The 72,089-nt window shown below is 37.7% G+C and overlaps 2 protein-coding genes, 1 long non-coding RNA gene and 1 pseudogene across 4 annotated transcripts; all 4 read right to left on the bottom strand.

Moving 5' to 3' along the window:
- Positions 1 to 9,620: 9,620 nt before the first annotated feature.
- Positions 9,621 to 11,084, bottom strand: LOC110790843 (acyl-CoA--sterol O-acyltransferase 1-like). The gene has a single exon (XM_021995606.2). It carries the CDS (start codon positions 10,787 to 10,789, stop codon positions 9,746 to 9,748), a length of 1,044 nt encoding a protein of 347 aa, XP_021851298.1. The 5' UTR covers positions 10,790 to 11,084; the 3' UTR covers positions 9,621 to 9,745.
- A 5,511-nt stretch (positions 11,085 to 16,595) lies between these two features.
- Positions 16,596 to 19,827, bottom strand: LOC110790844 (uncharacterized). The gene is made up of 4 exons (XR_002533941.2): positions 19,532 to 19,827; positions 17,116 to 17,225; positions 16,963 to 17,038; positions 16,596 to 16,882 (listed from the first exon to the last, which is right to left on the bottom strand). It is a non-coding gene; the product is annotated as an uncharacterized lncRNA (long non-coding RNA).
- An 18,228-nt stretch (positions 19,828 to 38,055) lies between these two features.
- On the bottom strand, positions 38,056 to 56,877 carry LOC130461917 (uncharacterized). Of its 2 annotated transcripts, none has more exons than XR_008921945.1 (2): positions 51,649 to 56,877; positions 38,056 to 41,258 (listed from the first exon to the last, which is right to left on the bottom strand). XR_008921945.1 is itself a non-coding variant. In XM_056830218.1 (2 exons), exons 1-2 carry the CDS (start codon positions 51,785 to 51,787, stop codon positions 39,931 to 39,933), a joined length of 1,467 nt encoding a protein of 488 aa, XP_056686196.1. In that variant the 5' UTR covers positions 51,788 to 55,635; the 3' UTR covers positions 38,056 to 39,930. The 2 variants fall into 2 exon arrangements, 1 of the variants encoding a protein (XP_056686196.1); XM_056830218.1 differs by having other exon boundaries at positions 51,649 to 55,635.
- A 593-nt stretch (positions 56,878 to 57,470) lies between these two features.
- On the bottom strand, positions 57,471 to 63,708 carry LOC110790849 (uncharacterized; annotated as a pseudogene).
- Between the last annotated feature and the right edge of the window lie 8,381 nt (positions 63,709 to 72,089).

Here is a 72,089-nt window from a genome sequence, read left to right as displayed (position 1 = left end):
TACACCCATACAAGACAAATCAAGGACGGCATCTTTCCGTCCTTTTTGGCGGCATTCAGCCCACGTCAGCAGCGCCCAGCGCTGGCCTGGCGCCAGGCGCTGGCGTGTGCTGGCGTTTTGCACCATTTTCCTCCTATAAATACCCCTCATTTCCTTCGAAAAAAGAGGGAGAACAACACACATAACGTCGTAATTTCGACATTACTCCTCACAATACAAACTTCAAAACTCTTCAAAACACATACAAAAAGTCCTAAATTCAAGAGCAATTGGGAGCTCGAGCCTAAGCTTAACTAGGTAAATCCGAATCCCATTTCAATTAATCATGCTATTTTGATTTCAAATGATTAGCAAGTTGGTGGTTTTTTTTCAATATACAAAATACAAACTTTCAAGATTCAAGGATGTTCAAATTGCTTGCATTCATCTCTTTGAACTAGAATCACCTTCAAGCATGGAGTAATCAAAGATGACACCTTTTACCATTTAAAGGTTTAATCTTTTGAGATTCAAAACTCCATTTTTCAATATACAAGTTCAAGTCTTCAACTTTCAACATACAAGTTCAAGTTTTCAAATTTCAATCATTTCAAGTTCAAAGTTTCAATCTTTTCAAGTTCAAACCTTTCAATATTCAAGCTTTCAATTTCAAGTTCAATATGCAAAATCTAGGACATTTGGGTTGAGCAACCTCTCCCAAGTTGAGATTTTTGGCTTTGAACTCGTGTCGGGCGCACTTATTTTTAAGGAGCCGCTTGGCGTTCGAATCTCATGTGCCCAAGTACAAATTTCAATATCGCAATTTCAATATTGCACTTTCAATATCGCACTTTCAATATCGCACTATCAATACCGCAATTTCAATACCGCAATTTCAATTTCGGACTTTCAATTCCGCACCTTTACTTGCCTAGTCCATTTCTAGGCAATGTGGACCTACTCCCTAGTCCTTTTCTAGGGGGTCTTGTATTTACTAGTTTCGCACTTTATTTAGTATTGTGATGTTGCTTTATGTGCTTTATCTCTTTCATCACCAACATGCTAAATACAACAAAATACAAAGGTTACATCACGCTTAACGAAGATATTTGTGGACAAACCGGCCTTAGGTTCCTTAAATCAATCTTTAAAGCAAAGTGACCACCGTACAATTAGAAATTCTATTTTGTTCTAATTTGCAAACCCACATAGTCTAATCTTAGGGTTTATTTTTGAAACAATGTTGTGCCAACGTACTTGAATATTTCTAAAGCCCGCCGAATAAGCATTTTCGTTCCCGAGCCCGGATCTCACCCATCCGTTTCAAAGATTCAAGGCCTTATCCAAAAATAGAGTCATTGTGCGGTCTTCCCAAACGAGACCTAAAATGAGTTTGGTGGCGACTCCTTCGAGGTGCAAAAACAATTCAATGCTCTAAACAAACCGCCGCGTGCCAAACCCCCCACTCGTAGGGAACGGAGAAAAAAAACCCCCCTACAAATACAAATATGGAATTGTATACGTATACAAGGCTAGATTGGTAGCAAAAGGTTACAGGCAAGTTCACGGCGTTGACTACGATGAAACCTTTTCTCCAGTCGCGATGCTTAAGTCTATTCGAATAATCCTTGCGATTGTCGCGTTTCATGATTATGAAATATGGCAAATGGATGTCAAAACTTCCTTCTAGAATGGTGTTCTTGAAGAGACTGTGTTTATGAAACAACCGAAGGGTTTTGTCGATCAAAAGAATCAATGAAAGGTATGCAAGCTTAAGAAATCCATTTACTGATTAAAGCAGGCATTGGGTTGGTTGTATTTGGTTTGGGCCCCCACATCAGCCTTTTTTAATTGGGCTTAAAGTTTAGAAGTTACTCTTTGAACTGGGATCGGTTGTTTTCCTGGTGGAGCTTGCTTTTTCTTAACCTGAAATCCTTGTTTTTGTTTTGTAGTTTTTTTTCCTTCTTCTTTTTTGTTTCTTCCTCCATCTTTTTCTGAAAATCTTTTGGTGGTAACAGTTTTGGCTGTACTTTCCTTGTCTTGTGTCTTCTTCCTGGAGACATTGATTCAAGGGTTATGGTTGACTTTCCCTTCTTCCATCAAGGATGTAGTTCTATCTGATCTTTCCCATGCACTAGGGTTTCTTGTCGGGCTTCCATTCCGCCGACATACTCTTCTTCTTCCTTTAAACCAATTGGACACCGACCAATGCCATGGCCAATGGAGTTGCACTCTTTATAGAAATATGGGGTTTCATCGTAGGTAATAATTTGCTTAAATGCACCTATCCAAATTGCCTCTTTCCTCTGCACTGCCAAGTCAAGGAGGACTTGCACTCTGGCAAACCTTACTTTGTTTTGCTCAATAGCTCTGCAATCTGTTTTTATAAATGATCCAATTTCTCCGGCAATTTTTTGCAGTACTGATGGAGAGTGGAACTCAATTGGCAATTTAGGTAGTGTCACCCACACTAGTACTTTCGAGATGGTAGCTTGTGAGGGCTTAAATCCCAGAACCCACGATTGCACCAAAAGCATAAAGTTCGCAATGAACCAAGGACCATTAGCTTGTGGTTGATGGTGAAGGAAATAATGCCCTTGGTCCAAGTATGCATTCTATGTTAAGTCTAATAAATGCGGTTCAGTATTAATTAACAAGTTAATAATTCAGTGAGATCAAGTGAGCTGAATGCCTAGCTAGAGGCCGCTTCAGTTCAAGTGGAATTAATGATATTAATCCACAGCTTACTCTTGACTGAACCCGTAGGGTCACACAAATAGTACGTAAACGGATCAAGTATTTAATGGCATTAAATACTCCATCTATGGATATTCGGAATCGACGGATCTTGGTTTCAGTGGGAGCTGAGATCGTCACAGGCAAGAAATGAATACTCCGGAAACGATGATATTGCCGGAAACGGAAATATGGATCGTATCGGAAATATAAATATTATCCAAGTCGTAGATGTTGCCGGAAACGGAAACATGGTACGTATCGGAAAATATTATCGGAAATGGAAATATTGCCAGAATCGGAAATATTGCCGGAAACGGAAATATTGTCAGAATCGGAAATATTATCGGAATCGGAAAATAATTCCGGAAACGGAAATATTAAATATTTGTTCGAAACGGAAATTGATTCCGGAATCGGAAATATTAAATATTGTTCGTATCGGAAATGAATTCCGGAATCGGGAATTTAATCGGAAGCGTATCGTACGAATTAGCATCGGACGAGGCCCGCTAGACGAAGGCCCAGCACGAAGCCAGGCCATCGCCCAGCGAGCCGCACGCAGCAACGCGCGCCTCGACCAGGCCCAGCGCAAGGCCAGGCCGTCGCACAGCGAGCCAACGCGCACCATCGCACGCCAAGCCTCAACCAGGCCCAGCGCAAGGCCAGGCCCAGCCAAGGCCTTGGGCGCGCGCGCAAGAGCACAGCAATGGGCCGAGCGCTGTGCGCCTAGCGTGAGCCGCAAGGCTTGCGCGGGTGTACGGTGCTCGTGCAATGCTTGTGCGGGAATCCTGAAGCAATCGGGATTCGAAGTGTGATTAAATCCTAAAACTATTAGATAATGATTATTTAATTAGAGTCCTAGTAGGGTTATAATTAAATAAATTAGTATCCTAATAGGATTCCAAAACCCTTTCCATAACTCTACAAATAGGTGCCTAGGGTCACATATTTTATAGATTATTCAAGTATTCAAAGTGAGTTTTTGAGAGAAAATTCAGACACATTCCTTGACTATAAAGTGCCGAAAATCTTTAGTACCTTAAGGGCGATTCTAGTTGGTCAATCTTAAGGGGGATCCGGACGTGCTGTGGACTATCTACGGAGGGACGACACTTGGAGTCCTAAAGACTTGTTCTTGTTCGGTTCGGGCGCAGCTAGGGAAGGCACGCAACAAAGAGTATGCATCTAAACTATGCTATATGATTATGTGTAAATAATATGTATTCCTGGCTAAATGGTTTTTCCGCATGATTTATGAATTGTCATATGTATCATAACCTAACAGATGGGAGATGATTGGGAGGAGGGAGGCATGGGAGGAGGGAGGCATGGGAGAAGGAAGCAGAGTAAATTTCTGATTGGGTTTGGTTTTCGAGGGTGGCTGCGTAAGAGTGTTTGGTATTTGGGGGTGTTTCCTTCAGGTGGGCGGGGGTGGGGGATGGTTTTTGCGAGAAGGATGGTGGCTGGACCCACGGGCGAGCGGGCGAATCTGACGGTTGCGGAGGTGGTGGGGGCTCTCTCTCACTTTCTCTCTCTACCTCACTCTCTCTCTCTCATTTTAGTTTTAGCTATGAGATTAGGATGGATATAGGAATTGATTATGGCGTTATTTGTGAGTATAGCATAGTTCTTTGTGCTTTCGAGGTTGTATGTTTTATAATAGGGGTGCCAAAATCAATTCTCTTATGATATCTATACTTTAAAGAAAAGAATATCTAGACTATCCGAGGAAGTCCAAATACATGCCTGGCATGTATTTGCAAAAACATGCCAACCCCAAATAAAAAGGTAAATGTAAATGTTAAATATTTTTGGGGGGAAATGTATAACGGAATTGTAAATTTGTAAAACGGGGTGGTGACTTGGCATTGCTGAGTTGGTATTGGTATTACAAAAATGGTATTGGTATTACAAAAATGGTACTAAACTTTTTTTAAATGAAATTCATTTTCCTTAAATGGTACTCGTTTTGTACTAAATTTTATAAAGTGGTATTAATATCACAAAAATGGTGCTAAATATTTTAAAATGGTATTCATATTACAAACGGGATTCAAGTTGGCAAACGGGGTTGACTATTCAACAATTTCAAAATGGATGGGAAATTACAAACAAGCCCATGGCATGTATTTCATAATACATGCCTGGCTGCGATTTTGACTCCCTCAGACTATCCTATGTACTACATAGTTGTGAAAAACATATGGGATTTGTTTGTATGTTAAGTTTAATAATTCATCTGTTCCATAAATATGGCACCATTTTGTTTTTTACGCTATTTACACTAGACCTTTAGTCATGTTTTGTGATTCATATCTAAAAATATATAGTCATGTGAAATCTTGTTAGGTTCGTATCGATATATATTTTCTAGATAACAACTTTTTATAACTTTACTTATACATAATTAGAGATACTAGGAATCAAATAATGTGTTGGAAATCGTAAATTCAACCATGATGTAATATTTAATGAACAGAGGAAGTACTCCCTCCATCCCGGAATACATGACCTGTTTTCCTTATCGGGCCGTCCCTTAATACTTGACCTGTTTCTAAAAATGGAAATATTCTAACAATATTATATTATTTTTCACTCCACCCCTATTAACCCACCTACCCCCTACTCCATACAAAAAATAATTAAAAATTCAACCTCTACTCTCCCCTAACCCCACCTCTTAACCCAACTCCCACTAACTACATTAAAATAATATCCCACTATCAACTACTACCTATTAAATTAAATAAGTCAATTCAAGTCCCTTAAACTCTGTGCCGGTTAAATCGGGTCGAGTATTCCGGGACGAAGGGAGTAATGTGTTTTGTTATACCCACATTTTGTATTTTTGTTTAAGAATACAATATGATCTACTGGAGTAATATTTACAAACATATTTTCTTGGTCTTACGTCTTTTATCCAATAATATTTATACATTTTTACTCACTCTCTTACTTTTTAATCCATATTTTTTTACACTTTATAAGAACTTTTTAAACATGGTTGAACAATAAGAGCTTTACTCAAAATGTACGTTCTCTACACATAAAATATCTTAAACTTTTTTTTTTGGGTGTTAGCACCCGTGTCACCCCTAGGGCTTAATTCGGATTTGGGGCGAGTTCTGGTTGGTTAGACTCATGTCCCCTCTCAATTGTTGTTGCGGGGGATCGAACACGGGTTCTTCCTACCAAGTTCAGCCTCAATCACCACTAAACCAACAAGTAATTGGTATCTTAAACTTATATAAATTGAGCTTCTTAGACCAGTAAGACCTTACCGGAATTTAATTTGTTTGAAAGTGATCAATTAAACTTACTGGAACATGCTTAACATGCCTGGCTTTAGGGCGGTCCAACTGGACCTACAACATCGGGCCACAAAATTTTGAGGCCCAAAAGAAATTGTGCTAGTTGAACCTTAATAATGTTATATGGCATATATTTTCAGTTGCTTAGCTAAAACAATAAATGCATTTGTCCTAGTTGGTAGGGAGGTATGTATACGGGACATGAGACTCGAGTTTGATTCATGCACATGTACTGTTTCCTTCTCTTTTTTTGGGTATGGTGAAAAAAATCACCCGATATTCATGTATATCAAGCCTCTCGATTCTTTTTTTAAAACCAACCCACAAAAAATATTACATCATAATATTAATTTTGCTCTATATTTTTTTATACACAAACAAATATTAATGCTATAATAATTATGTATTTTACCTTAAAAAATTGTCCTAAAAATTTTATAAGGCCTAATATTTGAACTTAGCATAGTGCTCTAAATTTCCGGAGAAGACCCTGATACTTAACATAAACTAATTATAGGTATAAAAAAAATGGAAGTATATCACTTCACATGTGACAATGTGTCAAAAAGGGCTGAAATATTCCATAGAAATAGATATTTGAACGGACCTCGTGCTGCACAAGGGGAAGTGGGCAAAGTAACGGGCCTCGTGCTGCACAAGGGGAAGTGGGCAAAGTACCAAATTAAGTTGACCTATTTGGGTCCATTCAACATAGCCAATTACGTAGTACACTTCAAACCAATGTTCTTTAATACTCCATCCGTCTCTTAATACTCGCACTGATTGTCAATGTATAACTTTTACAAACAATATATTTACCTACATATTATAAAAACTTATTAAAATATTATTATTTTGAAAATATATATTAAGATAAAGCCAACAATATATTATATACTAACATTTGTTTTCATATATTGAAAATAAAATAAGGTCAAAGTCAATTATGTGAATAATGTAAAAAGTCAAAACGGTGCGAGTATTAAGGGACAGAGAAAGTAATAATGAAAGGTCGGAGGTCCCGTGTGCCATGTCACATAGTAACATTGAGAAAACTATCCACCTATAAGAGACAAGATCTATAAGAACATGTTTAATCAAGAGGATTCACCCTCCTCTTAGCATTCTTTCTCCTCAAAAAATGAGTCCTCATTGTTGTGGAAATAGGAGATACGATCAATTTTTTGATGAGGAATGGTTTTCATCCTCTATGCGAAGATGATAGCTCATGTGCCCAAGAGGAACATTTGACAAGTTAAATTTCACCACTTGTCACATTAATAGTGGTTGTCAAAGTTATCCATATTTTTAACTGTTATAATTATTTAAACGATAATAAAATTAAAACAGAAATCGATTTTAAAATATAAAAAAAAAACACCAACGACTATAAAAAAAATTCTATAAAATGAACCTAATTTTTACCTATTTTCATAGACTTTATTGTTATCGTAAGGTATATCTATTATCATATTTAATTATTTATAATATGTGTGAGGATCGTTTTATTTACTAATGAATAGATTTAAATTATCATTAATATTTAAATTTCTGCATAAATATTGAATTATATCGTAATTTGATTTTAATGATTTCCAAATTGATTTAAATTACATGTTGCTAATATTAATAAGTTATCATATTGAAAGTTAAATTATCACATTTTCCGGTTTTGTTCGTTAGCACAGTACGCTTGGACAAACAGTAAGTTACAGATCAACCCTAAATTGGATGAATCTACTCCTTTGAGACACTGGATTCATAGCAATATCCGGCTCTTTCATAGCACGGATGGAAGTGATAATAGTAGACTACACCTTTTCGTTGCAACACTATGGGCTATCTGGAAGACAAGGAATGCTAGGGTTTTCACAGAAACTCAAGGTCATGCCAGCTTCATGTTACAACAACTTCAACTAGCACTACACAGCTTATCAGTATTCACTGCAACCTTTAATGAACAGAACAATCCCATCAAGGATACGAGAACTCCCCCTAATTCCCCACCAGGCTTTTACCAAGTTGCAATAGGAAGACACCAATTATGCACAGATTTCTCCATCAATTCGTTTCCTGGAACAATAATACGTATAGATGGATCCTGGCACAAAAAGAAAAAACGGTATGGGGTGGGATGGACGGCAATGGAAATAGGTGGACAGGAAAGGGAAGTTGGAGGTCACTCCGGAGTCACCTCATCAGCCATTCAAACAGAAGCGATTGCATGCTTGTCAGCACTTAAGTGGGCAAACAACCATGCCCTAAGACTCATTTGGATCCATACTGACTCTGAAAATCTGGTCACAATGCTTCTTCGCCAAGCTATGGTCGATGTTTCAATTCATTGGATCATTAAAGACATTGTCAAGTGGGGCACACGCTTTGAATATTGCACAGTACTAAAGGTTGATAGGGTCATGGTCGACAAAGCTCACCACCTAGCAAATTTCTGTAGAACAAACTCTTGTACTTTTTAAATTGTTTTCGCATTACTATGATGTCAAAAAAAAAAAAAAAAAAAAAAGTTAAATTATCTAATGTAATAGACTATTTGGTGGGGGTATATGTATGAAGGAATAGAGGAAGTAAGAGAAGATACTCTTAGTTGTGTGACAAATTAAAGAAAGAGGAAGAAGATAGTGGAAAATAATGTGGAGGAAAGAGACTGTGATGTGTCAAAAAGAGAAGAGGAGAGATAAGAAATTAGAGGAGGGTAACCTTCTCTTTATTAAACATGCTCTAAGAGATAGGAAGTGGGTAGCCGTTTCATCTCCCACAAACTCGATGTATTATTAATAGGGAGAAATTGGTCAACCTAACAACAAAAGCTAGCATCATTATAAATGATGTTAAGATGATAATTCAAACCACAAACAATAATAACCTTAACAAAGTAATTAAATTGCTTTATTTAAAAGTAGGGTAGAAAAAAAAGCTTCTACAAGCAGTTTCAACTTTGAAAAAGACTACTCCCTCCGTATTTTTTTAAGGGATACACTTACCTTTTCCGGCCGTATTTATTTAAGAAATACACTTGCCATTTTTAGTAACTTATCAACCCCACCATCTAATTAAATAATACATCTAATATACCCTATCACCCACCATCCTATTAAACACATATTACAAACTTTTCTATAAGCCGGTCTTACACAAAAGACCACCTTGATATCATATAAGTTAAGTAATGAAACCAATTAGTTAAGCACTTGAACTAATTAGTTAAGCACCGAAATCAATTAGTTGAGCAAAGGAATTAATTAGTTAAGCAAAGGAATTAATTAGTTAAGCAATTGAATCAATTAATTAAGTAATGTAACCAATTAGTTAAGAAATTGAACCAATTAGTTAAGCAACCAAAGTGGTCTTTCCCATAAGGCGGTCTTACACAAAAGTTGCCGAACAAATATTTTCATAAACTCACCCCACCCTCCACCCACCAAAATGACATGGTCCCCACATATTTAATTATTAAAATATCTATCCAACCCCACTTGCTTTATTATTTTATTTCATTCAATTATTCTTCTTAATACCCGTGCCCGGCCAAGTGTATCTCTTAATAAAACACGGAGGAAGTACGAAGCAGCATAAAGTAAATCCTCGTGTTAGTCGTGTAAGCACATTTGCGTTACATACCAATTAATTACAATTCACAAGCTAAATGTGCAACTACAGAACTACTCAAATGTTTGCAACAAAAGAAACAGAATTACTCAAAATGTGAGAGCTGCCTTCAAACTCCTTACAAACTTGGCAACGGCCGCAAACTCTTGAAACGGTCTAGTATCCAACCCAGCCTTCAACAACGGCGGCAAGAACAGCCAAAACCCAGTACCCACCACAAACAACACCGTGGCAGGGCCGGAAATCCACCGTGGGATCCTCCATTTCCCACCAACTAACTTCTTAGCGACAATCTCAACACAGAGACATAATCCATGCAGGAGAAAGAACCACGTCACCTCGAATGTGGGCCAGTTGCGCCCCAAGTAGTAGAAGATGAGCTCGTGCATAATGGCTGACACAAAGAACGTGGACATCACCGCCGGAAGTGTGGCCCACGTGCGTCCAACGACCTTAGTGGAGTACTCTAGTGTGGGAAGGTACACCGTAGGCCTAAGTATCCTTGTCACCATGATATTCCATCTCTTACCCCAAAAGTCTTGCAATGAGGTTGATATTAAGGGTTCATTGAACTGTGGCTCCAGTTCGAGCCCTAACAAAATATTAGTCGATGTTGCTAGGAATGCAAAGACTAACTCTATGGTAAAATAGGAGTGGAAGAAAAAGATTAGCCATATGATTTTTGGATGAATGTAATCACCATAATCATAGATTTTAATTATTAGACATAAAAGTATCCCTTTAATGATGTAATTATAAATAGATGGGTGTGATTTTAATGACTTTTTATGAGGTGGGTGTTGGATTTTGATGGGTAAGCAAGAAAGTGCAAGAAATTTGGCGAATGAGATTGAAGAATTAGCGCAAAGTGGGCCCTTATCAAAAGCAAAAAGCAAGAGTTTGAAATTAGCAAGCCAAGCAATAAAGAAACAAGTCATACCACCAAGATGAAAAGATGTGAGATTTAAAGGAAGTGCTAAAAAGAGAGTAATAATTGGGATTATTGCTACTAATCTTGTATAACCTTTTGGATTAATTAGCTTGCCTATGTAATAACAATAGCTTAAAGATGCAAAAACTATTGCCCATACCTTGAAGAAGTTCTTCACCTCGTCTTCTGCTAGCTCTAACATTTTGGTTGATCGAGTTGAATCGAACAAGTTGAGGTTTGATTTGAGACTAATCGTGCGAAATAGGTTAGTTAAGTTTATCGATCAATAATAAAATTGAGAATTGAAGGAGCTCTTCTTATTGTAGGGACAGATTATGTGGCTCATATGAGATTGATTCTTTCCATTTTGGAAAAGGATTGAATAGGGGTTGGTTTCTTAATTTATTTGAGGAGAGATATTTAATATGGTTGAATGGTTGATAATGCAAATTTATTATTACTATAAAGTATTAGTGTGGACCAAATTTTTAATTTTTAATACTTTGATCTGTTCATCTCTTCTAATTCATATATATGTAGACATGGTATTTTTTGTCTTTAATGTACATTATTGTCTTGTTTATAGGGTAATTGTCTACTTGTTATTCAATTGTTATTCGAAGTTTGTTGGAAAATTGAGGGTACAAAACAGGGTCTTTGAGAGCACAGAAGAGAGGGCAGAACTGCAGAAGGCAAAGAAAGTTATTCTATTTTGCTTTTGTTTGACTTGATCGATGCCGAGTTGATCTTATTTATTGAAGACTGATGCTCTTTCACTTAATTTGCACGTAACAAATCCTTTGCACTCTTTGCTATTGATCTCTATACAATCTGCAATCATACCATGTTATTTGAAGGCAGGAGAATTGGTAGTTTTTAACTCTTTTTTTTTCATCGGTCAATTCAATGGTAATGGTAATATTTTAGTCGAATCTTTATATTAATAATAGAAAATATATCACTCAATATTTTGGTCAAATTACCATATTAACATTTTAAATATGCATATTAGATGAATAAATTTAAACGAGTATGTTAAAAATGCAATAACTATGCAGTAGTTGGTAAATATTCAGTTAAATATTTTGTGAAAAAAATTATCAAAATCCGTGCGTGCACGGGATCTAATCTAGTTAGCTCAATATGATAGAGCATTGTGTGATCACACACGAAGATGTAGGTTCAATTCCTACATAGGCTACATGTTAATATTTTGTGCATGTACTCCAATGTCTCTAAACAAAAGAGTAAATAAAAGGAGTGTTAATGATTAAATAAGGTGAAACGACAATAAGGGAAATTTGTTTTTGGTACTTTCTCTATCTATTTATACCATCTATAATCTATACCTATTATTTAAAAAAGAAAACCAAATTTTATAAGAGGACATGTGTCTCAACAAAATATATACTTAGAAAGACACGCGTCTCATCTATTACCACCTTTAATAATAAAAAATTAAAAAAAAAACATCAACTCCTTCATCTTCTGATTCTCCGCCTTTCAATATTCCAAACCAATTAATTCTCCTTTAAATTGGCTCACTCATTCAACCTTTACATTAGTGTTTATTTATTAGTTAAAATTGACAATTACTTTGTTTCTCCAAATTGATATCTAATACTCCATCCGTTTCTTTTTGTTTGTTACGTTTGGATTTTTGCACGTTTGTTAACGTATAATAAAGATTCTTTTTCTTTTTATTAAAAAATAAACTCAAATAAAACCTCAATCCACTAATCATTACAACAACCAATAAACTTGTTTTATTTATCAAAACGAACCAATAATGGAAAAGCACAAAGATTGCTTACTTAACATACTTGGGAAATTGCAAAGGTATTTACTGAGTTGAAAAAATTGGACCAATTAAAATTAAAAGATGGCACAAAAAATGATAGTATAATAAGTTTATAAAAGGAAAAAATTTCCCACGTAACAAACATTGTGAAATACTCTAAAAGGAATATGTAACAAACAAAAATAAAAGGAGGGAGTACTTCACTCTTCTCCTCCCAATTATTTATTGCACCATTTTAGCATATCAATTAATTGATTCATCAAGGAGATAAATTCGAGACGTTTGGAGTTTTGAGGTTTTGAGTAGTTAATTATTATTAGTATTGATTGGTGAGAATATTGAATTGTTATTTTTTCAAGTACATGATCGAAAATATAACTCATCGGATATAACCACTATGCAAAAAATTATACTTTTTTGTGGCTTTGTCTTTAGTATTACCAAAATTTAATATTTTTTTACTGGGTCCTATTTTGTGTTTTATTTAGTTTGATTGGGTTTTTTTTGTTGAATAATTGAGTTTTAGAAAAGTATCGTCATTGTTCACTTAAAATTTTGGTACAAATTTTAATTCTCTCTATCTAGTGTACTTTGTTGCTATTTTTTTCTTTTACCATTGGAACTTTAGCATGCATGGTTCATTGAAAGAGAAAGGCTGACCTTCTCCAATGTCAAGGGCGCCTTTAAATGCATATACAAAAGTACAAGACTACTATTGGCTAAAAAATCCGAGTCGATCATCATCTTGCCTTGGCTTTGTCAAGACAGATATCAACGGAAACGTGGGTATTAAAAATTTAAGATCTAATAACTAAAGGTCCTCGCAACGTACATCATACCTCATGCTCCATATCATAATTTATGCTACCGCTTAAATATAGAGTTTAATAATTAATTTATTACTATTTCATTTACAATATCATGTACTCATTTGTGAGTATTCTTTTGGGTTTAATATCCTATTTGACAAATTAAAGCTTCTTAAATTATAGAATAGATATTTGCTACTTTTGTGTAAGACCGCCTTATCGAAAATACCACTTTGATTGCTTGACTATTTGGTTTCATTGCTTAACTAATTGGTTTTATAGCTTAACTATTTTCAGTGCTTAACTAATTAGTTCAAGTGTTTAACTAATTGGTTTCATCGCTAACTTGTATGGCACTAATGTAGTAACGTGACATTTCCTATTAGTCCAGCTAACTTTATCTAAGAAAGACAAATTAAATTTTTCGCATTAACATAATAAAAATTTATGAGGTTATTAAAAAAAAATTGGACTTGTACGATTTTAATTGATAATAACGGGTGTAAAACTACGATAAAGATAGATAATATGAATATTTTTGTAAAATGTCTGAAAAGAACAAGTTTTTTTCAGATAAAATAAGTTCAGATAAGTTCAGATAAGTTCAGTTAAGTTCGGATAAGTTCAGATCAGTTCAGTTAAGTTCAGATAATATAAGTTCAGTCAAAATAAGTCCAATAGATTGAATCCTTAACTGAACTTATTGTTCTTAAAATAAGTGGAAATAAAGCCAACATAATACAGCCTTTGTCATAAATAAAACTTATTTATGTCTAGAAAAACTTATTTTTTAAAACTTAACTAACTTATTGTGTTTGAAATAAGTCAAAATAAATCGAACAAAACAATGCCTAAGATAAATTCAAATAATAAAAGTTGAGATAGATTCAAATAATATAAGTTCGGACGAAATAAGTCGAATAAAATGAATTTTTTTCAGACATTTTCCCATACAAATAAGTTTATTTCAGACAAAATAAGTTTTTTTCAGATAAAATAAGTTCAGATAAGTTCAGATAAGTTCGGATAAGTTCAGATCAGTTCAATTAAGTTTAGATAATATAAGTTCAGTCAAAATAAGTACAATAGAACGAAGCCTTAACTAAACTTATTGTTCTTGAAATAAGTGGAAATAAAGCCAACATAATATAACCTTATTTTGTCAGAATAAAACTTATTTCTGTCTAAAAAAAACTTATTTTTTTGCACTTAACTAATGTGTTTGAAATAAGTCAAAATAAATCGAACAAAATAATGCCCAAGATAAATTCAAATAATAAAAGTTGAGATAAATTCAAATAATATAAGTTCGGACGAAATAAGTCGAATAAAATGAAGCCTAAACAAAAAGTGAGTGAATCACTTCCAACTGAATAAGATGGGATTGGAATCCCTTTTTGGAAAATGAAAGACCCAAAGTAATGAAAAAATGACTGACAGAATCTGAAGATTGGAGGTGAGCCTGGGGATAAACTCACCCTTAGACATATTAACATTTACCCTACTTTGTTAAGACTAAAATATACGATGGAGGGCTGTACTACCCCACTGTTTTTCTCATTTATCAATTCCCACTAAGCACTAAGGGTATGTTTGGCCAAACTTTTGGAAGTAACTTTTGTTTCTCAAAAGTAATTCTGCAGAAACTAGTTTTAGAGTTATTTAACAATGTGTCTGAAAACCCGGGATCGTAAATGGATTCGGGAAATAAATTGTAATAATGTAAGACTTTATTATTATTATATTTATTTGATAAAATGTAAGATATGATTAACTAAATTAAAATAGCATTGACAATACAACATGGAATACACATGTTATCTTAAAAATAATAGTTTAATGTACTAGCATCAAAATCATACAAAAATAAAAAGATATCAACATTCCAACTACTAGCAAACAAAGATCCTGTTTGATGGCCATTCTCGCTACTATAAAAAAGGACCGATTAAAAAAATTAATTTTAGGATTTTTTGTCATTTAACACCTTAAAAAAAATCAACCTTTGTAATTAAACACCTTATTTAATTTAAATTATATTTAAACACCTTAAAAAATACAAAATTTAGAATTCAACATCAACTAACGGAAACTGTTAAGAAAAACATTAGTGGGGCCACACTTGCATATATTCGGATGGTTCTGAGCAGCTCACAAGTCACAACAACTACAAACAGAAGCAGCAGCTTGTTTGAGCTTACTATGGTGCAGCAAGTTCGGATGGTTCAGCAAGTCCACGTACTGAGCTTACGGCAGCAACAACATTCCACTCAACTTACATACATTCTTACATACATCAGCAACATTAGCCAACATATGAATGACATTTTCCTTACGGTTGTCAAATAAGATGGTAGGAATTACGTTTTAGTCAAGGTAATTACCAACCAATAAGCTTAATTTATCAAACCAACTAACAATCACAAAATTCCCAATTCGATTTTCACATGAACCCTAAGTTTTTACTAATTCAAATTGGGGGTTATTTTACCAATTGCAGTATACTTTCATCAACTCAAGGATTATAAACTATAAATTCGAAAAAATTGTAATGAAAAATACCGTTTAATTTTCACTAGAAATTAACCTCAATTTCGATTACTAATTATTAATATTCTTGAGCAATTTATGATTAAATCCTCAAAATTTATACATGATTGTAGGTTTGTTTATTCGCTTTAACCTCCTTGATTGTTCGCTAGTTGAAGAAATGTGATTCCAGTTGCATCAATTTCAGAATTTGGAAGAATTTTTTTTGAGAGATGAAAACCGAGAATAAACTCTGTAATCGATTCGTGGATATAGAGAAGGGGAAAAATCAGTCGTTGGCTAGAGGGACCACTAACGTTTTTATTAACGGTTTTGGTTAGTTGGTGTTGAAATCTAAATGTTGTGGTTTTTTAAGGTGTTTAAATATAATTTAAATTAAATAAGGTGTTTAATTAGAAAAGTTAGATTTTTTAAGGTGTTAAATGACAAAAAATCCTTAATTTTATACTAAAAAAATTCCATCACTTATCTTTTGGAAGTTACTTGCTGTGACGATCTATATGCTTTGGCAGTTAGCTTTTCTCTGTCATTTTACTCGGTACAAAGAATCCAAGATTCACATTTTCTTCCCCTGTATTTTTAAATATCCATCTTTGTGATGATCTGAATCACCTGATTCATCATAATATTGTATAGCAAACCTCCATAGAATATTTCCTCCAAAGTTCCTTTAACGAGCCTGCGAAGCAACTTAATGTGCCACATAGCAATAGACTCAAAAACTGAATACTTATGGCTGCCATTTTACAGTTCTGAAGGTCCAATTCACAAACATCTGTGGGAATGCCCTAATAATCATGAAAATCTTTTGTAAAGACAACCTGTTTGAACGGTTACGAAAATGTTAATATTAGAAACTGTTTAAACCTCGTCAATGTGCCAAAATTGTTTTCCATTTCCATAATCTACAACATCAGACCAACTAGTTGTTACAGTTTTTCCGTCTCTAGTTTTAGCAAACCTGTTTGAGATTAATGTTGTAAGCATCGAGCTGAGCACTGCAAAAGTAATCGTTTTTGTCTCAACTGACACTTACAATCTCCTTAACAACGTTAGTTTTGTAATCCTGGTGGTTGAATTCACTTTTCAAAATTTTAACCAAGTACTTCAAGTGTTCCACTCTCATCTCCTCTGTCTACACATTGCCATATAAAATGAAGTGAGTAAAATGAACTGTTTATACTTGATTAAATTTTGATGCATGTCTAAACTTACTGTGTATCGAATTTTCCTCCACTCTGAAATATGATGAGCTTCCATATACTTTATCACAAACATCCCAGAATCATGTCTACAAAAAATGTGCAACGCAAAATTAGATAACTACGAGGATCTAACAAAAAAAACCTAAAAAAAAGTACCACATACCCGTTCATTTGTTTGTGTGTATCACAAACTTCAATACCAAATGAGATCACTTCCTTAAATAATTGATTTAGAGGAGCATCAATTTCCACACACTTGATAGTCTTGGCTAGCTATAACTCAAATAAATAACATAAAAAAATATTAGCTATTGTCTAGAATATAAAGTGTCCCATAAGCTAAATATGGAATAATTCATAAATTGATAGGTTTTTAGAGCTCAAGGGATAGGGTTTAGCAAATTCGAGATGTGTTGGTCTTGGTATAATTCCCTTTTCATTTCTTAATTTTTGTAATTTTAAGCTCGTAGGCAAGGCTAAAGGGGCTACTCTGCATATTAGTTTCGGGTTTTTGGTAACAAAGGATAGTCTGGCTGAATCTGGTAGTAGTGTAAAGCCACCTCGTAGGCAAGGCTAAAGGTGCTACTCTGCATATGAGTTCTGCTGTTTCTGGTTATGTCAGAGATAATACCACACTTAGGCGGGTAGGGAGTGTTCCGAGTAGGTTGACTAATGAGTTCTCAAATTCCATTGACATGCTATATGGTAAGCTTGAGGAAGGGAGTGTTGATAGTCCGACAAAGTTTGATAAGGTTTTGGAACATTTGGAGTCGGTTCAGTTGGGTCAGAACTCATTATCTAGTTCTATAAAAGATTTTAGTGGAGCAAAACATGATGATGCTGAGTTTACAGTGATAGACAAAGGAGTAGAATTAGAGTGCTCTCATGAGGAAGCAAAAAAAATTGGATGAATCTATTTTTGAGAACTTGGAAGCCTCAAACGTAGAAGTAATTGATGTAGCTGAGATCTTCAAGGGTGAAGGGATATGCTCAGATGAGGAGAAAAAGTTTGATAATATGAATGAGGCCTCCTATAATTAAAATGATAAAAATTAGTTATTATCCATCCTTACCGAATTCCGCATATATATCATGTTTCAAGTGTCTTAATACAGCAGTCATGTGCATATTATTTTGGAGGCAGTGCTTTATATTTTGCTAACTCTAGTTTAGTTATGCTAGAAACCTGACTGCTGCAACAGAGGTTAGGGATAAAATACTAGAACAAATCCCGTGTGCTAAGGTTGATATCATGGAGTTGGATTTGAGCTCAATGACATCTGTTATAAAATTTGCATCAGAATTCAAGTCCCTTAATTATCCCTTGAACATTTTAATGTAAGAAAAAACATATATTATTGTCCATTATGTTTTCCTTGCTAGTGTCTGAATCTGAATCTGAATCTGAATCTAATCTATATATTAATTTATGTTTTTGATGTTTTGTTTGTTAGTAACAATGCAGGAGTGTTTAACCCTCCATTTAGTCTCTCCCAAGACAACATAGAACTGCAATTTGCGACGAATTACTTGGGTCATTTTCTACAACAGACAGTTTGGCATAATTATACCCTTCTTATTGTCCAACAAGCATCTTTAATTAACTACTTAATGGCAGCAATTCTATTGAAATAGCTTTATTTTCTCCAGCTACAAGAAATCCAAATATCCTACCGATTATCCTCATTATTGTTATAGGTCGATCATTTAAAGCTACATGTTTGCTTTGGTAAATCAGAGGGGAGAAATTTTGTTGCTAATTTGGATAAAGTATCAGATATAGAGATGTTGTATCTTACTTCAATGTATTATTGGTTTTGGTTAGACTCTTCAATGGGTCCTGCAAAATGTTTTACCAGTGGTAGAACAATTTGGGTATCAGATCAGAAAACCTGCTCAGATCACTACCAATCTCGTGGTCAGTTAGCTAAATTAGCTAATTTTCAGACTGTTGTGTTTGCATTATCGTGTTTTTGATTAGCTAATCTTCTCTATATAGTCCACAAAGTCCCAGAATGTACATGCCCAGAAATTACAAATTCCAAGCGATAATATTTGGTTGAGACATTTCATCAAACAGTTTGTAGGCATTATCCAAAGACAAACCCAACCATAAACCATTAGCCCATTCCCATGAGTTTTACACCCAATTAATCAAGAACACCCTAATTCAAATAACCCATCAATCCACTTCTCAAGCAAGCAATTACAACTAAAAAAACAGAACTTTCAATTAAAAAAAGGGCTATTAAATTACACTTGAGTTTTACACCCAATTAATCAAGAACACCCTTATTCATTTCAAACCCAACCATTTCCACAATGGCGGATCTTTGTTGTGGCTGGGGTTGGCCTGGCCCCCCGACCGAAAATTTTTGTAGTGTATTTTTAGTTACGGCCTCCCTAAAATTTGTATACAATTGTATAATTACATAGTATATTGCTTAATTTTTTTCTACCGGCCCCCCTCGTAAAACCGTTCAAGGTCCGCCAATTCCAGGCTAATAAGATTGAATCGAAATTACCCAAAAATAATATATGACATTGCTAAAAGAATAAAGATCGATGTTTGTTCTTACCTGCGACAATTGCGTAGTAGATAATACTTTAAAGATCCTTCGAAAAGCTCGAACAAGAAATCAACTTCCTCGATTCAAAATTGAATCGAAATTACGCCTAATTTGATTTCCAAAGAGACGAATTTCAGATTTCAATTTTATGAGTTTATGGTGAAGAAAAGTATGGAGTATCGGATGTTTTTGGAAAATGATAGAACAATAAGCAATTATCAGAATTTTGTGAAAGATGAGAAATCATGGTCTCTGAGATACGAAAAACCAAAAAAACAAAAACAAAACAAAAGTAAACGTGGGAAAGTAATGGGGAGAATTTCTATTCTTTTGTTTGAAAAGACAATACATTTTTATTAATAAAAAGTCAGTATAATCTACGGTTTTGAGGAGTCAACAGAAATAAAAGGCCGAGATTTGTTTTATTGAAAAGTCTTCCTATTATTATTATTATTATTATTATTATTATTATTATTATTATTATTAAAGGTGAATAAAGAAGATAGTAAAGTTTAGCTTTAATCAAAAGTGAATAAAACATGCTTTGTGGACTCATTTAAATGAAGAAATTAATTTTGTTTAATTAGAAACAAGATTTTGCCACAAAATGAAATATTCAAATAGGAACGAAAGGAATAAATTTAATTTTTTTTGTAATCTTTTCACTTTAAGTTATTTAGACAGTGTTCAATAGTTAGACCAAGTTACTTATAAGTTACAGAGTACTAACAAAACGTGTTAAATTAACAATTAATGATGTTTTGGACTAGGGGCTAAAGTTAAAAGATTATACTGTATATAATATGCCACAAGTTCAAACCTCCTTCCTTCGTTTATAATTATTATTTTTTATTTTTTTCGACAGGAATTTGTATTTTTCATTTTGACTCATTCGCACCAAAAATAGTCAGTTAAATAATTGGAAAATTGATCTATAGAGGGAAAATCTTTACATTATTTTATAAACTTTTTTAAAAAATGAAAATTGTACAAACCTTCATAACCTCGAGTCCGGATCCTCTGGAGTCCTAACAAAACTCTACAAGTTAGAGTTGTATCTAAATCATACATTTTAAAATCAATGGCTCCTATTAGTGGTAAGGGGAAATCATGGGGGTGGATATAGAGCTATTGATTATGGTTGATAAAGATCTAAAACATCCCTCGTTTAACATACGCGCCAATAACTGCGTACTCCCCAAGCCCCCTTGTATCCAACCCAGACTTCAACAATGGCGGCAAGAACAGCCAAAACCCTGTTCCCACCACAAACATCGCCGTTGCAACACCGGAAAACCACCGTGGGGGCACCCACCATTTTCTCTCTCTTTCATACTTTTTAACAGTGATCTCAACGCAAAGGCAGAACCCATGAAGTAGAAAGAACCACGTCGCCTCTAAAGTGGGACCCACGCTGTGAGGGGGTCAAAAAAGCACGAGCCTAATGCATGACCTCGTCCCTCGTGGGCGTGACGTTGTCAGATCAAGTGTAGTTAGATTTCCTGTGAGTTTACACCCAATCGACTAGTAATATAGGAGTCGCCATTCAGTTTTTAACGACAATGAGAAAAACTGACAAAACCCGGTTATCGTGACATAAAGGGAGTGCAATTATGTTCGACCACGACGGCCATAGGTTCCCTTGTGATCCCTGGTGTGGGGATCGCTCAACTTACACCCGCAGGGCAGAGATTGAGAGTTCGGGGGACTGTAACTACCGAGAGGAGTGCTCATCGATAACTCCAGAGGCAGGTTATCCTTACTAGCTCAACATAAATAATTGAAGGGACATGCGTTAAACTATTAAACTATTCTGAATTGATTTTAGCAATATGCAACAGATAATACTAAATCGATCGTGATTATCTTATTAAGATTGATTTAAGGTACCTAGCATGATAATTCAATTGTCCAAGGTATTATCTTTATTAGGCGTGATAGATCCATCAAATTAATAGTTTAACAATTTTATAAAAGGGTGATGAAAGCGATTAAATCATATGAAGGGACACATTACGACGCACCCTTGAGAGGTGCGTCACGGTTCTCAGAAAACTAACCACTTGGCTTTGCTATTTCTCCTTTTATTTAACGAATCTCGGGTTTCTGAGCAGTGTTCCAGTATTTAGGCTTAATTCATCAGCTATAAGGGACAAGATACGTTCTGTTGGACTTTTGGGTCGATTGCGACAGAACGCGGGATCAATTTCGCATCGTGAGGCTTAGGCTTAGGCTTAGGGTTGGAGTCAATACTCAGATCTTTAGAATTGTGTGTCCTCTTCACGTCGGTTTTTAGGCTATATTTATAGGGAAAGAGTTTGTGGAAAGATAGATCTTTAGAATACGAATCCAAAAAGAATTCGGAGACGACACGGCCCCAGGTATTTTCAGCGCCCAGGGCTGGGCGCCCAAGATTTCGGCGCCCAGACCCAGGCGTTGAAAATAGGATCTGGGCCAAGCTTTTTGTCAGATTTGGACTCTTAAACACGGAGCTTCGAGACTTATCCGAGTTTCTTAGTGCGTATCAACTTATGACGGAATGCTTCTGGGCCCGTTACAAACTCTAGGTTCGTTAGGAATTTAATTAATACGTAACTCTAATTTTCGAATTATAACAGGAATAGAATTCCTTTTGCCAATTCTCATTTTCAGGGTTAGCTAAACGAGAAAACCCCCTTGTTTTTATAGGACGTAAAACGAAGGAAAATCCAGCACATCGCTCTTTTTTGGAAAAGCGGAAAACCAATCCTTTGATTTTTGGAAAAGGGAAACCATCTTTTGATTTTTGGAAAAAGATAAACCATCTTTTGATTTTTGGAAAAAGATAAACCAAGGAAAATTTATTGCGGCAAAAACTAAGGACCTGCGCGGTTAGTGACGCAGACCCCGCCCGCTAAAGGTGGGGAACCTGTCCTGCTGAGGGAGGACGCCCCGTCCGATAGAAGTGGACGAATCTGTTTTGATGTTTTGAAAATAAGGACTGTAGACACCTACTTTTGTCCCCATTCCCGAAAGGGAAGGTTCGATGATGAGAACATAAATCTCCACTTGACAACGCATCTCCTATAAAATAACGAATCTCAATTCCCCTTTTCATTTCACCCGAAACCTGCTATTTATAGAAACCTGCTATTTATGGAAACCTGCTAACAATAGTAACTGCCGTAATGGGTAGTTGTTAAAAGTGGCAAGTCATAAAAGATAGAAACCTGTCAGAATTAGGTTTTGCACTCCAACATAAATCCTAAATGAGATAGAAATTGCGAGAGAATCCTATTCCTAATACGATTCAAAATTAAGAGTTACGTATTAATTAAGATCCTAACGAGCCTAGAGTTCGTAACGGGCCCATATGCATTCCATCGTAAAATTAATACGCACTAAAAGACTCGATTAAAGTCTCATACACTCCGGATGCTAAGAATCCTAATCTGATAAAGAAACGGCCCAGACCCTATTTTCAACGCCTGGCTCTCTTCGGCGCCCAGCCCTGGGCGCTGAAAATACCCGGGTACGTGTTTTCTCCTAATTCCTCGTGGATTAGAGTTCTACAATTCTATCTTTCCACGAACTCTTTTCTATAAATAGGGCCCTAAGTTCGACGTGAAAACAACAACAACACACAATTATTATTCTGAGTATTGACTCTAAACCCCTAAGCCTAAGCCTCACGCTGCAAAACTGATCACGCGTTCTGTCGCAATCGATACAAACATCGAACAGAACGTATCCTGTCCTATAATTTGAGATTCGTTAAATAAAAGGAGAAATAGCAAAGTCAAAGTGGTTAGTTTTCTGAGAACCGTGACGCACCTCTCAAGGGTGCGTCGTAATGTGTCCCTCTTCTATGGTTTAATTGCTTTCCTCGCCCTTTTATGAACTGTTAAACTAATTAAATCTGATTGTTCTATCACGCCTAATAAAGATAATATGTTGGGAAATTGGATTATCATGCTAGGTCCCTTAAAACAATCTAAATCAGATAATCGCGTTCGATCTAGTACTATATGTTGCATATTGTTAAAATCAACTCAGATTAGTTTAATAGTTAACGCATGTCCCTTCAATTATTTATGCTGAGCTAGTAAGGATATCCTGCCTCAGGAGTTATCAAAGAGCGAGTACTCCTCTCGGTTGTTACAGTCCCCGAACCCTCAATATCTACCTTGCGGGTGTATGTTGAGAGATCCCCACACCAGGGATCACAAGGGAACCTACGGCCGTCGTGGTCAAACATAATTGCACTCCCTTTATGTCACGATAACCGGGTTTTGTCAGTTTTTCTCATTGTCGTTAAAAACTGAATGGCGACTCCTATATTACTAGTCAATTGGGTGTAAACTCACATGAAATCCAATTACACTTGATTTGACAAAAAGAAACGTCACACCCACGAGGGACAAGGTCACGCATTAGCCTCGTGCTTTTTCGACCCCCTCATAGTGGCGACTCTGCTGGGGATAGTGAAGGAAATACTCGTGCTCGTAGGTAATCAAAATAGCCGAAGGGTGAAACGATCCTACCCCGCGTTTATTTCCCCATCAAGTTGGGACGACCTGAAAATCAACATATTAATGTGAACGGACAGAACCGCATAACGAATCTTGGCTCCCTTGGGATGTTTCATCTCGGGAGTTGGGACTAAGGATACCCATCGCCAACCGGGGGATGCATACGCTTCGAATGTTGTCCACTCGGCACTTTCGCTAGTAGTACACCCGTCCCAAACCCAATCGCTCGCCCACTAGGTCCCTCTCATTGGTGCATGCCCCCTTGGCTTACATCGTGATTGGCCTCTTGGGCGAAATTCGTCTGTTGAAGGCACTACCTCGACCGGGGCATGTGTTGGATCTGCGATAGAAGCGGTACCAAGCCGGCGCAAATACTACCCATAGAAGTCTATCATAAACTACATTACATATTATTATTTTGCCTCATGATGTAATGTTAGTTATGTGTAGCGAATTATGTGATTGTGTGTGACAAATAACGTTAGAAAACCAACGACCTTAAAAATTGCCCAAACATTCATAAACCAATTGGCCAAAGAGTTATACCAAAATACGTGTTCCGCAAACCCGAACGATCGCCACAAAAATAAGCGACGCTTGGGATGGCCTGTAACGAATCCCACAAACGCTGCACAACGCGTAAAGGACGTTATTAGGCAAGCACGCAAAATTGAAGTCGCATAAACAAAAAGTAGACGCAAACAGAAAACGAGAACCAGCCAGAGACGCATTTTCAACGCCCCTGGCTGGGCGCCGAAATTTCTCACGCCCTTCGCTGGGCGCTGAAGTTGCTGCCTGGCCTTTTGGTCAGGCACAGCAGCCTCGGTGCCTACCCATGAAGAAAATACGTAGCAAAAAAAAAAACTTTTCGGGAAAAAAAAAAAATGCTACGAGGGCGTATGAAAAAGCACTTGATTCCAAAAGCGACTTATAAAAAAAAAAAAACTCTTTGTGTCGTTGTTAGCCTCCTACGACGACAATGTTCGGCTCCAAAACCGAGCACGCTAATTGAAATAATCTTGAATGTCACATGGGCAAAGTATTCAAAAAATAATGTTCAAATGAAGTTTTCAAGAAAAATAATGTTCGAATAAAATGAATAAATCCCAGTCTAGACTAGGCTATGCCAAAGTACAATCTAAATCCTAAGTCTTAGTTGTCTTATCCATAGAATCGGTCCTAATGCTTGGTGTCGTTCTGCAAGTTAAAAGGTTAAACCATATTGAGTCTCCCTTCCTAACATTTAAATCAATAAGCGCCCATATGTAATTGTCATCCCTTGCTAAGAGTCCACGGCCTCAATACTCTCTCACCAACAAGAAGAATATATTATAGTATTTGCTAAATGGAAACAGTCACATTCTGAAAATCATTCCCCCATAGTCGCACAACCCCCAAAGTGAACCTAAGGTGTCAATACCATTAGCAAAAATTAATAGCCTTAAGGCTTATGATCACATTGGGTCACGACTATCATAGTCCTCTCGAGCCACTCGCCCCTTGAAGTATTCCTAAGTACGGACAAAAAGATTTTCCATGAATGCAATATGACAAACCATGAAAATACCCAAATCGGCATGCCATAAGGCTACCATTGGGGTAAAGCAATACACACTAAGAGAGAAGCCGCACTAATGATTCTAGTCTTGTAAAAGTGGAAATTCGATCTCCCCAATTGACTACCTTGCCAACATTAAGCAAAATGGCGCATGACAAATGAACACCCAAGGGTTAAAATCTAAAGTGTCAACCAACGAAAGTTATGGTCCAATTAGCCTAAGTCTAAAAGCTGCTTGGTCAAGTATTATGGGCTTACGCCACGTCATTATTTTGAGTCTAGGCCACCTCCTTATATTCCTACACGGGTCATAATCAGAAAAAATTAATGAAAGTTCGAGTCTAAATCACAACTTCCAATTAAATCCCGAAAACTGGAATCTGAAAAGAAGCAAAAAGTTATTTTCGATGTAATTCTTTCGTTAAATTTCAATAAAGTAAAAACAACATTTCGAATCTACGCTATTTGCACATTATAAGAAACGACTAAATACGCTTGCAAAGTAAAACAATCTAAAGGTCCACTATAGGCCTACCAAACGAGGCTCACTCAGTCTCGCCTCGTGACTCAAAGACCACAACCATCTACCTTTTAGCCTAAATAAAAAAGGGGGGAAATCCCGAGCAAAAAAGAAAAAATAGAAAGAGAAAAGGGAGAGCGAAAAGAGCGAGCCATGAAATACTTAGCCCGTACCTCCCAAAGTGCGAAATTTACACAAGTAAAACGAAGGAAAAGAATTGAGTCAACCAATCCAAATCATAAAATTCTACGATGTCTACCCTTTCCAATCCTTATGTTCTTAGACGCCTTTGCTCTGGGCCCCCTGTTCAGCTCATTTAACCCTAACCCATCCATGTTCTCATTGCCATAACCCAAGAAACCATTACCTCGACTCTTATTCTTGTTGTCAACTGCAAACCATGTACGGCCCTTGACACGTGCGTCATACCCATTATTACACCACCGTTAGCATAATGACCATATACCTTGTTTGGATACATCCTGTTGATATACCCTTGAGCCGTCCCCATGCTACTCATTGGCCTTGGTTGATGTAAGCTCATGACACTAGCACGAGGCTGCAAATCGTGAGTCCTAGCAGATGTAATCCTCATGCTTGACTAATACCTATACAAATTATCCTATCTCATTCGACCCGTCTTTCAAACCGTCTTGAGTCACGAATAAAAAAAGAAGACAAATGAAAAGTACAAAACAATAATGAATAATAAAAAAGAAAACTTTGCAAAGCGCCTCTAAAGTTAGTCTAAAAAGAAAAAGAAGCATTTAGCGCACAAAAAAAAGACCCGTCCAGAAATCATTTTCAGCGCCCAGAGCTGGGCGCCGAAATCTTTAGTGCCCCAGCCTGGGCGTTGATTCTCTCTGCTTGCTAAAATTTGTCCAGAAGTGCTCGTCATTTTATCCGCACATGCACGGAAAAATAACGAACACTTGGAGGGGTACAACACGTATTCAAATATACGTACAAAAAAAACACATGAAAAGATTTTTGTGCAAATACATGTACTAAAAAAAATAAAACAAATTTTTTGGCTTACGGCAAAGCAGCAGATGAAAATAATAATGAACTTCACTTATTCTACCGTTTCAAATAATATGTTTCCACCTCAGAACGTACTTGTTTAAAATCGGCATTCTAAGAAACCATTTTCTAGGCTAAGAACTACGCAAGACCTGATTCCAAATTAAATTTATTTAAGGCGGATACGTAGGCAATCCATGATTCGGTCCAACCAATTTGCAAAAATGTTAGAGCCTATAGAATAACAAGAATAAGAAATAGAGTCCCTTATTTAAATTTAACTACTTGCAACCCAAGTCGAAAGAAAAATTTGAGTCAAAGGAAGAATCCAAATCATCAAGATGCCAAAACGAGCACACATCAAAAAATAATAAGGGCACGTACCCTTGCCAGAAGGAGCACTCACACTCCTAGGCACTTAGCCAAGACTCAAAAGATCGCTTTGCCTCAATTGAATGGGGGCTAGCGCAAGCGTCCATGACCTCTAAAGTACTCGACTTGACCCTCCCTAAAGCGAACTAACTCACTTAAAGACCTTCTTTCACCACTAGACATAGTCGTTCGCTTAAAGACCTTCTTTCACCACTAGACACAGTCATAATCGCCAACAAGTAGTAAAGGCGTCCACCCTCAACGGACAGGCTCGCCCACCTTCAGCGGGCGGGGTCTGCGTCACTAACCGCGCAGGTCCTTAGTCGCTGCAGCGATAACTTTTTCTGGTTTTCCCTTTTCCAAAAAATCAAAGGATTGATTTTTTCTTTTTTCAAAAAAGAACGATGTGCTGGATTTTCCTTCGTTTTACGTCCCCTAAAAACAAGGGGGTTTTCTCGTTTAGCTAGCCCTGAAAATGAGAATCTTTAAAAACATTTTTACCTCGTGATTGGGCTTGGCCAGGCCCAATTACACTTTATAGCTTTGATTTCGAAAATATCTGTAGCTACTCCCAATGACAAAGTGAGGGAGTTTCTACGTCTCTTTAGATACTTCCAATGACAAAGTGAGGGAGTTTCTATACTATCCGTTGACAAATCCCAATGACACGCGAGGGATATGTCGACACTTCAAGTGATGACCCTTAAGTCAAATGTTATCACTCGGGGGCTCGTGAGACCCTCGCAAAAGCAGGTCACCATGACTTGTGTGGCGCACTCCGTCTAAAACTTTGACCATCGTCTTACTCCAAGACTCAGTCAAAGTGGGGGCTAACTGTAGACACTTACGTTTGTCCCCATTCCCGAAAGGGAAGGTTCGATGATGAGAACATAAATCTCCACTTGACAACACATCTCCTATAAAATAACGAATCTCAATTCCCCTTTTCATTTCACCCGAAACCTGCTATTTATAGAAACCTTCTATTTATGGAAAGCTGCTAACAATAGTAACTGCCGTAATGGGTAGTTGTTAAAAGTGGCAAGTCATAAAAGATAGAAACCTGTCAGAATTAGGTGTTGCACTCCAACATAAATCCTAAATGAGATAGAAATTGCGAGAGAATCCTATTCCTAATACGATTCAAAAATAAGAGTTACGTATTAATTAAGATCCTAACGAGCCTAGAGTTCGTAACGGGCCCAGATGCATTCCATCGTAAAATTAATACGCACTGAAAGACTCGATTAAAGTCTCATACACTCCGGATTCTAAGAATCCTAATCTGACAAAGAAACGGCCCAGACCCTATTTTCAACGCCTGGCTCTCTTCGGCGCCCAGCCCTGGGCGCTGAAAATACCCGGGTACGTGTTTTCTCCTAATTCCTCGTGGATTAGAGTTCTACAATTCTATCTTTCCACGAACTCTTTTCTATAAATAGGGCCCTAAGTTCGACGTGAAAACAACAACAACACACAATTATTATTCTGAGTATTGACTCTAAACCCCTAAGCCTAAGCCTCACGCTGCAAAACAGATCACGCGTTCTGTCGCAATCGATCCAAACATCGAACAGAACGTATCCTGTCCTATAATTTGAGATTCGTTAAATAAAAGGAGAAATAGCAAAGTCAAAGTGGTTAGTTTTCTGAGAACCGTGACGCACCTCTCAAGGGTGCGTCGTAATGTGTCCCTCTTCCATGGTTTAATTGCTTTCCTCGCCCTTTTATGAACTGTTAAACTAATTAAATCTGCTTGTTCTATCACGCCTAATAAAGATAATATGTTGGGAAATTGGATTATCATGCTAGGTCCCTTAAAACAATCTAAATCAGATAATCGCGTTCGATCTAGTACTATATGTTGCATATTGTTAAAATCAACTCAGATTAGTTTAATAGTTAACGCATGTCCCTTCAATTATTTATGCTGAGCTAGTAAGGATATCCTGCCTCTGGAGTTATCGAAGAGCGAGTACTCCTCTCGGTAGTTACAGTCCCACGAACCCTCAATCTCTACCTTGCGGGTGTATGTTGAGAGAACCCCACACCAGGGATCACAAGGGAACCTACGACCGTCGTGGTCAAACATAATTGCACTCCCTTTATGTCACGATAACCGGGTTTTGTCAGTTTTTCTCATTGTCGTTAAAAACTGAATGACGACTCCTATATTACTAGTCAATTGGGTGTAAACTCACAGGAAATCCAATTACACTTGATTTGACAAAAAGAAACGTCACACCCACAAGGGACAAGGTCACGCATTAGCCTCGTGCTTTTTCGACCCCCTCACAAGGACCTACGCGGTTTGTGACGTAGACCCCGTCGGCTGAAGATGGCGAGCCTGTTTACTGAAGATTTTATTTTATTATTATTTTTTGTTTTCGAAAACTGAGGACCTGTGCGTTTTAGTGACACAGACCCTGCCCGCTGAAGCTGGGCGAACCTGAATTCGTTTTTCCTGATTTGGGACTCGCATGGTTCTGACGCGATCCTGCCTGATCGAGGTGGGCCAGAACCTATTTCATTTATCCTTGGGATTTCTTTTTAGAATTTTTTTATTCATTCTTGTAAGAGCGAGTTCTCTTGAGAAATTCTCGGGTTTAGTTGTAACCTGAATGTGGGTTGGCAACGTGTCTAAACGGACCATCGTTACGTGGCCGTCTGCCTTTCATGGTTTTGAACAAGTCTTTGCGGCCCATAGGATGTATGTCACCGTTGAGAACTGGCCTAGTTATTCCATTACTTAGGTCCTTGCGAAATGACTGGTGGGACCATATGCGAATGTTAACGGAGACCTTTGCTTTGAGGTCGAGTCCGTCTTTTGAATTTGTCCAAGCACGGGACGCAGCGTGGAAGCATTGTTTCAACTTGTATCGTGTATTTTCTTTCTTTCGAGCCCCCAAGCATCCGTATTTGATGGTTGCTCTTTGCCAAGAAAAGTGCGTATTTCATGATGTCCTTGATCGTGTTTGGGATCGTGCTCGTAAGTGCGAGCGACCTTTGTAGTGGTATGCTACTCTGATGAAATCGTGGAGTGCGACTTCATTTTCCGGGCGACAAAGTTCGCTTCATTTTTTCAATGATTAATACATGGAGCTTACTTCGGCCCGGATTGATCTTTTTGAGAAATAAACGCTTTTAATTTGAGAAACCAACGACGTAATGATTCTTTTTGTTTGGAGAATGACCTTGATTATTATAAGTTTTTATTTATTTTTATTTTTTTTATTTTTATATATATTGCTTTGAAAAATGTACACATATTTTTTGAGACGAGTCTAAGTTTCGACATTTGCTTTTACTAGTTGGGCTCTAAAAGTGCTTTGGGCTTGATCTTGATTACAACAGGGCCCCGTGTCTACTAACACGGTTTTAGGCATTTTCCTGGTTCGCGTTTTGGAAGAGTTGGGCCTTGGGCTGCATTTTCATCGCCCAGGACGAGGCGTTAGATATTTCGGCGCCCAGCCTCGGGCGCTGAAAATGCTACCTTAGCAGCCCTTTTTATTTTTCGAGATTTCTCAACGCGTTTCCGAATGGGATCAGGATGATTTCGTGTATATATAGGGGGTTAAGTACGTTTTTCTTTTTCACCACTATCAACTTCTTCTCTCCTACAATTATCTAGCTTTATTTTTTCTACTCTTGCCATGTCGATTCCTCCTTTCTCCCTCCAACGAGTTGTTAGGCGCTGGCTTAGGGCCCTTAATTCCACAGAAAAGGTTTTGGTTAAAGGATACCACTTAGAGGCACTTTTAGGCTTACAACAAATTAACATTGATTATAACTTTCTGTATGCCGCCCTAACCTTTTGGGATTCTGATCACCATGTTTTTGTTTTTCGGGGCAATGAGGTATGCCCTTTGCCAGATGAATTTGCCGCAATCCTGGGTTATCCTACCAATGCTACTCCTGCTACCCCTGGCACTGTTGAAGAGGGTAAAACAACTATAGGGGCTTTCCTAGGACTAGATGGTGACACGCTTGCTGAGATCATTTTGGGTGATAAGGTTAATTTGGCAAAGCTTGCAAAACATCACTTTAGGCCTAGTAAAAATATGACTGAACAGAAATTGAATATCCGTGCACTTGTATTCTGCTTGTTGAACCACTATTTACTGTCGAATAACAATGGTGAGTTTGGTGACATAAGGTTGATTCCCCTGATCAGTCAGATGGAGAGTTGCTATTCTATTATGCCGTTGATTGTTGCCGAGACCTTGTTGGGTGCGGATGAGTTAAAGAAGGATGCCACGTCTGAAAATTTTAAGGGGAGCCCCCTATTGCTGCAGGTAATTGATCGTTTATTTGCGCGCATATAATTGTTATTTTTTTTCTTTGTTTGCCTCTGCCTGGAGCTGATTTTCAGCGCCCAGGGCTGGGCATCGGTATTTCTGGCGCCTGGTCCTGGGCATTGAAAATGCGTCCCAGGCCTTATTATTTTTCTGATCGTACCCATTTTTTTTTGCAGACTTGGCTCATGGAACGACTTAGGCTTCTAGAAGCTTCTGCCGATCCTAAACGTTATCGCCCTATAGCCTTAGGCAACCGAAAGTATTTGCACCAAGGCCAGGACGAGGCCGAATGGGGCTCCTATTTTACTCATGGCATATGCTCTATTAAGTGGGTGGTACCGTGGTGGGGTTTGACTAATATGACGGGGAGTTCTGAGACGGTAGTTCATGTTTCTTTGTTGGGATTATCTCGACATTTTTCCTTACCGAGTCATGCGACAATACGGCTTAAGGCAGACTATCCCATTTGCAGATACGGTACCACCTAAAGTAGCGGTTTTTTCACGAGCACGGGTTCAAGCGTGGGCTAAGTATTATGGTGGCCTCCCGCGTTGGACCGTGACTACAGATGGTTTTGTGGGTCTTTCCAAGAACTATAAGCTGTGGATGAGTTCCGATGATAAGGCTGTGAGAACTAAGGCTCGAAATGAAGAGCCGGCCGAACTTTTGATACCTCGAGGTAGGGCTAAGTATGAAAACCGTAATCCTGCTAACTCTCGTGAAAATGGCATTAAGACTGTGAAAGCTCGTCCTGATCGAAAGCGAAAGGAAATTCCTCCCCGTGCCAGTTCTAGGCCTAAAAAGGTACCTAACATGAAGGGGCCTGCTGTTCCCAAAAGAAATGCAAGCTCTCGCGGAGATCGTCGCCGGAATAATGTATGGGTTAGGAAAGTTCAGCCCCCAGTAGAACCAGTGGCTAATCCAATTGATGTTGATAATCTTTCCCCTCCCATTATTTGTGCCCTTGAGGCTGAGCGGGTTATAGTTGTTCAAACTGAAAATGTTTCTGAGGCCTTGGCATCCTTGGAAATTAGTGTCAAGGAGCCTGTTCTTATGAAGATTGATATAGGGGAAGCGCAGAAGCCCGTGGAAGTGGACCCTACGAACATTGCCCTCTACAACACTTTGTTTGATGATCCGGAAGAACTCGAGTAGTGTAGTTCTTGTTAGGGTGTAGGTGCCCTTTATTTATTTCAGTTGTGTTTGTTTTTTCATTCCTTAGCACTTTCGTTTTCCTTCTTATTTATTTTTAAATATTAATAAAGGCGTGATTTTATCTTTCTCGTTTTCCTTTTATTTCTCTCTTTTTTATTTGCTCATTTCTAACACTTATGCACGTTATATTCCTTTTTTATTTGATTGGACCGAATCCCTAAACAGGATTGCCTACGTATCCTTGTTAAATTATTTTAACTTAGAATCAGGTCGCGCGTAGTTCTAGCTAAAATAGATTCTAGGATGCCGAATTTGATAAGTATGTTCTGAGATGGAAACGTATTATTTGAAACGGTAGAATAGGCGAAGTTTATTTTAATCTGCTGCTTTGCCGTAAGTCGAGATTTGCTTTATGATTTTTTTTTGAGTACATGGATTTTGCGCATCGTTTTTTCATGTTTTTGTGGTATGTATATGCTGTACCCCCAAGTGTTTGTTATTTTTCCGTGTATGTTCGGATAAAATGACGAGCACTTCTGGGTAAACTTCGGCAAGCAGAGAGTTTCAACGCCCAGAATGGGGCGTTAATGATTTCGGCGCCCGGCTCTCGCCCAGATATATGTTTCATTGTGATTTATTCAAATGAGACATTGTGATTTATTCATTGTGATTTATTTTTCTTTGTTTTGTTTTACTTTTTATTCGTCAGAAATCAATTTTGACGCTATTTCGGAAGCTTTTTGGACTGTTATCGTGAGATGCATTTTCGTCCGGATTAATTTTATCTATTCGTGACTCAAAACGGCTTTGAAAATGGAGTTAAGGTGCGAAAGATGTGAAGATCTTTGCGTAGGCTTTTTGGGTGGGTTGAGGTGCGTGTTGTTAATGGTGGGAATGATGGGTTCATGCTTTATGAATTTTTTTTGTTGAGCAACATTTGCATTGTTTGATTTTTTGTTTTTGATTTCTTTGGGTTGCACAGGTTGACTTTTATGATTGCACAGATTGACTTTTATGTCTTGGAGGTACGGTTTTTTGTGGATTTCGAGAATTGGTTTTGATGTCACGATTCAAGACCGAGTGGGCCTTGCTATTGGGCCTAAAGTGGGCCACTTCCTTATATTTTTTGATTTTATTTTTTGCAAATATGATTAGTGCTTGTTTTAGTGTTAGAGAAATTTTTTAGGAGAAATTTTACGCCTTTATTAATTTGGAAAGTAAGGAAAACACACTGAAAATAAATTAGCCTATATTCTAAGGGGTCTTAGGACCATCTCTAGAGTTTTATTATTTCTATCATCTAAAGAACTACTAGGCGTTTTGCTAAAGTGCTCTCTATGGCTCAAGCCTTGGGTTTAGTCTCGTAGAACTTTGGTCCTTCGCCTGTACTCATCTTGAACTCTATTCCCTTTGCATTGACCCACTGATATGTCTTCACCCATCTGTTCTTGGTCTCTTCTGGTGTTGATGTAGGAGTGATTAACCGGGTTGGATTGAAACCTTCATCTTGTAGGGCTAGGGTGGTTATTACAGTCTCGTCCTCTATAGGCCTTGATTCGTTAAACAATGTCCATAGAGCTTGGTGTTAGGTTATGATACATATGATAAAATATAAATCATGCGGAAAACTTTAATGCCAGGAAACATATTATTTACAAATAATCATTTAGCATAATTCAGATGCATACACTTTGTAGCGTGCCCTCCCTAGCTGCGCCCGAACCGAACAAGAACAAGTCTTTAGGACTCCAAGTGTCGTCCCTCCGTAGATAGTCCACAGCACGTCCGGATCCGCCTTAAGCTTGACCAACTAGAATTACCCTTAAGGTTCTAAGAATTTTCGGCTAATAGGGCAAGTGTTTGTGGCTGATTTTTGCTTGAAAATTTTACCTTTGAATACTTGAATCTTACGTTAATAAATTTGTGACCCTAGGCACATATATATAGAGTTATGGAAAAGGACTTAGAATCCTATTAGAATACCAATTTAGTTTAATTAGAATCCTGTTAGGACTCTTATTAAATAAAATCTATCTACTAGGATTAGGATTAATCATGGAACAAATTCTAATAGCTTTAGGATTTGTATTGCACACAACCGTACACGAGCACGAACACGAGCACCACCCGCGCAAGCCTTGCGGCCCACGCGAGCTGCACTCGCTCGCAGCCCAAATGTCGCAGCCCATATTGCTCCGCGCGCGCCAAGGCCTTGCTGGGCCTGGCCTTGCGCTGTGCCTGGCGGGGCTTGGCTGTGTGTAATTGATGCGTGTGGTTTTCTGGGCGATGGCCCGGCTTCGTGCTGGGCCTTCGTCTGGCACGCCTCGTCCGATGCTAATTCGTACGATACGCTTCCGATTAAATTCCCGATTCTGGAATTTATTTCCGATACGAACAATATTTAATATTTCCGATTCCGGAATAAATTTCCGTTTCGAACAAATATTTAATATTTCCGTTTCCGGAATTATTTTCCGATTCCGATAATATTTCCGATTCTGACAATATTTCTGTTTCCGGTAATTTTTCTGATTCCGGCAATATTTCCATTTCCGATAATATTTTCCGATACGTACCATGTTTCCGTTTCCGGCAGCATCTACGACTTGGATAATATTTATATTTTCGATACGATCCATATTTCCGTTTCCGGCAATATCATCGTTTCCGGAGTATTCATTTACTTGCCTTTGACGATCTTAGCTCCCACTGAAACCAAGATCCGTCGATTCCGAATATCCATAGATGGAGTATTTAATGCCATTAAATACTTGATCCGTTTACGTACTATTTGTGTGACCCTACGGGTTCAGTCAAGAGTAAGCTGTGGATTAATATCATTAATTCCACTTGAACTGAAGCGGCCTCTAGCTAGGCATTCAGCTCACTTGATCTCACTGAATTTATTAACTTGTTAATTAATACTGAACCGCATTTATTAGACTCATCATTAAATCCTAGCTTCCATTGTTTGAGTCATTACCGAAGTAAGAACCTCAAGCGGTATTAAGCACATTATGTATTTAGACTCAATTCTAAAATCTTTTAGGTAAGCAAAAGCCTTTTGCTAATAGTCTAGAAACTACTCTTGGTTAATAGGTACGTCTAAGAGCTTATTAGGTAAACCTATCAATTTTTCCACGACATAAAAGGACTCCTTACTTATATCGTTGAGTTTCACCAAAACTAACACGTACTCACAATTATTTGTGTACCTTACCCCTTTAGTATCGATAAGTAACACCTCACTATGGCGGAAACCTATTACTAAGATCGATGTAAAGGATATCCAAGTAAGTGTTATTTTGGCATGGCACCTTTTAACTCAATTTTTAAGTTTGGAACTTAAGGCTCTTACTATGTTGGTTAGATTTTAAGTGAACTAAAATCCTTAATCATGCAACATAATCAAGCCACAATCTCATGCATATTTAAGACATATTTAAAAGCAGTAAATAACTTAAAGCATGCATAAGATAATTGTGATCTAGTATGGCCCGACTTCATCTTGAAGCTTCAACTTCAAAGTCCGTCTTGAAAATGGATTGGAAACTTCGTCTTGAATTTCACCATGGGAGGCGCCATTTTCTTCAAATAGGATAAGCAATAATTAAACTAATTACAACTATTTGATGGTACGCAGACCATATTTGAATTGAAAAACAAATTTTGGTGCATTAGACCAATTACATTCAAATTAATGGTATGTAGACCATATTTTCTATCCTATTTGGGCCATACTAGTCACTTCATAACCTGCAAAACAGTACATATACAATATATACCATTCACCCATTCATTAACATGAATGGCCCACATAGTTGGTTAGTAAAAACACATTGTAAGCATCACATAAATATTTGCAGCAATTAATCAAGGGAACCAATAATCTACCAATTATTCAGTCCTTATTAATTCTAATCAAGTTGTTTAACCTTAAAGGATTTGTAGACCTAATCAAGAGTTTATGACTAAAATTGCTCCCACTTAAACCAATAACTTTATATGCTTTACTAATTTTAAACATAAAATGTATTTCTAGTCTAACCGGAAACATACAAGTTTAATTAAAATTTAAAGCTCAAATAAAATTATAATCGAATACATTTATTTAATTTATTTTTCAGTTGAATTAAATGATTTTAAATTAATTCAATGTTTAATTTTAGTAAAATAATTAGTATAAATAAAAATTTATAATAATTATAATATTCAAAATTAAAATCCAAGAAAAAAATTTAAATTATTAATTTTAAATTTAATTAAAATTATTTCCGAACTGAAAATTTCAAATTAAAATGAAACGCATCAATAGTTTGCCAGACGAGGCACTTGGGCTTGCGCCCAAGCCCCATCAAGCTACGAGGCCCATGCCCCGCGCCATTGATCGTAGCACACGACCCGCACAGCCATACGCACACACGCCCCATGCCACGCACACACGCAGCCTTGCGGGCTACGCTGCGCGCAGCTTCGCGTTGCGTCGTGGCTGCTGCCCCTGGGCGAGCTTCGTGCGTCGTGGCGCAGCACACTGCTACCCACACGCATCGTGCTCGTGCTGTGTGCCCATGCCCTTGCTCATCGCCTTGCACGCACGCCTAGGCGCAGGGCCTTGCGTGCCGCATAGCTCGTTGCTCGCTGCATTTGTACCGCACGGGCGACGAGCTCCCTTGCTCGTCGTCGCGTGCCGGCACTATACAACACCCCTTAAGGGTCACACGTAGCTTCCATTGCTTTGTGCGTGCAACATTTATGGGCGTTTTCATAAAAATTTAAAATTTTTAATTTAAAATTAATGACAAATTAATAAATCATATTAATTTCATAATTTTAGGGCGAAAAATCGAAAATTTATTAATCACTTAATTTCCGATTAACATGGATTAAAATCTAGGTCATTAAAATTTAAAATTTAACATAAATTAACAATTTTTATGGTGGATTTTAATCATGGATACCTAATTAAATTATTAATTAATTATGAAAAACAAATTAATTCTAAATTATTCGAATTTCAACAAATTAATCATAATTACAAATTAGGTTGTATAATTAACAAGTCTAGGCATTCAAATTTGTTAAACATATACTGTAGGTCAATCAAAAACTCAAGATTTATCAACAAGAATCGCAAATATTCAATTTAACACAAACTTTTGCGTTCGAAAAACTAAAACCTCCGACAAGTAATAGTTAGGCTTCGAATTTGGGAATTCTGGGTTCGGCCGAAAAATACTGTTTTTGTCAAAATTTTAGAATGCCTTTTACATGCGGAGTTGACACAAAAATTACTCGATTTGGATGAGTAACGAAGAAACTGCCGAAAAACTGCGTACATATAATTAAATAAACGCAATTTGCAATTAATCAATTACGAAAATTAATCACCCCTTTTAATTCTTTGCAAATTTGTAAAATTTAACCATGTCATGCAATTTAGATTATGTAAATAATAAGAGGCTCTTGATACCACTGTTAGGTTATGATACATATGACAAAACATAAATCATGCGGAAAACCTTAATGCCAGGAAATTTATTATTTACACATAATCATTTAGCATAATTCAGATGCATACACTTTGTAGCGTGCACTCCCTAGCTGCGCCCGAACCGAACAAGAACAAGTCTTTAGGACTCCAAGTGTCGTCCCTCCGTAGATAGTCCACAGCACGTCCGGATCCGCCTTAAGCTTGACCAACTAGAATCGCCCTTAAGGTTCTAAGAATTTTCGGCTTATAGGGCAAGTGTTTGTGGCTGATTTTTGCTTGAAAATCTTACCTTTGAATACTTGAATCTTACGTCAATAAATTTTTGACCCTAGGCACATATTTATAGAGTTATGGAAAAGGACTTAGAATCCTATTAGAATACCAATTTAGTTTAATTAGAATCCTGTTAGGACTCTTATTAAATAAAATCTATCTACTAGGATTAGGATTTAATCATGGAACAAATTCTAATAGCTTTAGGATTTGTATTGCACACAACCGTACACGAGCACGAACACGAGCACCACCCGCGCAAGCCTTGCGGCCCACGCGAGCTGCACTCGCTCGCAGCCCAAATGTTGCAGCCCATATTGCTCCGTGCGCGCCAAGGCCTTGCTGGGCCTGGCCTTGCGCTGGGTTTGGCGGGGCTTGGCTGTGTGTAATTGATGCGTGTGGTTTGCTGGGCGATGGTCCGGCTTCGTGCTGGGCCTTCGTCTGGCAGGCCTCGTCCGATGCTAATTCGTACGATACGCTTCCGATTAAATTCCCGATTCTGGAATTTATTTCCGATACGAACAATATTTAATATTTCCGATTCCGGAATAAATTTACGTTTCGAACAAATATTTAATATTTCCGTTTCCGGAATTATTTTCCGATTCCGATAATATTTCCGATTCTGACAATATTTCCGTTTCCGGTAATATTTCCGATTTCGGCAATATTTCCATTTCCGATAATATTTTCCGATACGTACCATGTTTCCGTTTCCGGCAACATCTACGACTTGGATAATATTTATATTTCCGATACGATCCATATTTCCGTTTCCGGCAATATCATCGTTTCCGGAGTATTCATTTACTTGCCTTTGACGATCTTAGCTCCCACTGAAACCAAGATCCGTCGATCCCGAATATCCATAGATGGAGTATTTAATGCCATTAATACTTGATCCGTTTACGTACTATTTGTGTGACCCTACGGGTCCAGTCAAGAGTAAGCTGTGGATTAATATCATTAATTCCACTTGAACTGAAGCGGCCTCTAGCTAGGCATTCAGCTCACTTGATCTCACTGAATTTATTAACTTGTTAATTAATACTGAACCGCATTTATTAGACTTATCATTAAATGCATACTTGGACCAAGGGCACTATTTCCTTCACTTGGTTGTTTAATATTTCAGCTGTTTCAGTCTTGGTGAGGTGGGGTGCCTCATCCATAGTATGACAGTCATGGAAAATCTCAAATCCGGGTTTTAGCAGGCCATTCTGAACAAAGGGTTCAGGGAGGTCGCAGCATGGGTGTTCTTCTCCTTCTCGGACAAACATACCGTTGAGGGTTCTTTGGCATGGGGGAAGAAGGGTGGTTTGTTTTGTCTTGGCTGGCTTAAGGCGTAGCCTAGACAAGTGGCAGCAATATCTTCCTCCGTTGGTGTATAGACTAGACCAAAGGGAGTAGTTTTGTTGGGTGGGGGATGGAACATGTTGTTCTTCTTCCTTATGCCCAATGGAGTTCCCAGGAAATAGCCTTGAGCTAGCAACATTTTAGGGATGACCCGGGACGCTCGCGGATCTAGAAATGCTAAATTGTAGTCCTCAATGACTTGGATGACTTCATCCACTTGAAAACCGTAAAGGTCTTTTGCAGCATCGGTCGTTCCGACCATAGTACAACTGACGTCAAGAGGAGGGGCGCGTATTTCCAGAATTACCCCGTTATGGTTAAGTTTAACCATCTGGTGTAAGGTAGAAGCCACACCTCCTAAGTCATGGAGCCAAGGGCGCCTTAAGAGGAGGTTGAAAATGGGCGTGATGTCAATTATCTGAAACTCCGTGGTGCGTGCCACAGGCCCGGTTTGTATTGTGAGGTTGATTTTTCCCAACGCGGGCCTTCGAGAGTTATCATAGGCTCGCACCCCTTGCGTGGAGGTTTGGAAGTCATTATTTCCTAGCCCCAAGCAATGGGCGGTTCGCAATGGGCAAACATTTACCGCCGAACCGTTATCTACGAGTGCTAGGGGGATGTTTTGTCCTTTGCATCCAACCACTAGATAAAGAGCCTTATTGTGGGCGCCTCCTTCTTTAGGTAAGTCTTTGTCAGTAAAAACTATTGCTTTTTCCTCAACATCTCTCGTGACGTGGCTAACCAACAAGTCAGGTGTGATGTCCGTAGGGACTGAGATGAGGTCAAGTGAGCGAATAAGTTTTTTGCGATGTTCCTTTGAAGTGCACATGAGATCCCAGATGGTAATCTCGGCTTTGGTTCTTTTTAGTTGCTTCAAGAGAGGATTTTCGATGACTTCTGCGACGGTGGTGTGACGCACGTTTTCAGGAGTATGTCTGACTGGGATGTCGTCCCCGGGAGGTGGGCGAATATCCTGTTGGTATACCCTTCCGGACCGAGTGAGATTGTCAACTTCGGGCTCTTGAGGGGTGGTGTCAATGGGAGAGTGCCCGGGCCAAGTTTCAGTAAAGAGGTCCTGGCCCGATATTTGGGACAGGTAGATATCTTCAGCATCATCTTCCCACACACCGCACACTTCTCTCTCGATTTGATCCATAGGGACCATGGCGAGTGGTGCACCTGTTAGGTTATGATACATATGATATTACATAAATCATGCGGAAACAACCATTAACCCAGGAATACATATTATTTACACATAATCATATAGCATAAATTAGATGCATACTCTTTGTTGCGTGCCCTCCCTAGCTGCGCCCGAACCGAGCAAGAACAAGTCTTTAGGACTCCAAGTGTCGTCCCTCCGTAGATAGTCCACAGCACGTCCGGATCCGCCTTAAGATTGACCAACTAGAATCGCCCTTAAGGTACTAGAATTTTCGGCACTTTTGAGCAAGATGTGTGACTGAATTTTTCTCTCAAAAACTCACTTTGAATACTTGAAAACTCGTTATAAATTGTGAACCCAGGCCACATATTTACAGGGGTATGGAAAGAGAATTGGAATCCTATTAGGATACGAATTAATTAAACTTAGAATCCTACAAGAACTCTAATTAATTAATTTATCAAATAGAATTAGGAATTTAATCATTAACCGAACTCTGCACGTTTTAGGAATCGTGCATGAACACAAACTCACACACACACACACGGCAGCCACGATGGGCCGCCCATGCGCGTGCGTGCGAGCAGCAGCCCACGCAGCGAGGCCCACGCAGCCGCGGCCTTGGCGCGCGCTGGGCCTGCCTTGCGGTAGGCCTGGGCGCTGCCTTGGCTGGGCTTGTGGCGCGCGTTTGGCTTGCTGGGCGATGGCCTGGCTTCGAGCTGGGCCCTCGTCCGGCAGGCCTCGTCCGATGCTTATTCGTACGATACGCTCCCGAATAAATTTCCGATTCCGGAATTCATTTCCGATACGAACAATATTTAACATTTCCGATTCCGGAATTAATTTCCGTTTCGAACAAATATTTAATATTTCCGTTTCCGGAATTATTTTCCGATTCCGATAATATTTCCGATTCTGACAATATTTCCGTTTCCGGCAATATTTCCGATTCTGGTAATATTTCTATTTCCGATAATATTTTCCGATACGTACCATGTTTCCGTTTCCGGCAACATCTACGACTTGGATAATATTTATATTTCCGATACGATCCATATTTCCGTTTCCGGCAATATCATCGTTTCCGGAGTATTCATTTCTTGCCTGTGACGATCTTAGCTCCCACTGAAACCAAGATCCGTCGATTCCGAATATTCATAGATGGAGTATTTAATGCCATTAAATACTTGATCCGTTTACGTACTATTTGTGTGACCCTACGGGTTCAGTCAAGAGTAAGCTGTGGATTAATATCATTAATTCCACTTGAACTGAAGCGGCCTCTAGCTAGGCATTCAGCTCACTTGATCTCACTGAATTATTAACTTGTTAATTAATACTGAACCGCATTTATTAGACTTAACATAGAATGCATACTTGGACCAAGGGCATTATTTCCTTCAGTCTCCCACTTGTCCTTAGGGACAAGTGTGCATTTCCTAATTCCTTTGTCGCTCGATGCTTGCTCTTGAACATAAGGTAAGAGTTGTCATCCTTATTATGTCCAGAGGTGTTCCTCGGTTTCAGAGTTCAACTGATCAAATAAACAGATAATCATAGCCTATGATTCATCCGAGCACGGCCATGCATTTCACAGTTTCTAGCTCTCCGAGTGGCCTTGTACAACTTTTAAGCATCTCATCCCGATTTATGGGAGGACAATCCCAATCTTGCGATCTTGAGATTAGACTTCGTTTGATAGGTGATTACCTGAGCGTTGCCTTTATAGCCTCCTTTTACGGTGCGACGGTTGGTCAACGTCAAAGCAACCAGTTCTCAAACAAGTAATCTCAAATCACTCAGGTATTGAGGATTTAGTGTCTAATAATTTAATGAAATTTACTTATGACAGATTTTCATCTCTTACAGTAAAGTTTCATAGGTCTTGTCCGATACTAGTCTTCCCAAAGTAAGTATCTATGCAAATGATTATGACATTGCCATGTCCACATAGTTCAAGAAACAGAACTACTAGTCATCTTGCATTCTAATCGTCTAACGTTTTCTATGCGTCCAATTTTATAGAAAACTCCGACCAGGGACCACTTTCAACCTTTGACATTCAAGTTCACTTGATAGACATTTCTTAGTCACAGGACTGGTCCTGACAGTCTATCTTGAATATATCGTCAAATTTGAAGGGACTCATCATTTAATACTAAACCAAGATTAAATGGAATATGAAAATACATTTCATATATGATAAATGTTCAACCCAAATGTTTTATAACCATGGGCCTCAAACCCATCTTCTAAAACAATTCATGGAATTCAAAGCTATGCTTGATTTCCAGTGCTACAACGTGAGTGTTGCTTCTCACTTGTTGCATAGGTTTAGTTATCATGCTTTGCCAATCTTAATATCCTTTTCATCGAATGTTCTTCGAGATATGATGATAAGATCTTTTCGAGTTTGTTTATTATGTGATCTAGTCTTTCTTACTTCGATGGTGGTTTTACTCATTTTGCAATGAAGAACCATCAAGTTAGCAGACGTTTTTCTTGCTTCAAGAGTGGTTCTAGGCATTTTTCAATGAAGAACCATCAAGCCAGCAGATAGGTGATCTACCCAAGTTCAGTGAAGAACTTTAAACAACCCTGTTTTATTGCTTCTTAGGCAATAATCACTTTTACTTCAACTGTATAGGTTGCTAGTGATGCTTTGTTTGGATTTACCTATCCAAGCAGTTCATAGATATGTGGAAGACTCTCCAACTATATCTTAGAACATAGAAATTATTATTTTAATTTCCCACGCAACAACTCATGGTCTCCAATCCATGTTGCCATTTCAAAACACGATGCTCTATAGCTCGTCCTTATCAATGGTTAACTCCAAAGGGTCTTGCTTGATCCTTTGCCAGTGTTTATGCGTGTAGCATCAATATCTAGCATATCTTTATTTCCTTGAGTCAAGAACTATTCCTATGTACCTTTTCAAGTACCATAAGTATTCTTGATCTCAATCTAGTTGATCTTTACTTAGATCAATAGAGATTGGTATATGTTCGTCATGGCTAAAGTCATACGATACGTTTTTGGCGATCCCCATATTATATCATACATGATAAATTCTTTTGCAGAATAATTCCCAATTGAATTCTATTCATGTAACTTTAGCTCATCTAGTTTCAGTAGATACTAAATCCAGCTAAATTCTTTGACATATAATATAGGTTTAAGAATCTTACTTAGATTCTTTGATGTTTAACTTAGTAAATGCTTATACATAGTTCAAACATCCTTTACTTAGATTTATTCATATGGGTCGAATATCTCCAATGGAGTCTTTCGTGTTTGATTTAGTAAATGCCATTACTTAATCCAAAACAATATCATAAGATCTTTGTAAATAGATCTTAATACCCAGTATGTACTAAGTTTCGCCATGGTCCATCATTGATGAATAATTTCAAATCTAAGTCATTAGCATTTGAATGTTATTTCACAATAGAGAGATATGTGTGTGATACACACAGGACCAATTAAGTTTTACGTACTCCCACTAAACTTCTTATATATCTATAAGAATCATGTATATTTTATGAAACTAAAATACTTATTAGCTTCACTAAAATACAATTCCAATTCCCAATTGCTTGCTTAAATCTGTACTTAGATTTTATAAACCAGCTTTTCTTTTCAAGCATTTATTTGGATCCACAAATCCTATGACATACCATGTACATAGTTTCTTCCAACATTTGACTGAGGAAGATGTTTTGTCATCCAATTGCCATATGTACCAATATGCAATCATTGCTTGAATTATAGACTTAAGCATTACGATTTTGCATGAGGTTTCAACACAATCCACATCGTGAATTTGCTTGTAACCTTTAGCAACTAATCTAGCTTTGTGTGTGAACACAATTTCATGTTTGATGGTTTTTATTCTTAAAACAAACTTTTGCAACCAATAGGTGTGAAACTATTCTTGCAAATCAACAAAATTTCAATTTTGTCATCAAAACATTGAATATGTTTTATGGCCTCTAACCATTTAAAACATTTGAGTCTAACCATTTTAGGGAATCTGGGTTTCGTCATAGCTTTCTTACAAGTCACAAACTCATTAATCTACATGATAATAGTTTGACTGCAAGTTGTAGGTTTCTTCACTATTTAATAGAAGAATCTCATAGTTTCATTGACCTGATCTCTATGTTTCTTCACTTTCTAATAGAAGAATCTCATAGTTTCAATGACTTGAATTCTATGCCTACTTGGGTATAGAACATCAAACAATAGAATATCAATAGCCACTTGAAAGTCCTTTGAATATTCTGTTCTCCTTGAAGCACTTGTAAAGTCTTCTAAGAGATGTCTATTCTTTAAAGCCACTTCTAAAGTCCTTAAAGAATAAGTTCGGATATTCTGAAGCACTTCGAAAAGCCTCCGGAATGTCCGTTTATGTTTGTTGTTCGCCTCGAAAACTTTCGAGGTCTATTTTCTCCCACTTGTCATTTTGGAAACGAATCTCCAAAAGGACATTATTTCGAGCAAACAAACATTATGTTCTCAAAAATTCGTTGTAGAAACAATACCCTTGTGTCTCATTTGAATAAATCACAATGAAACATATATCTATACTTGGGCCTTAGTTTGTTGAATAACAAACACTAAGCTCCCACTGAGTTTAGGAACTCTTTAGATATATTATGAAAAGATATTCTGAAATTACTTTTCAATAGCTTTGACGAATTTGGTTTAGTTTGGTGGTAGTTGAGCATTTTGTTTTAGAAATTATAGGAAAAGTCTTTATGATTCATCATTGATCGAATCAAGTACTAATTGACTTCGATCATTCCAACGTAGATATGCCATATCTTATGGAGCTAGATTGTGAAATTACAACACACAATCATTGATGATCATATTTGGTCTCAAGTAATCATTAACATGATCTAACCTAGATCTTTATGATTTCTTGCCAAGTGGATTTTATAATTCTGAATCTTTGAACTAGCCAAACAGATTCAACTTATATCACATTTGAGTAAATACACCTATATTCACTCAAATCCATGTGAAATAATAAAGTCATAAAACCTTTCTTTAGCTTTGAACTCTATCGTCTAGGCGTTCTAACAATAGTTCATATTCTTTGTTACTTTCAACAAGTAAGACTAGCTTGTCTTAAGTTGATCTAGAAATCAACCAACTTTCAAAAAGTCCATCAAAATAGAGCTTGTGAATGTTAACTTGTTGATGTGTTCTAAGTAACAATGCCAAAGATTAATGGAACTCAAATCAAGGGTTTGATTTGAACCTAGTAAAGTTCTTTAAAGAATTGTTTGTTTTAATCAAGCATATTGACTCAACCTGTAATTGACCATTTATTCAAATAAACAAACAAACATTGTTTTTGTTTTTCTTGAATGTGAGTCTTCCTGTGTTTGAAAACAGAAATTTAGGTATGCTGATTATGGAACAAAATAGCCATTAAGTTCCAGCCTTTGAAAGGACTTAAAACAAACTAGATGACCCTACAACTAATGTAGCATTGCCATGCTTCATTTCCCACTTGTAGGTCATTAGTGTATCCTAGCTTCCATTGTTTGAGTTATTACCGAAGTAAGAACCTCAAGCGGTATATGATACCAAGGAAGTTTGATTGCTAGGTCACTTCTCTTTAAACATAAACTTATAGGTAGAAACGGAATCGTAAATTCATTTGTTCCTCGTTTTCCTATTTCTTGTACCCTTTCTTATAGTCTTAAGAATTGAATTCTTTAGTGTTGACTTTTATACTTTGTTAGACATGTCCAATGTCACCCCAACAAGGTTCTTACCATTTATTTTATGTTGAATATTAAGTTTCAACTAGATGATCTTACCAGAAGCTTCTAAAGTTCTCTAAGCATCGATCTATTCGAATGTCTAGGGACTAGACTCATTCGAGAATTAAATGGACAAAGATATTAGGTTGTTTAACCATTGGTAAAGCTGAGCGTATTAAACTCAATGCTTTATGATCTCAAAACTACAGTGTATTTTGAATTCACAAGCACCAATTGGTTTGCCATTCAACTTTGATGTTCGAAAACAACCATAAAAGTCGCTATAAGAAACGTACATTTTAAATTGCTCACTATCTCTCATTTCCGTGAATCGTTCTTGGATTCACTACCAATCGAGGAAATTTACTGTTACCTTTCTAAAAGGATTTATTGCAGTGCAAGATATTTAATTATTAACAATAATTAAAACATACATTGAAGCATGCAAAGTCTAAACATTTATCATGAATAATAACTTGAAAATGAAAGCAATCATGCAATTTAAACAAGTCATTAGCATTTTATTCGAACTATGTGTTCCGGCAGGTGTGAATAAAATGATTCCAAGACCCTAAAACCATTGAAGAATTAAGCACAGTTTGTCGACTCAATTCTAAAACATTTTAGGTAAGCAAAAGCCTTTTGCTAATAGTCTAGAAACTACTCTTGGTTGATAGGTACGTCTAAGAACTTATTAGGTAAACCTATCGGTTTTGCCACGACATAAAATGACTCCTTACTTATATCGTTGAGTTTCACCAAAACTAACATGTACTCACAATTATTTGTGTACCTTGCCCCTTTAGGACCAATAAGTAACACCTCGCTGAGCGAAAACTATTACTAGATTGATGTAAAGGATATCCAAGCAAGTGTATATTTTGGCATGGCACCTTATAACTCAATTTTTAATTTTGGAACTTAAGGCTCTTACTATGTTGGTTAGATTTTAAGTGAACTAAAATCCTTAATCATGCAACATAATCAAGCCACAATCTTATGCATAATTAAGACTTATTTAAAGCAATAAATAACTTAAAGCATGCATAAGATAAATGTGATCTAGTATGGCCCGACTTCATCTTGAAGCTTTGACTTCAAAGTCCGTCTTGAAAATCTCCGTGGGAGGCACCATTTTCTTCAAATAGGATAAGCTATAACTAATTACAACTATTTGATGGTACGCAGACCATATTTGAATTGAAAAATAACTTTGGTACTTTAGACCAATTACATTCAAATTAATGGTACGCAGACCATATTTTCTATCCTATTTGGGCCATACTAGTCACTTCATAACCTGCAAAACAGTACATATACAATATATACCATTGACCCATTCATTATCATGAATGGCCCACATAGCTGGTTAGTAAAACACATTATGCATCACGTAAACATTTGCAGCAATTAATCAAGGGCACCAATAATCTACCAATTATTCAGTCCTTATTAATTCTAATCAAGTTGTTTTAACCTTAAGGATTTGTAGACCTAATCAAGAGTTTTATGACTAAAAGGGCTCCCACTTAAACCAATAAATTCATATGCTTTACTAATTTTAAACATAAAAATGTATTTCAAGTCTAACTGGAAACATACAAATTTAATTAAAATTTAAAGCTCATATAAATTTATATTTGAATCCAAAAAGTTTAATTTAATTTCAGTCGTTATTTAAATTAATTCATGATTTTAATTTTAGTAAAATAATTAGAATAAATAGAATTTATTATAATTACAATATTCAAAATTAAAATCCAAGAAAATAATTTAAATTATTAATTTTAAAATTAATTAAAATTACGTGAACTGAAATTTTCAAATTAAACATTCAAAACGATCTAATCGTAACGCAAACACCCTACGCATTGCACGCCCATGGGCCGCACGCACACAGCCATTGCTGGCCATGTGCGCGCAGCCCATGCACTCGTCGCATAGCTGGTGCATCTCCCATCGCAAGCCATCGCACGCTGTGGTGCTCGCTGCGCGCGCGCCAGCGCTCGTCGCACGCGAGCCATCGCTCGCAGTGCGCGCTCGCCAGCGCTCGCTGCGCGCGCTCCATAGCTCGCTGTGCGCGCGAGCCATTGCTCGCTGTGCGCGCGAGCCATCGCTCGTTGTGCGCGCGAGCCATCGCTCGTTGTGCGCGCGAGCCATTGCTCGCTGTGGGCGCGACATCGCTCGCTGGGCGCGCGAGCAACGCTGGGTCCAGCGCTCGTGGCACGCGAGCTTGCGCTCGCTGCGCGCGAGGCTGCGCGCTCTTGCGCGGGGCAGTGCGCGTCGTGGCGCAGCTCGCTTGCTGCCCACACGCGACTGCCTTGGCTTGCCTTTCGCCCATGCCCATTTGTTCATAGCTCGTGGCCCACGACACAAGGCAGGGCTGCTGCCTTGTGCTCGTGCACCATGCCTTGCTCATTGCATTCGTGCCGCACGGGCGACGAGCTCCCTTGCTCGTCGTCGCATGCCCGCACTATACAACACCCCTTAAGGGTAACACGAAGCGTCGATTGCTTTGTGCGTGCAAGTTATATGAACGAATCGCATAAAAATTTTAAATTTATATTTAAAATTAATGACAAATTAATAAATAATATTAATTTCATAATTTTAGGGCGAAAAATCGAAAATTTATTATTCAATTGATTTCCGATTGTTATGGATTCAAGTCTAGGTCATAAAAATTTAAAATTTATCATAAATTTACAATTTTTATGGTGGTTTTTAATCATAGGTTTCTAATTAAATTATAATTAATTATGAAAATCAAATTAATTCTAAATTATTCTAATTTTCAACAAATTAATCATAATTACAAATTAGATTGCATAATTAACAAGGCTAGGCATTCAAACTTGTTAAACATATACAGTAGGTCAATCAAAAATTCAAGATTTATCAACAAGAATCGCAAATATTTAATTTAACATCTTAAATTTACGAAATTTTGCATTCGAAAAACTAAAACTTTCGAAAAGTCATAGTTAGGCTTCAAAATTTTAGAATGCCTTTTACATGCGGAATTCACACAAAAATCACTCGATTTGGATGAGTAACGAAGAAACTACCGAAAAACTGCGTACGTATAATTAAATAAACGCAATTTGCAATTAATTAACAATTACGAAAATTAATCACCCCTTTTAATTCTTGCAAATTTGTAATATTTAACCATGTTCATGCAATTTAGATTATGAAAATAATAAGGGGCTCGTGATACCACTGTTAGGTTATGATACATATGATATTACATAAATCATGCGGAAACAACCATTAACCCAGGAATACATATTATTTACACATAATCATATAGCATAAATTAGATGCATACTCTTTGTTGCGTGCCCTCCCTAGCTGCACCCGAACCGAGCAAGAACAAGTCTTTAGGACTCCAAGTGTCGTCCCTCCGTAGATAGTCCACAGCACGTCCGGATCCGCCTTAAGATTGACCAACTAGAATCGCCCTTAAGGTACTAGAATTTTCGGCACTTTTGAGCAAGATGTGTGACTGAATTTTTCTCTCAAAAACTCACTTTGAATACTTGAAAACTCGTTATAAATTGTGAAACCAGGCCACATATTTATAGGGGTATGGAAAGAGAATTGGAATCCTATTAGGATACGAATTAATTAAACTTAGAATCCTACAAGAACTCTAATTAATTAATTTATCAAATAGAATTAGGAATTTAATCATTAACCGAACTCTGCACGTTTTAGGAATCGTATATGAACACAAACTCTCACACACACACACGGCAGCCACGATGGGCCGCCCATGCGCGTGCGTGCGAGCAGCAGCCCACGCAGCGAGGCCCACGCAGCCGCGGCCTTGGCGCGCGCTGGGCCTGCCTTGCGGTAGGCCTGGGCGCTGCCTTGGCTGGGCTTGTGGCGCGCGTTTGGCTTGCTGGGCGATGGCCTGGCTTCGAGCTGGGCCCTCGTCCGGCAGGCCTCGTCCGATGCTTATTCGTACGATACGCTTCCGATTAAATTTCCCATTCCGGAATTCATTTCCGATACGAACAATATTTAACATTTCCGATTCCGGAATTAATTTCCGTTTCGAAAAAATATTTAATATTTCCGTTTCCGGAATTATTTTCCGATTCCGATAATATTTCCGATTCTGACAATATTTCCGTTTCCGGCAATATTTCCGATTCTGGTAATATTTTTATTTCCGATAATATTTTCCGATACGTACCATGTTTCCGTTTCCGGCAACATCTACGACTTGGATAATATTTATATTTCCGATACGATCCATATTTCCGTTTCCGGCAATATCATCGTTTCCGGAGTATTCATTTCTTGCCTGTGACGATCTTAGCTCCCACTGAAACCAAGATCCGTCGATTCCGAATATTCATAGATGGAGTATTTAATGCCATTAAATACTTGATCCGTTTACGTACTATTTGTGTGACCCTACGGGTTCAGTCAAGAGTAAGCTGTGGATTAATATCATTAATTCCACTTGAACTGAAGCGGCCTCTAGCTAGGCATTCAGCTCACTTGATCTCACTGAATTATTAACTTGTTAATTAATACTGAACCGCATTTATTAGACTTAACATAGAATGCATACTTGGACCAAGGGCATTATTTCCTTCAGCACCTTGGGGCGTAATATACACCGTAGGGTCAAAGTTCATATTTTCCAGTTGATCGAGAGAGATGTGACAAGAGCCGAGTGGGCTCTTGTTGTTGTTGGGTTTGCGAACGTTAGGGAGGGGTATTATTTCATCCTCTATCATATCCTGGATCGTGTTTTTTAGATTCCAGCAGTTTTCAGTATCATGCCCATTTCCTTGATGGAACTCGCAGCGGGCGCCCTCGACCCAGTATTTATTTTTGAATGGAGGGTCGGGTGTGGGGCCTATGGGCCTTAGTTTTCCTTGTTTGGTTAGTCTTTGGAAGACTTGTACTAGAGTCGACCCGAGTGGGGCAAACTTTCGGTCTCGGGTCCACCTTTCGGGGCTCCTTCGGGTTGGGGTTTCTTCTACGGCGTGGACCTCTTGGGCTTGAGGCGTGTGGCCCCTGTTGTAGGTATTACTTTTGTATGCAGGCTTGCTTTGTACTGTTTTTGTGAGGTCATCCTCGATCTTTATTCCTACATCGTAAACCCTCTTGAAGGTATCAAGGCCCAAGTATCTAAGATGTTGTTTATAAGCTGGGTCTAGGTTGTCAATGAATTTTTAGACCAATTCAGTTTAAGGAGGCCTATTGATTAGTTGGGCCTCTTGGTCCCTCCATCTAGCAAAGTAGGTCGTGAAACCTTCATTTTTCTTTTGGAAGAGGACTTCTAGGTCGCGCATGGTGACTTGAAAATCCATGTTCGACGAGTATTGCTTGATGAATACATTGACAAAGTCCTCCCAAGTGGGGAAGAGCTTAGGGTCCTGGTGGTAGTACTATTTGAGTGGCACAGGTTCCAAGGACAAAGGAAGGGCAGGCAGATACATGGACTTGTCCACACCTTTCAAGTTCATGGCATTCACAAAGCTCAAGAGATGATCACGGGGATTGTCCGTGGCTTTGAACATCGGTAAGTCGGATGAACTAAACTTTTCCGGTAGTTTGCCGGGAAAAGGTTCAGGATCGAGGGAGAAATACTTGCTCCCCATAGTTTGCTGCAGAACCATTTTTTCGATCTTCTTCTCGTTATCGAGGTCATGTTTGGCTTGCGCAGCCGCTAAGGATTCGTTTTCCATTTTCAGTTGATTCATAAGTAGGGTCATTTGGGCCATTTGGTCCCGCAGCTCTTCTATGGACATGTTTGAGGGTCCGAATCGAGGTTGGGGAATCGGAGATCCTTAAAAGGGGGAGTGACGGATGGAGCTTGGAGTTGCTAAACCTTGTGTTGGTGATGTATCTTCGAGACGTACTAACCTTTAATTTTCAGATCGACGCCAAGTGGCAGAACTAGCCCTATGCATAAGACAAGCTAAAGTTTAGGCCCAAAGTTAAGCATTACTTAGTCTAGACTTTTGACTCTTCCTATCGGTTTTCTATTCTCACTCTTGTTGGTATATTTTGGCTTTTCTTTTGGCCATTCTTTAGATTTTCGAAACACTTGCCCGCGTGACATTCAAAGTTATATTAATTGGCATGCTTGGTTTTGGTGCCGAACATTGTCGTCATAGGAGGCCTAATGACGACGCAAGGAGTTATTTATTTTGTAAGTCGTTTTTAGAATTGAGTGCCTTTTCCGTACGCCCTCGTAGAAAATTTGTTATGAATTTTTTATTGCTTCGTATATTTTGTGCGCGGGCACCGAGGCTGCGGTGCATGACCAAGAGGCCAGGCAGCAACTTCAGCGCCCAGCAGAGGGCGTGAAAATGTTTGGCGCCAAGCCAGGGGCGCTGAAAATGCGTCCCTGCCTGGTACTCGTATTCTGTTCGCGTATATTTTTTTTCGTACATGCGACTTAATTTTGCGTGCTTGCCTAATAACGTCCTTTACGCGTTGTGCAGCGTTGTGGGATCCGTTACGGGCCATCCTATGTTTCGCTTATTTTTGTGGCGATCGCCCGGGGTTGAGGAACACGTATTTTGGTATAACTCTTTGGCCAATCGGTGTTTTATGAATGTTTGGGCAATTTTTAGGGTCGTTGGTTTTCTAGCTTTACTTGTCACACACAATCACAACATAATCACGTAATTCGCTACACATAACTAACATTACAACATGAAGCAAAATAATATGTCACGTAGTTTATGATAGGCTTCTATGGGTAATATTTGCGCCTGGCTTGGTACCGCTTCTATTGTAGATCCAACATATGCCCTGGTCGAGGTAGTGCATTCAACAGACGAATTTCGTCCCAAGAGGCCAATCACGATGTAAGCCAAGGGGGCATGCACCAATGAGAGGGACCTTAGTGGGCGAGCGATTGGGTTTGGGACGGGTGTACTACTAGCGAAAAGTGCCGAGTGGACAACATTCGAAGCGTATGCACCCCCATTGTCGATGGGTATCCTTAGTCCCAACTCCCGAGATGAAACATGCCAAGGGAGCCGAGATTCATTATGCGGTTCTGTCCGTTCGCATTAATATGCTGATTTTCAGGTCGTCCCAACTTGATAAGGAAATAAACGTGGAGTAGGATCGTTTCACCCTTCGGCTATTTTGATTACCTACGAGCACGAGTATTTCATTAACGTTCCCAAGTGGAGTCGCCACTGTGAGGGGGTCGAAAAAGCACGAGGCTAATGCATGACCTCGTCCCTCGTGGGCGTGACGTTGTCAGATCAAGTGTAGTTAGATTTCCTGTGAGTTTACACCCAATCGACTAGTAATATAGGAGTCGCCATTCAGTTTTTAACGACAATGAGAAAAACTGACAAAACCCGGTTATCGTGACATAAAGGGAGTGCAATTATGTTCGACCATGACGGCCATAGGTTCCCTTGTGATCCCTGGTGCGGGGATCGCTCAACGTACACCCGCATGGTAGAGATTGAGAGTTCGGGGGACTGTAACTACCGAGAGGAGTGCTCATCGATAACTCCAGAGGCAGGTTATCCTTACTAGCTCAGCATAAATAATTGAAGGGACATGCGTTAAACTATTAAACTATTCTGAATTGCTTTTAGCAATATGCAACACATAATACTAAATCGATCGTGATTATCTTATTTAGATTGATTTAAGGTACCTAGCATGATAATTCAATTGTCCAAGGTATTATCTTTATTAGGCTTGATAGATCCATCAAATTAATAGTTTAACAATTTTATAAAAGGGTGATGAAAGCGATTAAATCATATGAAGGGACACATTACGACGCACCCTTGAGAGGTGCGTCACGGTTCTCAGAAAACTAACCACTTGGCTTTGCTATTTCTCCTTTTATTTAACGAATCTCGGGTTTCTGAGCAGTGTTCCAGTATTTAGGCTTAATTCATCAGCTACAAGGGACATGATACGTTCTGTTCGACTTTTGGGTCGATTGCGACAGAACGCGGGATCAATTTCGCAGCGTGAGGCTTAGGCTTAGGGTTGGACTCAATACTCAGATCTTTAGAATTGTGTGTCCTCTTCACGTCGGTTTATAGGCTATATTTATAGGAAAAGAGTTTGTGAAAATATAGATCTTTAGAATACGAATCCAAAAAGAATTCGGAGACGACACGGCCCCAGGTATTTTCAGAGCCCAGGGCTGGGCGCCGAAGATTTCGGCGCCCAGACCTAGGCGTTGAAAATAGGATCTGGGCCGAGCTTTTTGTCAGATTTGGACTCTTAAACACGGAGCTTCGAGACTTATCCGAGTTTCTTAGTGCGTATCAACTTATGACGGAATGCGTCTGGTCCCGTTACGAACTCTAGGTTCGTTAGGAATTTAATTAATACGTAACTCTTGTTTTCGAATTATAACAGGAATAGAATTCCTTTTGCCAATTCTATCTCTTTTAGGACTTATGTTGGCAACACCTAATTCTGACAGATTTCTATCTTTTATGACTTTGCCACTTTTAACAACTACTTCTTACGGCAATTACCATTTTTAGCAGGTTTCTATAAATAGCAGTTTTGGATGAAATGAAAGGGCGATTGAGATTCGTTATTTTACAGGAGATGCGTTGCCAAATGGAGATTTATGTTCTCATCATCGAACCTTCCCTTTCGGGAATGGGGACAAAAGTAGGCGTCTACACACGCGTCCAAGATAGTAGAAGATGAGCTCATGCATTAGCGCCGACACAATGAACGTCGCCATCACCGCCGGAAGCGGGGCCGCCCCACGGCCTATGACTCTGGAGGAAATTTTCAGTGTGGGGAGGTCCACCGTAGGCCTAAGAATGCTGGTTACCATGAGATTCCATCTTTTTCCCCAGAAATCTTGGAGAGATGTTGATAAAAGGGGTTCATTGAATTGGGGTTCTAATTCTAAGCCTAGGAAAAAATTTGCTGATTTCGCAACAATTGCTAGGATTATTTCTAGTGTAAAATAAATGTGGAAAAAATAAATTAACCATAGAATTTTTGGATGAATTTGAACAATTTGATCCCTGTAATCATAAATTTTTATCATTAAAGCTAAAAGAACAAATTTTGTAAGGTAATTCCCAGGTGAAATTTGGGATTTTAGAGGAGATGGGTATGATTTATTTTGTGATCTTTGATATGGGTTTTGTTCATTTTGTGAAATTTGGGATCTTTTAGGAGATGGGTATGAATAATTTTGTGATTTCTGATCTGGGTTTTGTTCATTTTGTGATTTTTGAGGAAAAGGGTATGAATTGTTTTGTGATTTTTGATCTGGGTCTTGGTTAATTTGTGTCTTTGGTGTGCTTTTGGGAGGTTGGATTTTGATGGGTAAGCAAGAAACAGCTATGAAAAGAGGATATGGAATGGGATGATCAAAGCAAAGAGGAGGTTTACCAAATGCAAAAAGCAAGAGTTTGAAATTAGCAAGCCAAGCAATGAAGAATGCAGTAAAGCCACAAAAATGAATAGAAGTGAGATTTAGTGGCAAAATTAGGAAGAATGAGATTACTGGAAGTATTGGTACTAATCTTGTGAAACCCTTTGGAGTAATCTTGCCTATAACATAACAATAAATCAATGACACAAATATTGATAACCATACCTTTCCTAAGTTTTTCAACTCATCTTGTGTTAACTCAACTGCCATTGCTTCCAAAACTGTTGTGTCTGATTGATTTAGGTATCTGCCGGATTACTGTTGTTGTTGTCGTCGTCGTAGTATCCCGTTTTTTTGCTTATCGGATCGATTTTGCTCCTCTTTAAGATTTTAGAAATATTAATTATCAATGGAGTTGACAAATTTTATGGTTGGTTTTTGATCATCTAGAACTTTAGACTAAAGAGTCAAAGAGACCCAAGGGCTTAGCCAAAGTGGTTTAGAAGGTGCTAGGAAATAGAATAACAACCACATTTTATCTACTTTAGCAAAAAGCTAAATGGCGTTCTTCAATTGTCAATTGTCAATTGTCAATTGTGTTTTCTTAATGTTGTTTTTTTGACTTGAACCAGGACAGAGCATTAAAAGTTACTTGGGTTGTTTTCTTTTGTGGTTTGACGTGGGAATTGTCTGGCCAAGGTGAATTTGTTGCATCGACAAATTAATAGTCCTACTATATTAATTTTGTACACTATTTATGGATCACATGATGTCGTATTACAGGTGTAATTTTTTAAGTAGCAAATTAATACAATCCTAAATCCCACAATGTAATCATATTTTTAATACTAGCAATCAGCTTTATTCTGGCCTACAATTATAGACCATATACATGCACCCGGGTGCACAGTACACCCTCTCATATTTTCTCCTTACAAATAAGGAGAAAATGTGGTAGGGATCACCAAAGAGCATAAAAATATCCATGGGTGCACGGTGCACCTAATAATTTTCATTACAATTCGGCTTTTGATTGTGATCGTATCATGAACTATTAATTTTACTAAAGATTTTGATATCATGTGAAAGAAAATAACAATAATGAAGAGATAGTAATTTAATTCTTCAACTTCACATTAGATGTAAAGCTTTCCGTCTCCTTTTCTTATGGCATTAGAAACTAAAAGAGATGAGAATAACTCGTTACAAAAGAAGGTTGGGCTACCTTTGCCTCGTGTTCTTGGAGTTTCAAGAATGATACACATACATTTTTCGAGAAATGTTGTGGTAGAACACTCACAAACCAAGAATCATCCCATAAACATTGTGAAAGGGGTTAAAAATCTCGACAACATACGACTTTTTCCATTATCACTGAACTACTCCTTAGAGGGCAGGGGCCAAAATGTTCTAGGATGAGCAATAGAAACTTGACTCTTCCCTTTGAAAGCTCTTCGTACAATGGTGAAGAAATGAAGATCGAAACCTACGTACAACCATTTGAGAACGGATAATAAATTATACAGGATTACAACTGCTGCACTTTAAAATGTTGCAACTACCTTTTCTCTATTTCTGGAAGTGTATCTTGCAAGCACGGAATTGATTGAAGTATAACATCCTATGTACAACCAAATTAAACAGCAAAACTTGATGGCAACATTTCCAAGTTTGACAGATGGCGACTTTGTTATCCACCGGGTTTTCAATGTTGGTCTTGTAGCTCATACACTTGAATGTAGGCTTCGGAAAGAGCAACCATCTGGGGAAGTTTCTCCGAAACATGCAAGTCCTGCACCTCATACCTGCACAGAACCGAATAGGAACTGATATGAGCCGGAAAGCGCAAGACTATTTTAACAGTTCGAATGATATTAGCAAAATAAGCAAAAGAAACAAATACTCCCTCAACCTGGAAAGAATTGTAAATAGTAACATATGCAGAAATGCTGTTTTGAGATATCCAAGAAAATGTCACATTTCTAGAGGAAAGATATGACTCAAGTACCAAATATACCCTCATGGGAATGAGCAATTATTATAGAGGTTATTTGACTTATTTCAGTAAGAGCATGGTGAATCCTTGATTATATTATTTCTAGAACAAAGCCACTAAAGGAGTATATAGTTCCTTTTTTTGACATCAGGAGTATATAGTTCCTTTTTTTTTTTTTTTTTTTTTTTTGTACATCAGGAGTATATAGTTTTCCAAAAGAAAGAAAACATTAAAATGTTAAGAGGCACCAAGTTAATTCAAAAAAATTACCATTGTTCCTCTTACTTCCTTTGAACGAAGACTCTGTACGGCCCTTCACTGGGCTTGCCATCATGGACAATATTTGAGATTAAATCGTATTTTGAACGTGATTTTTCATCATCTTCTGGTATGGGCAAAGGGATATAATCCTTCAGCTCGAGATTTTTCACAGGAAAATTAACTGGCAAGAAACATTTGTGACGTTAAATTAGGGAAATGAGACATAAAAATAACTTAATAAGAGAAGTGGAAACTGGAAACTGGAAAGGCACAATGTGTTGCAAGTATACACCTGATTTACACATTGGATACGGGATGGGCATGTTCTGAGTAATAACAACCTTCTAAAAACATGCCTACCTAATCTAATACCTATAAGTCCATAGTAGATTTCGAGTAGCTGAATAATGGAAAGTGTTCCATAAAAAAGGCAATTGAACTTTAGCAAGCAGAAGGACTAACCGACACAATAAAGCATATCTGTATCAATTAACAAAAGTACAGCTCAAGTATAAGGTTGGCAAAATACTGCTTCAGTCCAACACAAGATAAGTTGCACTAAAAGGAAGATAGAGAAGAAAATTAGAAAAACCCACTTTGTGATGACACAAACTAGTCCCATCACGAGCACAAAAATAATAGCACGAAGCATAATACTTACCAAGGGTGGGATTCTTCTCAACAAAGAAGTTTTTCTTCGTGAAACGCTGCATGTGCATAATAATGTAAGGTGGCAGTTTGGTTACACGATATCGCATCCTAGCTATTTGAGGACGCACGACTTCTGTTATGGTCTCCCCGTCAAACTTCTTCATTATGTTGAAAAGTGGAACCTAAGAAGAACGCAGATGGGCCAAATCCATCAGTTACCAAGAAAAATAAAGCGAAAAAGATGAACACATTAATATAAATGGTGAAGCCAAAAGACATACATGACAGATGCCTAACTAGGAAAGAAAGCCCCAGTATTTTTACAGAAATTTAACGTTCTATTTTTTGACAAATCAAGATACACATACTGAAGACCAACTTCAAATTATCTGTAGATCATGATTTGTGCCTAGATACAAATCAGTAGTGAGGATATAGCCTGCTTCACAGGAGGGCATAGCTACAACTGCTAGAAAAGCCATAATTTTCCACCCACCAAATAGTCTGCTAGCACATTCAATGTTCCAAGTGTGAATGTGTGACCATTATAGAAACATCTAACCAGGGAAACTCCCTCCCAAATTATCATTTATTCAAAGTTAAGACCTTAATATTCAACCAAGCCTCCCGATTCTGCGACCAAGAATCAAATGGATGAGCATAATGGGAAATGTGCTATGGGAAACAAAGGTATTCTTTGCCTTACATCTCATGCTTTCTCTCTTCTGAAGCTGCTGCTATAGCAACCCCAGAAGAATCGAATGACACAATCTAGGGAATACTAATTCAGGAAAAGTGGCAGAGGACAGTACCGCTTATACAGGCAGTGATGAAACATTGTACCTCGACATTGAGGTTCCTCTTTTAGTTAATAGGGCACAAATGATGTTTGACTTTGACTCTTTTCAAAAAAGTAATGCCCTTTTACCAGACAATGCAAAACAGTTGAAAGAACAGGTCCTAATGTACACAAAGGTATTGTTCAGAGGAAGACAAATATATAAAATTATACTCATTGCAACATGCTACTACTAACCCACCCACTTCCGGTCATCCAAAAGCCTAAATACAGCTCTACTACCTCAACAGTCAACATGTGAATAAAATGAAATGAAAAGCAACACACACTCAGAATCCAAAAACCTTTCAACAATCTGAAACCGTGAGAGCAATCAAGCATTAGATACCTGAGGGATAATATTTTTTTCCATCACGTCTTTAAACAGTGGCGGAGGCGGCAAATCAAGGGGTAACATTAGAAATGGCATTTTGGAAGTTTCTCTGACAACATTAGGGTTTTGGATCCACCATTCTGATCATCCCCGCTTTCTCTTCTCTCAATAGCTTTACTCTGCATTTTACAACCTCCAGTTCTCCCTGTTTTGTTAGTCAAGTTAGATACGAGTGGTAACATGTAATGATACCAAAAAAGTAAATAGATGGAGACATTACCTAGAAGCACTGATGAATGATACTCGTGTTTTTCTTTTTGAGTGCTTTGTGAAGGGTACGAAGGAGCCATGTCAGGAAAACAAGTGGGTCAGATTGAGCACCTATTTTAAACTCTTTGTTACTCGCTTTCATCACAGCCTGCAAAAATTCATGGGGGCTCACCTGGAATGACAAAATCAAATTTTAACACACTGTATTGGCTAGTGAATATTTATTACATTCGCAACTGAAGAAAAACATAACCATGTTTATACCTGCCCCTTAAAATTTCTTGCATGCCAGATTTTACGAGTGAGATCCCCAAAACAATGAACCAGGGGAGCTTTACAGTGTTGGTAGTTCTCTGGGATCAGGAAAAAGTTCCTCAAGGGTGTAACTCGCATAAGTGCTTGAATTGTAACATTCAAAAAATCAGTCTCCTTGATGTTATTAAGTCCTACCTGAAAACAGAATAATTTCAAATGGTCATCTAATCTGATGCAACACGGCATGGAAAACTTTAATATTTATTCTTAACAGATAGATGAGGAGGTCTATCGAGTCAGTCAAGACAGAGGTAATACCAGTCCTGGGAGATAATCAGAGCCATCAAGAGCTCTTGCCCACAACTTGCTTCTATCTAGCTGTTCAACTTTTTCCCTGGAAAACCTGCATACAAGAAAGATCAGCCAAAAATAGTTATCTTCTATGCAACACATCTTCGAAAAGATCATAACTCTAGGAACTATAGACATGTAACCATAACAGGTAGCAGAATACAGGTTAGGACATACAACAATATGACGTACATATATGTAGACTTTAATTTGATATGACTTATACGAATAACCAACGTGCCGAAAGAGAAGAAAAAATGAAACAAACCTGGGATTTAGAACATGACGGATGGGTCATTGATCTCATATCCATCAGGAAGGCAAAAAACCTTCTCAGTCTTTAAATTTATGAAGATATGATGTCCCGCCTCCAGGCTATGAGTATATGCATGAGACTTGGGGTCCCTTCCTTGGTAATACTTACCACACACTAAACATGCATATACATTCAAGTTCGGTAACGAGATTGAGCAAAACTTCTCAAAATCAAAATCTAAAGCCTGCAAGAAAGAAATTTACTAGATCAGACTCCCGTAAAAAAAATGATACACCAAAAAGTGGATTAAAGTATAAATAGTTAATTCCGGATTTCCCACAATGCTAAAAAAATCAAGGTCTTCGGATGAACAAATTATCACAATATCTCAACACAAACTGTTCAACTAACATTTCAATTCATCAAGAGAACAACCCCAACATATGGAGTTATAAATAAAATTCTTCAAATAGTTTACAACAAATCAACAGTACTCTACCTCCCTCTTCCACTACCAATATCTCAGCAACACATACTCCAATGTAATGAATCAAGTTTAAGGGAAGGGCATAATAGGTGTAAGTAATATTAGGTAAAAGACAAATCAGGTAGTGTAGTAGAATAGTTATAAGTAAGGGCACGTTAGGTTATGAGAGGGATGTTGAGAAATTATTAAGGCTTAGACTTTAGAGTGGTGACCTCAAGTCACTATATCGGGAGATTGGTGGCCTCAAGTCACTAATTTTGTATCCCATTTTGTATTCATCATCTATCAAACAAATTAATATTTTTTCTGCCATTATTTTTCTACTAAAAAATTATCAGTTCTTTACATCCATCTGTCATTAATTATCACATTGTTTTAACTCCTCGTAATTATGAACATGACACGATTTCACAAAAAAGACCCTTATAATTGTCGCCCATTCTTACTCTCTCAACATCAATCAACTTAAGTAAGGGTACGCCATTACCATTTTTGGGATAACTTTTCTCAGATGTCTAAAATTAGTACATGTCGCTGATGTGAGTAATATAACTATACTTTTGTTGACAGATGGAGTACATATAAGTATCACAAAGCCATCCTAACATCAAAATTCTAACAAATTATGATCCATATCTTTTGCAAACTCCATGGAGAAGTTCAAACAACATTCGGGTATATTGGTATAACAAAGCAGAACCCCAATCCCTAGCAATCCCAATACCCAGCACAGATCTCCGAATCAACACCTCCTTACCCAAACTTATGTATGCTTATCATTATCCTACATAAGCACCTAAATCAGAAACGTATCTTTCTGGATCCGTCCCGTCTTCTAATATCGTAGGCAATTACAAATTTTCAACTACCAATTTATTCAAGAATCAAGGTATCCGACATTATAACTCCTTACTACAGATTCCAATAAACAAGTACTAGTATCAGAAAATAAAAGCTTCAAACAACCAATAAACAAAAATCTGAATTGAATTCGAGTACCTGTCTGTTAACAGTATCAAGGTAAGGGCAATCCCTCCTGACCTCCACGGCCCTATTGCGCTTTGCTTGATGAAACCCGAAATCCTCCTCATCTTCATAATCCTCATCATTACCACCAACAACCTCATTCACACTGCCATTAACCACTGCTTCTTCCTTGCTGTTCACCTTATCATCACGCCTTCGAATTGCCTTCCTCCTCCTCTCCTCCTCATCGTCCTCGTTGTATGAAGCTAGTGGAAGAAGCGGGTTCTCGAAAGCATGCATTTTCGGCGAGTCCACCTCTTCTTCTTCCACCTTCTGCCTCTTCACCTCGCTATCCGTCTGCTCATCTCTCTCTCTCTTACTTCCCATTGTTACTTCTCAATACCGAGTCCTGAAATCACTGATTATTAGGGTAATCTGCCAACCTAAAGGACCATTTACACACCCAAAAATAAGCTTCATAGAACCCTAAATCTTCCACAATTCCACACATTCAGTAAAATAAAATTTGAAAAAACCTTAGAAATGTTCGGATTAACATTACCAAAAATCAAATAAAACCCTAGGAAAATCGATTTTTAATTAGAGGACAAAGAAAGGACTACAAGAGCTTCGAAGTGCTGGGAAATACCTGAAAATGTGAGGAAAGCTTTTCAGTTGTGCTCCGATACGGACTGTTTGAAAGTGAACAGAGAGGTAACTGGATTTGGGATTCTAATATTAGTTTGGGGCTTGGGTTGTTGATTTATTTGCTAATCAATATACTAAAACCCAAATCATGTATTAGTCTTTGGTCCAATAAGTGGTTCAACCCATAAGGGCCATAACCCAAGGGTCCATAACGCTCTTAAGCCCCAATAGATGGCCCATAATAATCGAGAAAAGTCGATCGGTCGAATTAGGTATGTTTGTGGTTGTAAGAGATGTCAATTCGGTACAGTCAGTTACGGATAAGGTCATATCGGATAATGGTCTATGCTTAATTCGTGCACCTATATGAATCGAATGTGTAATAAATGTTGTTTTCGGGTCACTTTGGTTGTTGTCGGATTTGGGTTGAATCAGATCAGCTTTTGACAAATCTAGTTCTAAGGGGTGCGTTTCATATTTAAATTCACAGTTTAACAACTGGAGGTGGACAACAGCTAAATCATGATGAAGTGCTAGAAGTGTACTCGAAACTTGCAATTAAATGGTGCTTATATATATCATAGTCTGTTGTAACTCTTCAAGTCTCTAAACACCAAACAAACCGGTTATACAAATACCTGAGTAAAACACTACTACAAAATAGGCTTATAGCAACGGCAATAAACAGTTACCATAGATCAATTAACCATTGCAATAGGCTTATAGCAACGGTTTAAAAACCGTAACCAATAGGGGGCGTTGCTATAAGTTTATGGCAACATTTTCCCGGATTTAGGCAACAATTATAATAAACCGTTGCCATAATTAACTATGTGAACGCTTTTTATAGGCAACACTTTTAACCTAAGGCAACAATTATTCAACAACTTAAGCCAACATTTACACGTTTAAGGCAACAGTTTTTGCCAACTTACGACAACACTTATTAGTTGGTTGTTGGTTGAAGTTTAAAACTAATGCAACACTTTCTTACAATTATGGTAACACATCTAATTTTATCTATAGCAAGATTTTCTATTGAGTTTATGGCAACACTTTTAGTTTTAGTTATAGCAACGCTTTCAATCAAGCTTATGGCAACACTTTCAATTGAGCTTACGGCAACGGTTTCAATTGAGCTTATGGCAACTGTTGTGGGTAAATCTACCCGGCCTACGTGGCCCAATCCGAATGTGCCATGTGGCACTGCTTAAACACGTCAGCAAGCCACTTGGCTCCTTTCCACTTCTCTGTGGGACAAATATTAGGCAAAATGCCCATTAATTCCTTTGGCCCCACTACTACAAAACATGCCCTTTTCGGACGCTTGGTCTTCGACGCCAAAGGAAGTGTTTTTTGGGGGGGGGGGGGGGGGAAATTCCCGTGTGGCCACGACGCTTTTAACCGTCCACCACTTTGTCGACGCTTTAAAGCGTCGATGAGAACGTCCCTAATCCACGTGCTTCTCACGTGCTGAGATTTTTGTGAAATCAAATCGCGCTAAAAAATGACATTTATTTTTGAAACCGCCTAACTTGCCTAACTCCACGAGTCATCCCTCCCAGCCCACGACTTTTAAACCCTAAGCCATCTTCTTCTTCTCTAATACTCGCCATTCCTTCCGCCATTAATCCTCTCGCCATTGTCTTCAGGTTCGTTCACCTTTAATCCAATTCCGCCATTAATCTTCTCTGTTTTTTATTTTTCGTTTTTGTCAATTTAATCTAATATTTTCAATTAATTCTTACTTTGCTAATTTATTAATTTTCATCCTCGATCTCACGAGTCACAGTGGTGGAAAATCGCGTTGTTACTAATCAGTTTTGCGTGTTGTGGGCTTGAATTTCCAAGGTGTGTACCCTGTTCTTCATCAAATTTTACCATTCTTTCAAATTTCTTTGAAAATTTCAGTATGATTGTTGTATAATATTATGATTGTTGTATTATTTTTCAATTTTTTTCAATTTTCAATTTGCTGAGAGTATCGCAGGGCTTGTTTAATTTGCAAGGTATCTGATAATATTTAATTTGCCAATATGTAATTTGCAAGGTATATATCTGATAATTTATAATTTGTACGTGTTATTTCTGACTTATGTGAAAACTAAATAGAAAATTCTTTTTAGTTTAGATAATTTTGTTTTAGGCATTTTGAGTTGGTGTTGCTGCTTCTGTCTCCTTCTTGTTGGTGCAGTTTCTTCTGTGTTCGTTGGTGCTGGTATGTTGGTTTACTGGTGTGAGTGAGGGTTGTTGCTGCTCTATTATTGTGTGCAGGCTGTGTATGTTGTTGCAGCTTGGTGCATTTTAAGCTTGCTTTTTTGTTTGTTTTGTTTTGGGTTGCTGTTTGTGCTCCTTAGTCCTGCTGTATGTTTGTGCTCCCTAACCTGTGTCCTAGTTTAATATTTTACCTGGAAATGATATTAATAGAGAACTTATTGGGAGGGGAAATGCGATCAAGGCCCATGAATATCAGACTTACTAACCTTGAAAAAAGAAGTATGTGCAACTAAGCAAGTTTGAAATAGTTCATTTTGGAATCTAAACCATTTTCCTAAAACTACTGTTGAGTGCAACATGTCAGAAGAAACCATGTTTTCAATACGAAAACATGGCAGGTTGACATCAATAAGAAGATGGCAATATGGAGTTGTTAAATGAAAAGAGCTATGTTATAGTGAGAGCATAATGAACAAAATTAAGTGAAATCAACTCCAGAAACATAAATAAGAAGCAATGTTGTTAACAAGACTATAGAGCCTAAATTAAGTGAAATTAACTCCTAGTTTTATAGAAAGTCATAGCAACAACTACTAGATTTTTTATTCCTGCGCTGCAGCAAGTGGATGTAGAAGACAATCTCCAGGTTGTCCTTGAGATGTATAAGATGTTAGGTTATGATACATATGACAAAACATAAATCATGCGGAAAAACCTTAATGCCAGGAAACATATTATTTACACATAATCATTTAGCATAATTTAGGAGCATACACTTTGTAGCGTGCCCTCCCTAGCTGCGCCCGAACCGAATAAGAACAAGTCTTTAGGACTCCAAATGTCGTCCCTCCGTAGATAGTCGATCCACAGTACGTCCGGATCCGCCTCAAGTTAGACCAACTAGAATCGCCCTTAAGGTTAATTACTAGGAATTTCAGCTATTGTGTTTGCAAGTGTATGGCTGATTTTCTTTTCAAAAACTTACCCTTTGAATACTTCAATTGTCTCTATAAATTATGACCCTAGGCTCTTATTTATAGAGGTATGGAAAGGGAATTGGAATCCTAGTAGGATACGAATTAATTAAACTTAGAATCCTATAAGAACACTAATTAATTAATTTATCCTTTTAGGAATAGGAATTTAATCATATACCAAATCCTAATAGCTTTAGGAAACGTGCATGAACACAAACACACACACGCACGGCAGCCACGAGGGCCGCCCATGCGCGTGCGTGCGAGCAACAGCCCACGCCACGAGGCCCACACAGCCGTGGCCTTGGCGCGCGCTGGGCCTACCTTGCGGTGGGCCTGGGCGCTGCCTTGGCTGGGCGTGTGGCGCGCGTTTGGCTTGCTGGACGATGGCCCGGCTTCGTGCTGGGCCTTCGTCCGGCAGGCCTCGTCCGATGCTTATTCGTACGATACGCTTCCAATTAAATTCCCGGTTCCGGAATTCATTTCTGATACGAACAATATTTAATATTTCTGATTCCGGAATTAATTTCCGTTTCGAACGAATATTTAATATTTCCGTTTCCGGAATTATTTTCCGATTCCGATAATATTTCCGATTCTGACAATATTTCCGTTTCCGGCAATATTTCCATTTCCGATAATATTTTTCGATATGTACCATGTTTCCGTTTACGGCAACATCTACGACTTGGATAATATTTATATTTCCGATACGATCCATATTTCCGTTTTCGGCAATATCATCGTTTCCGGAGAATTCACTTGCTTGTGACGATCTCAGCTCCCACTGAAACCAAGATCCGTCGATTCCGAATATCCATAGATGGAGTATTTAATGCCATTAAATACTTGATCCGTTTACGTACTATTTGTGTGACCCTACGGGTTCAGTCAAGAGTAAGGTGTGGATTAATATCATTAATTCCACTTGAACTGAAGCGGCCTCTAGCTAGGCATTCAGCTCACTTGATCTCACTGAATTATTAACTTGTTAATTAATACTGAACCGCATTTATTAGACTTAACATTGAATGCATACTTGGACCAAGGGCATTATTTCCTTCAGTCTCCCACTTGTCCTTAGGGACAAGTGTGCATTTCCTAATTCCTTTGTCGCTCGATGCTTGCTCTTGAACATAAGGTAAGAGTTGTCATCCTTATTATGTCCAGAGGTGTTTCTCGGTTTCAGAGTTCAACTGATCAAATAAACAGATAATCATAGCCTATGATTCATCCGAGCACGGCCATGCATTTCACAGTTTCTAGCTCTCCGAGTGGCCTTGTACAACTTTTAAGCATCTCATCCCGATTTATGGGAGGACAATTAAAATCTTGCGATCTTGAGATTAGACTTCGTTTGATAGGTAATTACCTGAGCGTTGCCTTTATAGCCTCCTTTTACGGTGCGACGGTTGGTCAACGTCAAAGTAACCAGTTCTCAAACAAGTAATCTCAAATCACTCAGGTATTGAGGATTTAGTGTCTAATAATTTTAATGAAATTTACTTATGACAGATTTTCATCTCTTACAGTAAAGTTTCATAGGTTTGTCCGATACTAGTCTTCCCAAAGTAAGTGTCTATGCAAATGATTTTGACATTGCCGTGTCCACATAGTTCAAGAAACAGAACTACTAGTCATCTTGCATTCTAGTCGTCTAATGTCTTCTATGCGTCCAATTTTATAGAAAACTCCGACCAGGGACCATTTTTCAACTTTTGACATTCAAGTTCACTTGATAGACATTTCTTAGTCACAGGACTGGTCCTGACAGCCTATCTTGAATATATCGTCAAATTGAAGGGACTCATCATTTAATACTAAACCAAGATTAAATGGAATATGAAAAATACATTTTCATATATGATAAATGTTTCAACCCCAGTGTTTTATAACCATGGGCCTTAAACCCATCTTTAAAACAGTTCATGGAATTCAAAGCTATGCTTGATTTCCAGTGCTACAATGTGAGTGTTGCTTCTCACTTGTTGCATAGGTTTAGTTATCATGCTTTGCCAATCTTAATATCCTTTTCATCGAATGTTCTTCGAGATAGGATGATAAGATCTTTTGAGTTTGTTTATTATGTGATCTAGTCTTTCTTACTTCGATAGTTGTTCTACGCATTTTGCAATGAAGAACCATCAAGTCAGCAGACATGTGATCCACCCAAGTTCAGTGAAGAACTCTTTAATGTAAACAACCCTGTTTCATTGCTTCTTAGGCAATAAGTACTTTTACTTCAACTGTATAGGTTGCTAGTGATGCTTTGGTTGGATTTACTTATCCAAGCAGTTCACAGATATGTGGAAGACTTTACAGCTGTATCTTAGAACATAGATATTAATATTTAATTTCCCACGCAACAACTCATGGTCTCCAATCCATGTTGCCATTTCAAAACACGATGCTCTATAGCTCGTCCTTGCCAATGGTTAACTCCAAAGGGATCTTGCTTGATCCATTTCCAGTGTTTATGCGTGTAGCATCAACTATTTAGCATATCTTCATTTCCTTGAATCAAGAACTATTCCTATGTACCTTTTCAAGTACCATAAGTTTTTCTTGATCTCAATCTAGTTGATTTTCACTTAGATCAATAGAGATTGGTATGTGTTCGTCATGCTTAAAGCCATACGATAAATTTTGGCGATCCTTATATTATATCATACATGATAAATTCGTTTGCAGAATAATTCCCAATTGAATTCTATCCATGTAACTTTAGCTCATTCAATTTCAGTAGATACTGAATCCAGCTAAATTCTTTGACATATAATATAGGTTAAGAATCTCATTTAGACTCTTTGATGTTTAACTTAGTAAATTCTTATACATAGTTCAAACATTCATTACTTAGATTTATTCATATGGGTCGAATATCTCCAATGGAGTCTTTCGTGTTTAATTTAGTAAATGCCATTAATTAATCCAAAACAATATCATAAGATCTTTGTAAATAGATCTTAATACCCAGTATGCACTAAGTTTCGCCTTGGTCCGTCATTGATGAATAATTTCAAATCTAAGTCATTAGCATTTGAATGTTATTTCATAATAGAGAGATATGTGTGTGATACACATAGGACCAATTAAGTTTTTATGTACTCCCACTAAACTTCTTATATATCTATAAGAATCATGTACATTTCCAATTCTTAAAATACTTATTAGTTTCACTAAAATACAATTCCAATTCCCAATTGCTTGCTTAAATCTGTAGTTAGATTTCATAAGCTAGCTTTCCTTTCAAGCATTATTTGGATCCACAAATCCTATGACATGCCATGTACATAGTTTCTTCCAACATTTGATTGAGGAATACGTTTTGTCATCCAATTGCCATATGTACCAATATGCAATCATTGCTTGATTTATAGACTTGAGCATTACGATTATGCATGAGGTTTCAACACAATCCATGCCATGAATTTTCTTGTAACCTTTAGCAACTAATCTAGCTTTGTGTGTGAACACAATTCCATGTTTGATGGTTTTTATCCTTAAAACCAATTTTCAACCAACAGGTGTTAACCTATTCTTGCAAATCAACAAAATTTCAATTTTGTCATCAAAATGTTGGTTATGTTTTATGGCCTTTAACCAATTAAACATATAGTCTATATATGGCCTCTAACCATTTTAGGGAATCTATATTTCGTCATAGCTTTCTTACAAGTCACAAACTCATTAATATTTGCGATAATAGTTTGACTGCAAGTTGTAGGTTTCTTCACTATCTAATAGAAGAATCGCATAGTTTCAGTGACTTGAACTCTATGCCTACTTGGTTATAGAACATCAAACAATAGAATATCAATAGCCACTTGAAAGTCCTTTGAATATTCCGTTCTCCTTGAAGCACTTGTAAAGTCTTCTAAGAGATGTCTATTCTTTAAAAGCCACTTCTAAAGTCCTTAAAGAATACGTGTTCGGATTTTCTAAAGAACTTCGAAAAGTCTCTGGATTGTCCGTTTATGTTTGTTGTTCGCCTCGAAGACTTTCGAGGTCTATTTTCTCCCACTTGTCATTTTGGAAACGAATCTCCAAAAGGACATTATTTGGAGCAAACAAACATTATGTTCTCAAATATTTGTGGTAGAAACAATACCCTTGTGTCTCATTTGAATAAATCACAATGAATCATATATCTATACTCGGGCCTTAGTTTGTCGAATGACAAACACTAAGCTCCCACCGAGTTTTGCAACTCTCTAGATACATTTTATGAAAAGTTATTCTGAAATTACTTTTTAATAGCTTTGACGAATTTGGTTTAGTTTGGTGGTAGTTGAGCATTTTGTTTTAGAAATTATAGGAAAAGTCTTTATGATTCATCATTAATCGAATCAAGTACTAATTGACTTTGATTATTCCAACTAAGATATGCCATATCTTATGGACCTAGATTGTGAAATTACAACACACAATCATTGATGATCATATTTGGTCTCAAGCAATCATTAACATGATCTAACCTAGATCTTTGTGATTTCTTGCCAAGTGGATTTATACTGCTGAATCTTTGAACTAGCCAAACAGATTCAACTTATATCACATTTGAGTAAATAAACCTATATTCACTCAAATCCATGTGAAATAATAAACTCATAAAATCTTTCTTTAGCTTTGAACTCTATTGTCTAGGCGTTCTAACAATAGTTCATATCTTTTGTTACTTTCAACAAGTAAGACTTAAATTGATCTAGAAATCAATCAACTTTCAAAAGTCCATCAAAATAGAGCTTTTGAATGTTAACTTGTTCATATGGTCTAAGCAACAATGCTAAAGGTTAGTGGAACTCAAATCAAGAGATTGATTTGAACCTAGTAAAGTTTTATTGTTAAAGAGTTGTTTGTTTTTAATCAAGCATATTGACTCAACCCGTAAATGACCATTTCATTCAAATAAACAAACAAGCATTGTTTTTGTTCTTCTGAATGTGAGTCTTTCTGTGTTTGAAAACAGAAATTTAGGTATGCTGATTGTGGAACAAAATAGCCATTAAGTTCCAGCCTTTGAAAGGACTTAAAACAAACTAGATGACCCTACAACTAATGTAGCATTGCCATGCTTCATTTCGAATTGTAGGCCATTAGTGTAGCTTAGCTTCCATAGTTTGAGTTATTACCGAAGTAAGAACCTCAAGCGGTATATGATACCAAGGAAGTTTGATTGCTA

The sequence above is a fragment of the Spinacia oleracea genome, chromosome 5, assembly GCF_020520425.1.
Source record: "Spinacia oleracea cultivar Varoflay chromosome 5, BTI_SOV_V1, whole genome shotgun sequence".
Classification (NCBI taxonomy): domain Eukaryota; kingdom Viridiplantae; phylum Streptophyta; class Magnoliopsida; order Caryophyllales; family Amaranthaceae; genus Spinacia; species Spinacia oleracea.
Note: the sequence above shows the minus strand (reverse complement) of the source record. Positions and strands in the feature narration are given on the sequence as shown.

What these genes read in the sequence shown, in the direction of transcription:
- LOC110790843 (XM_021995606.2), bottom strand. Translation starts at nt 10,789, where the DNA reads ATGTTAGAGCTAGCAGAAGACGAGGTGAAGAACTTCTTCAAGGTATGG.
- LOC130461917 (XM_056830218.1), bottom strand. Translation starts at nt 51,787, where the DNA reads ATGATAGAGGATGAAATAATACCCCTCCCTAACGTTCGCAAACCCAAC. An exon ending in GGTGTATATTACGCCCCAAG is followed by an intron (nt 41,259 to 51,648) that starts GTGCTGAAGGAA and finishes ATAACCTAACAG; the next exon opens with GTGCACCACTCGCCATGGTC.